Source organism: Phascolarctos cinereus, unplaced genomic scaffold (genome assembly GCF_003287225.1).
Source record: "Phascolarctos cinereus isolate Bilbo 61053 unplaced genomic scaffold, phaCin_HiC Scaffold_4;HRSCAF=312, whole genome shotgun sequence".
Classification (NCBI taxonomy): domain Eukaryota; kingdom Metazoa; phylum Chordata; class Mammalia; order Diprotodontia; family Phascolarctidae; genus Phascolarctos; species Phascolarctos cinereus.
This window is the reverse complement of record NW_027555847.1, coordinates 465,253,161-465,325,249: the sequence shown is the minus strand read 5'-3', so window position 1 is coordinate 465,325,249 and position 72,089 is coordinate 465,253,161. Positions and strand designations below refer to the sequence as shown.

Genomic DNA, 72,089 nt, shown 5'->3' with positions numbered 1-72,089 from the left:
TCTCCTAAACCTCTCAATGTCCTCACCAATACTCCCTTCCTCAAATAATAATAATAACAATAACAATAATAATAATTGCTAGCATTTATTTAGTGCTTTGAGGTTTGTAAAATTATTTACATGTATTATTTCTTTTGATCCTTACTACAACCCTGTGAGGTAGGTACAATTATTATCCCCATTTTATAGATGCAAAACCAAGGAAAAGGGTGATTTGGCCAGGATCATACAGTTAGTAAATGTTTGAGGCAAGATTTGAATTCAGCTCTTCCTAACTCCACATCCCATTTCTAGCTCCCTCTGAGCCATCTAGCTCCCTTCAGGTTTTTAGAGAAAGAGATGACCTTCTCCTTCACAAAAGCTAACCCAATCCATCTGTATGAGCAAGCTTATTCACTTCCATCTCCTTCAAGACCTTGCTCAACCAATTATAATCTCTCTGATTCCTCTCAGCATACAACTTTCATCAGGTCTCCCTTATCCTAGAACAAAGGGTAATAAATATCTTTCCTCGCCCCTTCCTCCTCTCCTGTCTCTCTCCTCCCATTCACTGTCAAATTTCTAGAAAAAGTAACTCACACTGGTTGTCTTTATTTCCCAACCACCACCTTTTGCTTCCCCATCTCCAGTCTTTGCAATATGGTATCTATTCCTGCAACTAAATAAAAACAGCTCACTTTTATGCTAATGAGATATCTAAGGAGAACTACAATATGCAAGAAAGTCAACACAAAATGTAAAGAAAGTAAATACAAAAGAATTTTGAGGAAGAGGGTCAGGGAGAGCACTCAGTGCTGAGAATATCAGCCCTACTATAAGAGATGGCACTTGAGCTCAGGGATTCCAAGATGAGGAGGTGGGAAAGGAGAACATTCCAGTAAAATGGTGTCCAGTAAAATTGGGGCAGCTAAGTGGCACAATCGATAGAGAACTGGCCTTGGAATCAGGGAGACTCATCTTCCTGAGTTCAAATCTGGCCTTAGACATTTATTAGCTCTATGACTCTGGGGAACTTTACTTAACCCTGTTTTTCTCAGTTTCCTCATCTATAAAATGAGCTGGAGAAGGAATTGGCAAACCACTCTGGCATCTTTGCCAAGAAACCCCAAACAGGATCACAGAAAATGTGGTCATGGCTGAAAATAACTGAATGACACCACCACTAGATTTTGCCATCTGCCATGATACTGACCCCTAAGGACCTCTGGGCCTTATCATCACAGCTGAACTCTTCTCCCTATATATGTTGTCTCCCTCAACTAGAAAGGGAACTCTGAAAGCAGGGACTGTTTTGACATCCTGTGTGCATCCTCAAAGCTTATTACAGTGTTGAGCACATAGTAATCACTTAATAAATGCTTTTCCACTCCATTCCTTGTGGGACAGCCTATGAAATGAGAGGTTGTGTATAAGGAATTAAGCAAGTTTGGCTGGAATGTGGAATGTGTGAGGAGAGAGAATACAAAATGTCTAGGAAAAATAGGTTGGAGATAAATTGTGAAGGGTTTTCAAGACAAAATGGAGGAATTTCTATTTTATATGGACAAAGACAACTGGGAGTCACTGTTGGTTAACAAGTATCTATTAAGCACTTACCATGGTGTCAGGAACTGCTGCAAAGTGCTGGGGATTCAAGGAATGGCAAAAACAAACAAAAAACTTGTCCTGCTCACGTTCTTTTTTTTTTTTATCTTCCTGAAGTTTATTTGGCAAACAGAGTAATGAGACATAGGACAGGGCTCAGAAAAGACAGCCATACATCTGTCTTTCCTAGTCACCTCTTTTTGCTGCTAAATCCCAAAATAGTCCCATGAAATAGAATTTTTACTGGTTTATATCAACTGTTTTATAATGGAAAGACCATAGGACTTAGAATCAGGAAAGACCTTAGTTCAATTACTGTCCCTAACATTTATTAGTTGTACAAGCTGGGTGAATCATTTAGCCACATGGTACCTCAGTTTCTTTATCTGTCAAATAGGGATAATAAAAGCTTTAGTGCCTAGGGTTGATTTGAAGATATCAGGAGGTTATATATACAAAGCACTTTTATAGATAGATAGATAGATAGATAGATAGATAGATAGATAGATAGATATAGATATATAGAGATATATATAGATATAGATATAGATATAGATATAGATATAGATATAGATATAGATATAGATATAGATATAGATATAGATATAGATATAGGTATAGATATAGATATAGATATAGATATAGATATAGATATAGATATAGATATAGATATAGATATAGATATAGATATAGATATAAAACTCTCTATAATTGTCAGCTAGTGCTGCTATTAGGTGGGTCATTTATGCATTAATATGAACAGGAATGAGGTTATCTCTGTCACCAGAGTTGAGGGAATTGAATTTAACAAAGTTCCTGCTCACATTCTAAAAGGAGACATAGTTTATAAACAAAGAGATACACAGAAGTTCTAAAATGAGCAAATAGAACACAATCTGAGGAAATTCACATGGTTCTATTGCTGAAATGCAGAGTACATGTTGTTGTTTATTGTTATTCATTTGTTTCAGTCATATCCAACTCTTCATGAACCCATTTGGGTTTTTTTTTTTGGCGGAGATATTGGAGTGGTTTGCTATTCCTTTTCTAGCTCATTTTGTAGATGAGGAAACTGAGAAAAACAGGGTTAAGTAAAGTTCCCCAGAGTCCTACAGCTAATAAATGTCTAAGGCCAGATTTGAACTCAGGAAAAAGAGTCTTCCTGATTCCAACACCAGTGCTCTATCCACTGTACCACCTAGCTACCCTGCCTGGCTTATAGTGGGCACTTAATAAAAGCTAGTTGACTGACTGACCAACAAGCTAAATGAACTGGAGCCTCATTCAAGAAGGCAAATTTGACCTCATAGGTATCCATGGGACTTGTTAGGACAAAACTCATGACTGGTATGTGGTTCAGTAATATTGTTCCCTGGATGGAGACAATAATAATACTTGATGCCCTGTATTATTATCCAAACAATAGAGTGACTTAATTCCTTTTGTTTTCCCCTTTTTTTGGTCTGGACAAGTGTTATGATTTGGTTTTGTGATGTCCTTATATGTTCCTGTGGTTCTTACAGAAGTTGTTAATTTTCTTGAGCTTATTGACTTTAGTGCCTTCTTTCAGGAGAGAGTAAATGGAAATCTCAAAAAGTGGGAAATTAAGTTACGAAATGAAAGACAGAATTCCACTGAATGAGATGATAGCTGACATCTATTTTCCCAATTGGTTCTCTTTGTTCAGTATAAATGGCAAGTCTTTTCTGTCTGTGCTTGCCAAGAAAAAAAAAAGGTGAAAAATTGCTGATCTACTTCATTTTACCCACAGATTCTACAAAGACACTGCCATTGCTTCAATGGCCCCCACTTCATGTTGCTGTAAGCTGCCATAGTCTTATCCTCTTAATTCTGTAAAATCAGTCTCCTTACCTACTCAAAAAGAACTGAGAGGTGAGTACTGTTGCGATGCTCTGCCAAGCATCTCCATGGCAGTACTGGGTTTCCCAGCATGCTTGCTTACTTTTGCACTGCATAGCAAGCAGCATTTTAAGGTACACCTTCAACATAAGGAAATGGGTGGAAAGGGCAGCTCTTTTCCATTCTAACAGTGACAAACTTCTTGAAGGATTGGTATGTAATTTACTCACACAGCTTGCTTGGTACAGGAGATAGTCTCCATTCCTCTAACCTACCCCAAACCCAGAGCCATTTTATATTATCCTGTGTTGGGATGCATATGTGTTCCTGCTAGAATCATATAGCATTACGAAATTTTAGTACTGGAAGGGATTATCTCATGTCTCATTTTCCAGAGGAGGAAATGCCTACATGCATGAGCATGTGAAAAATTACCTGAACACATAAAAACACTTGAAAGCATAAGTATAAATGGATTTTTCCTTAAAATGGTAAGATGCAACTATCTAAAACCATTGGCAAGCATTATCTATATCAGGGATAAGCCAGAAGCCTTCCCAATAAGATCAAGGATGCTTATTATCATGAATATTATTTAATATTGTACTAGAAATGCTAGCAATAGCAATAAGAGAAAAAAAGAAATTGAAGGAATCAGAATGGGCAATGAGATAATAAAACTATCTCTGCAGATGAAATGATGGTATACTCAAAAAATCCTACAGATTCAACTAAAAAGTTAATTGAAACAATTATTATTAGTAAAGTAGCAGGATATAAAATAAACCCACATAAATCATCATTATTTTTATATATCACCTATAAAGCCCTACAAGAAGAGATAGTAAGAGATATTTAACTTAAAATAGCCATAAACAATATAAAATGCCTGAGAGTATACCTGCCAAGACAAACCCAGGAACCATATGAACATAATTATAAAACACTTTTTATTCAAATAAAGTCAGATTTAAATAATTAAAGAAATATTAATTGTTCATGGATGGGCCTTGTCAATATAATAAAAATGACAATTGTACCTAAACTAACCTACTTATTCAGTGCCATCCTGATTAAAGTACAAAAAAAATTATTTTACTGAGGTAGAAAAAATAATGACAAAATTCATTTGGAAGAGCAAAACGACAAGAATATCAAAGGAATTTATGAAAAAAAAATGTAAAAGAAAGAAGTCTAGCTATACCAGATCTTGAACTGTATTACAGGGCAGTAATTATCAAAACTATCTAGTATTGGCTAAAAAATAGAGAAGAGGATCAGTGGAACAGAGTAGACATATAATACACAGTGTAAATTATTACAGTAACCTTTTGTTTGATAAATGTAAGGATTTAGGCTTTGGAGATAAGAATTCACTATTTGGTAAAAAAAAAATTGTCAGAAAAACTGGAAAGCAGTCTGGCAAAAACTAGGTATAGACCAATATCTTACACCATTTATCAAGATAAGATAAAAATGAATACACGACCTAGACATAAAGGGATATATAATTAGAAGAACCTGGAACATATTGCCTATTAGATTTATGGATAGGAGAAGAAAGAGACAGAGAACATTGTAAAGTATAAAATAGATCATTTTGATTACAGTAAATTTAAAAGGTTTTGTACAAGTAAAACCAACGTAGCCAAGATCAGAAGAAAAACAGGAAACTGGAGGACAAATTCCATAGGCAGTTTCTTGGACAAAGATCTCATATCTCAATATAAAGAGAATTTGTCAAATTTATAAGACTATGAGTCATTCCCCAATTGGTAAATGGTCAAAGGATATGAACAAGCAGTTTTTGGATGAAGAAATCAAAGCTATATGTTGTCATGAAAAAAATGTTCTAAATCATTATTGATTAGAGAAATGCAAATTAAAACAGCTTGAGAAACTATCTCACACCTATCTGGTTGGCTAAAATAATAAAAGGGGAAAATGACATGTTGGAGCTGATGTGCAAAAATTGGAACACTAATCACTATTGGTGGAATTGTGAACTGATCCAACCATTTTGGAGAACAGTTTGGAATTATGCCCAAAGAGTTATAAAACCACGTATATATCCTTTGACCCAGCAATGCCGCTATTAGGTCTGTTTCACAGGGTGATGAGGGAAAAAGAAAAGAACCTGCATTTTGTAAAATATTTATAGCAGTTCTTTTTATGGTGGCAAAGAACTAGACATTGAAGGGATGTCTCTCAGTTGGGGAATGGCTAAACAAGTTGTGGCATATGATTTGAGGGCATGACTGTGCTGTCAGAAATGATGAGCTGGTTGATTTTAGAAAAAGATGGAAAGATTTACATGAAATTATGAAGAATGAAAAGAACAGAACCAAGGGCATGTTAGTTTCAATATTGTTTGAAGAAAAACTGAATGACTAAGCTATTCCATGCATTATAAACATTCAAATCAACTATACATGACCTATGAAGGAAGATGTTATGCCATCTCCAGAGAAAGAACCAATAACTAGAAGTATGCATAGTATGGTTTTATGTGTATGTGTGTCCGTATGTCTATGTGTGTGTGCCTGTGTGTCTGTGTCTGTGTTTGTGTGAAATGGTGGCCTTCTGTAGTGTGGGGATAGGAGGGATGGAGATAGCCTAGAACTCAAAATGTTAGAAAAAATAAATAAACATTTTTAAATAGATCAAAAAAATTACCTAAACACTAAGGGCAGAGAAAGGCATACATTTTTGAATATGGTCACTCTATATATTTGTTTTGCTTGACTATGCTTACTGGTTACAAAGGTTGTTTGTTTTTCCTTTCTCTCCATTAATTGTGAGGTGGACATAAAGGGTAGAGAAATTGGCAAGAATGATTCCAAAAAAGAGAGGGTTATTGTAACATAAATACACAGAAGCAAACAAAAAAGAGCAGACAGAGACAGTTTGGAAAATAGCACATAGAATTTATGATATACTTTTTTTTAAAGATTTTTTTTGGTGTGTGTAAATGGAGATTAATGGTTTCACATAGAATCCTCATTTTGGTGTTCTACTGTACATATGGAATTGCTCTCTCTTTTTTGGGTACTTAAGTTCAGAATATAAAAATAAAAATGTAAAAATTACCGAAATCTGTAGTTTAGTGTCTACATTTATTTTGGCAGCCCACTAGGATTAGTTTAATGATTTTACTTTCTACAATGAAATCGTCATGAAAAATAACATTGTCTTTCAAGTTCCTTGAGCCTAGGGAATATCATTTTTCATATTTGTATGCCTAGTGCCAACATACAGCTTGACACATTGTGTTTAATAACTATTTGTTGATTTGAATCAAATTAGAAGGCTTTTCCCCCTATTTATTCCCCGTCCTGTACAACACATGTGAAGTGGTAAATTAGAGTTAGCCTTATCAGAATGCTAATAATCAGTATCAAATGCAGCCATCAGAATAGTCAACATTGCAGAGTGTGATGGATCATCTCATAGAAATTTGAGATTGTGTGTTCTCAATTTGGTTCGCCCACTGAAAACTTGTGAAATCCAATTCAATTCAGTAAACATTTTGTTAAGTGACTAGTATGAGTCAGGCACTGTTTTAGGTGCTGAGAATGCAAAAATCAAGAAAAAATAGATCTTGCTATTAAGGAACTTAAATTCTAGAAGGGATATAACATGAACATAGAGAAGGAAACAGTATAATTTCAGGGGGAGAAAGAAATTCTATTAAAAACAACTAGGAGAATAAGGAAGACTACTTGCAGGAGGAGACATCTGAGCTGAATTTAAATTTTTAATCCTCCAATCCCATCTTCCTGTCTCTCTTAATAGATGACATCATCTACTTTATTGAGGCCATGCATGATGGCTCCCTCATCTCTCCTATTCTACTATGGAAAACCTCCCCTCATTGTCACTTATCCTTTCCTCATTTGCTCCAGTCTCAGAGAAAGAAGTGCCCCTTTTCCTTGCCAAGGCCAACTATGATTACTTCCCTCCATTCTAGCAGCTTACTGTAATCTCTCATCACTTTCTCACAATCAATCAGCTCCTTCCTCACTGCCTATAAATATCACATAATCATTGAGGATGGGCCTTAGAGGTCATCTATCTGAGCAAGAATTTTTAAAAACATTTTCTCCCGAGTCCCAGTCCTACATCACCAATGACCTGTTGAACATTTTTACTTAGCTGTCCCCTTGGCATCTCATATTCAATATATCTGAAATGGTACTCATTTCTTTCCCACTAAACCTGCCCCTCCTCCAAAATTTTCTATTTCTCTTGAAGGCACTACCATCCTCCAGGTAATCTTTTTGACTTTGTCTTTTTTTGACTCTTTTCTCTCCTTCACCCTTGCCCCCATCTAATCCATTGCCAAGCCTTATCTTCTACCTCCAAAACATCTTTTAAATCTGTAAAAGGCATGAGAAGAGAGGTTTGGAATGGCCATTGAAGGGATCAGGATAGAGAATAATTAATTAAATTTAATTAACTAATGTGTAGGAATAATTAAAGGATTACCATATATTAGTGAAGGCCCAGTTGAGATTAGTTACTGTAACATGAATTTGTAGTGGACTTCAATCAATCATAGGTGTATGACATTATTTGAAGAGTTCAGCAGTCCAGGAGTAGGAACAAAGGATACAGGTGCTAAGGGTGATCCAGAGTTGGGAATTGGAAGGGTACTGATTTTAAAAGACAGGGAGGCAGGGGGCTGGAGTGTAATATGGTCCTGAACATCAAAACTGAAGAGAGGAAATTAAGGGCAGAGCAAGGGTAAGAGATTGAGAGACCAGAGAGTATCAGAGAGACCAGCTCTCTCAATGAAGATGAAGAATTGGTTAAATAGGGGGTAAAATTACATTGTATTCGTGTATACAAACTTTGTATGTGTATTTGTTGTACTCAATCCCACTCCAATTCCTCCGCTCCTGAAGAAACTTTAAGTTTCTTGAGGGAAAGACTTGTGTCTCCATTTTGCACATAGTGGGCACTTAATAGAACATGGGCTTCTAGACTTAAAAATGGAAGGAACCTCAAAGGTCATTTAGTTCGAGAAATGCTTATTGAATTAAACTGAATCAAGACAGAGAGCAAGATGGAAGAACTCGGAGATTATGATCAAAGAGGGAAATCTCAGAATTCAAGATTATAGTGATGGCACAATCATAGGCCAGGTTGAGCTCCAAGGTCTGACCACCCTCAATAGGTGACTGAAGTGAACCTAAGGAATGATTTGGAAGGCCAGGGTGTTTAAGGGACATCAATGTATGGATATCAGTCCATGTCAGTTTCTGCCTATACCCCTCTTGATACTATTTGCAAAAGGGTAAGATAGATTGACATTTACAGCTGGCAGAAATCTGATGGATGCTCAAGAGCTATACTGTACCTCCTGTCCCCTCCCCCACCCTCTTTCACACACTCTCACACATATTCATATGATCACACCCTCATTTTCCTTTAGTACTGACATGCTCTCCTATGCTATCAGCAACTCTCAGCACCTCTTTCCCTCCCCTCACGACCTAATTTTAAAAAAAAAACTTCCAATAGAAAAAAAATTTTTTTAATAAACAGTCTTTTCAATATGTGCAGTTTGTTGACAGGCAGCATGACATAACAGAGAATATGCTGTGGAGTCAGGAAGACTTCTACATTTGACACATAATGTGTCACCTTGGGCAAATCACTTAACCTCAGTGACCCACCCAGACAATAGGTGAGTTGCTTATCTGCCTAAGAGAGAGGTGCTCCATACTGGGAGTTCCCCATACCATTGAAATCATAGGTCTGAATGACAACAGCAACAACAACAAACCATACAGATTTAGCCCATTTTCCCAGGATCCTTATACAAAAGTATAAAAAATGTTCAGAAAGAAAATTTGTGTGTCTTACTCTGCCTAGCAACCAAGGCTATGTGTTTGCACTGCTTGTGGATGACAATCCCTTCTGTTTACCCACTGCTGTTACCTTCATTCTCTGTTCTAGTTACAAAATAGAGATCTTTTAGATCTTATATATATATATATATATATATATATATATATATATATATATATAAGCCCTTATCCAGCACTTCTGAATGCATTACCTCACAATTATTGGGGGTTTTTTTAAAGCAACACTAAGAAACTTTATTTTTTGATGTTTTGTGCCAATAGGAAAAAAAGTTTGGAACCTCTCCTTTGGTCAAAGGGAAATAAGGATTATGAAAAGATGGAGATGGTGAACAGAAGGGCTATTAATAAATTTTCAGGTTGTAGCTTTGAGCAGTCTCATATGGATTTGCTCCAAAAGCCAGCATGTCTATTCAACAAAAGCCTGTAAATGTGTTTATTTCATGCCCCACTGAATGAGCATACTGCATATGGCTGACCTCTGATGGGCCTATTATTCATCAAGAGGATTTACCCACCCCTATTGAATTGTTCTTTACAAATCACTGTGGGTAAATCCAATGTAGAACAACATACAAACCAAGTTCTCTATACCTTTGAGAAGTCACCAAGAATCTTGTCAAGAAAAGGTCATATTTATATAGCACTTTTAGGTTTATAAATATCTACTTCTCATTTGTCTAAGAGGCAAACAACATCAATATTATAATCTCATTTTAACAGATGAGGAAGCTGATGATCAGAAAAATTAAAAGTGATGTGTCTAAAGTCACACAGCTACTAAGTACCCAAGAACAAACCCAGGACCCCTGCTTAAGTCCAATACCATATCCACTGGTATTGTTAAATGTGTCAGTAGCAAAAAGAGATATAGTATAATCAATGGTAACTACTTTAAAGTGATTCATTACCATCTGCTTTATCAATGTACTCTACAGACCATAGAGCCATCTGACTTGAAGCTGAAATTTGCTTTGTATGTTTCCCCCTGGACTGTTTAGTTTCCTATTTGTAACCCTATCACTTTACAGATAGTAAGCACTAATTAAATATTTAAAAATTCATCATCATTCATTCATTCATTCATTCATTCATTCACTAAGCCACATTTCCTCCATATTGTAAATTTCATTCCCAAAGATTTCTACAGGCTATCTCCAGGCAACACTTTGGCCACAAGAGAGGTGTACGATCCTCCATGGGTAGATTTTAAAAAGCAGCTATTTATATGAAAAATATTGGATAAAGTAATTTTTTTTAGGCAATTGGGGTTAAGTGACTTGCCCAGAGTCACACAGCTAGTAAGTGTCAAGTGTTTAGTCTGAGGTTACATTTGAACTCAGGTCCTCCTGACTTCAGGGCTGGTGCTCTAACCACTGCGTCACCTAGCTGCCCCTGGATAAAGTTCTAAAAGTCAAATCTAAAATGTATTTAATTCAGTATTTTCCCCAAATTACGGCTAAAATGTCTTGACACTCATATTAGTATCAATTGGGCTCTAGATGTCTTCATTTTACACCTGCATGACTAGATATGTACATTAAAAAGTGAACATACAACCCTTGACAACGTGTTAAACCCAATAGGAAAGGGGTGAAAGGAAGAACTCATTCAGTAGGGAGGGTTTTTTCAGATGCATATGATTGATTATGAATTTAACATTAAATGTAAACAAAATCAATTAAACTTGTTTTGCCACTATTTAAATAAGTTGTTACTATTAAAATTAATTTCAATATGTTAAATGTTATAATAATTTATCATTCACTCCATGAGTTTCCATTGGGTTTCTCTGTGCATTCATTTCCATCCACTTTTCCTTTTCTGCATTCTAGTGTACACTCTCTTCTGGTACTGCACTTTCTCCTTTGCATTATTCCATAGAGGGCTTTGTTTTTTCATTTTATATTTTATTATGACCTTAATTATCAACAAACACAAACATTTAACTGCACAAAATACAAAAAAAGAGGATTACATATGAAACTAAGAACTTTGTAATTAGCAGGTAGTATTGAAGAGCAAAGCATGTTAAACAATCATCATTCAGTCATTCACTTAACCAATAGACCCATTACTGTTATTTTGGATGCTAAAACAATTATTTGAGGCAGCTAGATGGGACAGAGTGCTGGGCCTAGAGTCAGAAAGACTCATATTCCTGAGTTCAAATTCAGCCTCAGACTTATTAGTTGTGTGAGTCTTGAAGTCATAAACATAAGATGATCATCAGAACCCAAGGAGCTAACAAGTTCACCAGGTTAAGAATGTAGAGAAGACAGCTGAGGACAGAGCTTTGGGGAACACCCACGATTTGTGAATATAACATGGATGATGACCAAACAAAGAAGATTAAGGAACAGTCAGAAAGGTAGGAGGAGAAACAGGAGAAAACTATCACAAAAAACCCAAAGAGGAGAAAGTGTGGAGAGAGGGTGGTTAGTACTATTGAATGCTGCCAAGAAGTCAAGAAGGATGAAGATTGAGAAGACATCCTCCAGTCTGGCAATTAAGAAATCATTGGCAATTTTGGAGAGAGCAATTACAGATGAGTGATGAGGTCAGAAACCAGACTACAAAGGATCTAGATGAGTGGGTAGAGGAAGTAATGGTAATGAGCCTACAATCTAGCCGTAATTTGTGCAGTCACTCCCCACGTGATGGGTGTTGTGTTTCTAGTCTTTGCTGCAACAAAAGGTTTACTATCATTTTTATATATGCAGTTCTCTTACCTCTCTATCTTCAGCCTCTTTGAGTATATGTCTAATAGTGTTATTGCTAGGTCATAGGGTATATACAATTGTGACTTTGGGGATATAGTTACAAAATGTTTTCCAGAACAGTTGGTCAATTCATAGCTACACTGAGGGCTCATAAGGGCTTTCCAAATTTCTTTATATTCTTCCTGATTATCTGATGTAATTATATTTTAGGATCACACCGTATTAACTTACTACAATTTACTCCTTACCCTATTTGCTGGATATTTAAGTTGCTTCCAGTTTTTACAATTACTAATATTGCCATAAACAACTTTTTCTTTTTAAAAATACTTTCAGGATATATCTCCAACATTGGAATTAATGGATTATTGTATTGGTGTGATTTTTTTAAACTTTGGCTGCAAACTATGGGCTTACTCTACAAAAAGATTTTACTAGTTCTCAATTCTACTAGCAATGAAATGTGCCTATTTCTACACAACCTTGCCAGAATCCAATTTAATTGCTTCTAATTCACTTTTGCCAATTTGACAAGTTGGAGATGGGACCTCAAAATTACTTTAGTTTGCATCTGTGCTGATTACTGAACATTTTTTTAAATTAACAATTTGTGCTTATGTATTCCTAATATATTCTTTGACCATTTTTAGATGCTAGAAACTAGGAATTGTCTTTTAATATTTTTAATTTCTTATACATCTTAAATATCAAGCTTTTTCTTATCACCATTTTTCCCAGTTATTTTCTTTTGAATGTATTTTTTGTTGTAAGGAAAATTTTATTTTTATATAATCAAGCACATGTATTGTATCCTTAATTTCTTTTACTTAACAAAGGTCATCTTCTATTCACAATTGAAAAAATGTAATTATACTTTCTTCCATATTTTAATAGATTTGGCATATTTTTATTATAGTTGGAATTCATTGTAACATTGCATTGGATGTTTGTTGATTTCTATTTCATTTATAATTTTGTTGATTTGAAGACATCAACAATAAAATTTAAATATATAATTTTTGTCAACTTTTTTGTACTGTTTCATGTTATTGGTCTTTTTGAAAATACAGCCCTCCTGGTTATATCAATCCAATTGTTCTTTCATTTTCCATTTTTGCTAAGTTTAACTTACTTTGTTCATTTTGCAGCAACTTCTTCATTGTTGATATTTGTACTAAAGTTGTCATATTGAGTGTTTAAGTCTCCACTATCTTTTAGTTTGCATTGCCATTAATCTTTCTTATATTGAATTGTCAAGTTGGCATATAAAAATAGAATTGTTCTATTATTTTCACTTCATCATTATGTATCAACCTTCTCTATCAATATTTTTACAGTTTGAATGTTACTTTATTAGGTAGCCTTACTGACACCCTTGATTTTTTTGAACTTCTGAGTTATGACTCAATTTTCCCACACCATTATAGAAGAAATGCCTATGTTATGACAGCTTCTTTGCATGGTGCTCAATCATATTCTGGCTGTGTGTGTGTGTGTGTGTGAGAGAGAGAGAGAGAGAGAGAGACAGGCAGACAGACAAAGAGACAGAGAGAGGTGGGGGAAGGAGGAAAGTAATACTTGATGAAATAGAGAACAGAAAGCTAGAATGATAAGAACACAAAAATAGTTCAGAAATCACACCTAGAGCTTAAAACAGACTATACAAAGGGCTTAGAGAGAATTTTAAAAACGTTCAATTAGCATTGTTTTTGCAGAGTGGAAAAGTGTTATGTTTTATTATTTCTCTTATTTTCTTTCTATATGGTTTTTCCAGAATTAGAAAATGTGCCTAATTCAGCTTTTTTTGGGGAGGCTAGCAAATCTTTTGAGGAAACATCCTGGATCAAACAAGCTATAAATATGAGTTCTATGGAAGAAAGTATGTCATGACCCTCAAATTGATGATTAAACCTCTGACAGGCAGAAACAATAAGATTCTGATTCAGCAATTCCTGATTATATGCAAATTTCATGATACTTTTCCTCTAGGAATTCAGGCATCTATAACATTTAATGGCAGGGCAAAATCTTATGTTCTATCAATAAGCTCTCTGTAATTTCTACTACTTTTATTTCAAAGTTGTTGCCTACTCATTTATACCACTATTTGCATCTTTATTGGTTACATACTATAGACTATTGCTGTCCACTATGTGCCTATCCATGACCATTTGGATTACCCACAATTTTGACTCTTACGAGATTGTATAGTCCACGATTTAAGCCATATAGGATTATGATACCATCGATAGTAGTGTTTGCTGTCCCAGAGCAACATTCTCATTAAGTTTAGATGGGATCTCATTACTAGTAGGTAGCTAACTTTAAATGCTCATGTCTTTTTTGTCTCACAAGCAGAAAAAAAAAAGCTGAGATATTACACAATGGAAAGTGCCTCTAGGCATCCAAGGAAATTGCACTGAAACGAGGATATCTGATTTGTTGACAGTCCTATCATCCCTCCCAAAAGGTAGGAAAACCAAGCAGGAGTGCGATGGCAAAACTAATTTCACACAAAGAGTTGATATCCAATATATTATGACACTGATGGTTGTTCTGAACAATTATGGTTGTGTCCTAACAAATAGTCAGATAATATATTTTTTAACATGTCTTTTTAGTGCAACCAATACCATCACATACAAAAGAGTACTTCCTCTAACAAAAGAAAATTTCAAGTCAGCTTGTACACAGATGTTTTATTTTGGATGTTAACATAAATCAGCATTATATGCAAGATTCTCTTACAATGGAAAAGTATTTTTCCAGTACAACAAAAAACTCAACTTGGGGGATGTAACTGTTGTACATTAATGTCAAAACCCAAAGGCAAGATGGAATATTTTATATGCATAGTCCGTTTCCATGCAAGTTTGGCTGCTACGTGTATATCAAGGTTGTTTACAACATCCTGAAAAATTATAATGCACACATATAACAGAACAGTAAAAAGGTGACTTAAAATGTCTGATATGTTAAATATTGACATCTTCTTGCAAAAGCAACAAAAGCAGTTAGCTAAAGGGCTCAACCAATACCAACCCTAACATATGCTATGTACAGTAAACCTAGGTTTATAAAATCTGGAATACATAAAAATTTGGGATTAATGTTCAAAAAGAAGAAATCTTTTATTTAAAAAAAAAGCAGATCTTTCTATATAACAGACTTTGGTGATTTGAGACTATGTGCACCCATATTAGCTATGGGCTTCAAAAAGAAAGATCAATCCTTTGCCCATTATGTGCCACTAGCTCACTGTAAATGAAATGATACTTTATAATTTTGCATGTCAATTTGTTTTTCAGAGTGTAACTTCTGCAAGAAGTCCATTAATTAGCAAGGAATTAACACCCCCAACAGACGTTGCTAAGGAGGTTCAAACTGGTTGCCCGATTTGATATCAACAAAGCATAATTTTAATACTGTATATTTTCTGCACTTCTCATTACAGTATACAAAAACTGGGGAGGGCCAAAGTGACTCAGATTTGAATAGTTTGAGATCCTTTTAGGTCTACTGGACAGTAGCTACAAATTCAAACTTTTGATATTCCAATTCCTATCTAACATAAAAACAGACGACAGACCCTGGAGCTGTTGCTTCTTTCTTTTAAGCCACTATATTATTTTCATATTTCAGGATGATAACCTGAAAAGCTCAACTCTTAGGATATGAGAGTATCAGTTCAGCAAGAATTTGCCTGGTAATGGTTGATCCCATGAAGTTAACTTGAGAACCTGCCATCATTTGATTTTATCTTTACACACAGTGCATATGGTGGTTGCTCTTTCCGTCTCTCATAGCAGCAAGCTGATTCTGCTATTCTCTATAGCAGCACACTTCAGGAGTGGAGAGGGAGAGAGTGTGTTAATTATAAATAACTAAAACTACAGTGTACAATTCTATTTACCTGTCAGTGTAAGTTGACAGCACACCATTATACTCTACAAGGAATTAACTACATAAAATCTCTACAACAAAAGCAAACCAAGACATTCCTTCAAAAAGAAAATAAGTGCAAATACCTAAAACAGGCAACTGAAGCAACTGTTGTAACCTGTAGAGAAAACACCAAAGTTTTATAAAAGGACAAAAATTTTTCTGTATAAATAAGAGAATAATATTTGCTCTATTTTTGAAAATGCTAAGTAAATATAATAAACTTCTAAGTGCAGATAAGACTTGGTTAGGGACCATGGTGCTATATTGTGTGTTTTAACAAAATAAAATGCTCAATTTTAAAACACATGTACAAATTATGATGCTAATTTACATGACCCTCAGATACAATTGAAAAAGAAAAAGTTAAATTATAATTTAGTAAAAATGTTATAATAACTACTTTATAACCAACATGATTTAAAGGGCATAGTGCAATATTTAGGTAGATGTGACATACAGCATAGAATTTGTATTCTTTGCAGCCTATAACTTATCACTGTTTCATACTTCAAGGTCCAAACTTGTCCTTAATATAGCTGTTAAACAGGAAACAACACTGGCTTCTAGACACCCTGTATACATATAAATATCTACATTTAAGCTTTAAAATGAAAATAAATTATAAAAACAGACTCCTTTCCAATTTACAAAGTTTTCCTGCCTCTACATACTGTACAATACATTCAACAAAGCTTTCAGCTCTTCTGAGATTTATGAAGAAAATACTGACTCTGTACTAAAAATGAAAAAACCCTTTATTCAACCCATCTTATTTCTAGTACCATTTTCAAATAAATATATTTAACACTGTAGTTAATTTCACTGTTTTTGAAGAATACAAAAAACTAGTAGTGCAACTTTCTACCCTTCTTTTACATTTCTTTCCACTGTGTTTCTTTATACATAGTAGAATAGAGTGCTACATAAGCAAATAAACACATAGGCCAAAGTACTTTCATCAAGCTATGCATGTTCCCACACACCGGCCATGTGGTTTCAGAAATCATTAAGTACTTATAGCCTATTCTACAACAAAACTGCAGCATCAAGAGAGCATTAAGATAGTAGGCAACATTTTATGGAAATGAAATGTGAAAAATTTGCTATTAGTATACTTATGCATGTTCAAATGCTGCTTTTCTTACTGTTCTTTAAAAACAAATTTTAAAATCCTTTAAAACACTGCAAGATTGATCTGATACCCCCTTACTAAAACAGTTTAGCTTTTAGCCTTCTTGACATTTATTAAAAAGATGTGAAGAATTTTAAGGCCATCTTTAAAATGTTTAAAAAACAATTCATTGACAAATTTCACTGCAACCTAATTTAGTGCAGAATACATAGTAAAGGAGCGGCAGTTTTTCCTCAGCAGTCCTGACAATTATAGTATTAGTGCCCTGGAAGTGCCACTTGCTGCCGTGTAGGTGCTCAGGTATCTTCTCGCTTGTTCAGTCATTATAAGTTGATCTTCAGTCTTTCCATAAACCACTGCCTCCCACTCACAATTGGACTACAAAGGGAAAGACACATAACACTAACGTTAACAAGTTGCCACAATAAATATATCTGTGCCAATTCAGAATTTTAGGTTTAAAAGTGAATTCTTTCAATATTGGTCAAATTCATAGCTCCCTTGGGGGAAGGGAAGTTTCAGGACGCTAGGAAAACTTAAAGACGTTTTCCTATTAGTTGTGCTTGAGTGTGAAAAGGAAACTTCCACAATCCCTTTTCACGCTTTGTTTTGAAGTTTGTAAGAGAAGGATGAGCAAACAGAGAATGTAATGTTGACAAAAAATTATTTTAAAAAATATAATGGATTTCTGGTATAACAATTCATAATGAATAGCATAAAGTTCTTATTTTACTTATTAGAACAAAGGTTATCATACCACTACAAATTTATGCAACAGAGATATCCCTGAAAAAATATGGATAAATTATATTTTTGTACTAAAAAATTTAAAATGCACTGAGGGCTTGCTATCTAAAATAACCACATGTGGATCCTTTTATGAAGCAAATAATCACCTCTTAGTTTTATCTGTTTTATATATTCAGACTTTCATATACCAAGTAGCCAAATTTATGTTTCAAATGGCTATCTGCATATTACTAACAACAACAACAACAACAAAATCCTCCCAAATGCTTCCAAAAATAAGTGTAACTAATATTATGACATAGAGTAACTCCTGGACAGGGTGACAGGGTATACCAGATTGCAAATGTCATATCTAAGGAATGTTTAAGTATCCAGAAAGATGCTATTTCTGTAGCCTCTCTCGGGCATGAAGAGAAACTTCTCTCTTCAGTGCCCGCCCACATTTTCCAATGTGTGTTGTACCTAAAGAACAATGCTTTAGCCTAGATCTGCAGCTGTACTATGGTTGCATTGCAGCTGAGAAAGGGGTTTTGTTGTGTGACCTGCATGCTGGAAGCTCACACGCAATCACTGCTCAAGCAGAACAATCACGTGTAGCAACAGGGTTGCTGGGACAGCCCCCAACCACACAACCTTTCAGCGCTGCATTTGTTATAGAAGGATGAGTGCCAAAAGCACAGGCATGAATTTAGTGTACCATCCGTCAAAGAAGCTTGAAAACCACCAGTGTAGAGTCTTTGTTACATTTCAAACTGTTTAACCTACATAGACAGATTTGGAAATGACAGATTCTCTTTTTGAAATCTGGATTTAAACTGAATTGTAAAATAGCAGTCAATGCATCCTTTAGTGATCATTATATTGGTTGCAGTCTAAAAAGAAAAGAACTCATGACCAGTAGGACCAAGCTGATAACTGAATATTTTTTAAATCACTAAAAAAATTTTATAAATCCATACCTGAAGAGACTTTTCCAATTTGACACCTTTGGAAGTGCTAGGATTTGGTTTCTTTTTAGTAAGTGTGTATGTTTTGTTGGCTGAATTTATATCTTGTTTTTCTGGTGTCAGGTTGCACCTGTTGTCATGTATTTCCAATAATGGTATCATTAATAAAGATGTTGTAAAGATATTTTCTGACTAAAAGGGGGAAAAAGGAGAAATGAAAATAAAATACCTACAACTAATTAAAATTTTTAAAGGGAATAAAATATAAAATTTGAGCTTGAAGTGGATTTACTCCTTTCCCAAGAAAGCTCTGTCTATGATATTAAAGAAGAATAATTGATAAGAATTAAACAAAGGTTTCAGAGATGGAGACGAGAAAAGCATTGAAATTTATAGCTTTTGAGAACTGTCATTCTAGCAGCATTTTACTCTAACCATGAAAAATGTCACCAAAAAAATACACAAATATAAGCAGTAACGGCCACTTAAAAAAAAAAAAAGAAAAAAGTCAATCATCTATACTATACATATGACTCTAAAGCAAGGCTGAGATAAATATTTTTCCCTACGGATCTGGCCTAAAATAAAAAACAAAAAACCCCAGCACTTCACAATGCAGTAAGAATCTCCTTATTCTTGCTATAAAGTTAATCATTCCAAATTACCTAATACTATTGTTCATCAAGTTTGCGAATGATACAAAGTTAGGAAAGAGGCATAGCTAATGTGTCAGATGACAGAATCAAAATTTTAAAACATTCCTCTAAGCTAGAAAAACAAAGATTATACAATGGATAAAGGTATAGTCTTCCATTTAGGTTTTATTTTAAACCAGAAAAATATGGCTTAACAGCAGTTCAAATGAAAAAGACCTAGACAGTGTAAAAGTCAACTCTGGCTTCTCAAAAAGCTAACATAATCCTAGGTTGCATGAGTACTAGCACAATATTTAAATTAGGGATTCAAGGAATATAATAGTCACTGTGGTCGGACTACATACGGAATATTATATTGTGGGTATCATATTTTAAGAGGGACACTGACCAACCGGAATAATGTAACCCTACAGATAAGGAAAGCTAAAATTACAGCAGATGACATTTATGTCATACTTTAAGGCTTACAATTAATATGTAATCATTACCTCATTTGATACTCATAGAAACTCTAGTAAATACTACAGGCATTAATATCCCAATGTTACAAGTGGAGAAACCAAAACTCAGAGAGGTTAAGTGATTTGCCCATTATTACACAACTACTGACAGAAAAAGGATTTGAGCCCAGGTCTCCCTTTACTTCAAGTCTAGTGTTCTCTTCTCTACATTACACTGCCTCTTCATAAGAGGCCTGGAAATCATGAAACACAAGGAACAGTGGAAGAAACTAAGTCTGTTGAAGTAAAGAAGACCAGACCAATGGGTCTTTAGAACTTCTGAAGAGTTGTGGTGTAGAAAAAAATAGATTTGTTCTCTATTTGTGTCAGAGGACAGAACCAGGACCAATGAACAGAAGTTACTGAGAGTTATTTCCACATAATGAAGAGCTTTCTGAGAGAGAGAAGCAATTCTGCAACAGAACGATTTGACTTGTAAAGTAGAGCTCTCTACCAGTAGAAATGGTCAGTGACAGTCTAGGTGACCTTGTGTATTATAGAAGAGATTCTAGGTTGGAATGCAGAGTTTTGGTATAATATTAAAGAAAAAACATGAACAGATTCACTGATATCCATGCAATACAAGGGAATTAAAGGAGAGCCCCATTAGCTTTCTGAGTAGGGATCCCTATGGCAGATTCATGAGAGAACATGGACAAGAATTCCACATGATGGGCAGATATAGATGGTTACAATCTGCATTACTGGAGAGAGTAACCACATCACTGAGACCACAGATCCATTGAAGAAGATCAAAGAAGCTTCCTTACTTTTGGGCAAGGGTACAATGCAAGAAGAGGGAGGTCCAGGACTAGGTGCTTGAGGTAACAGTACAGAACATCCTCTATAGAGAACATGTGATAGTATTCCCAACCCCTCTCCATCAGGGCATGTAGAAGCATTTTGGTAGAGCAGGCAGAAAAAAAGTGATGAAAGCATTTATAATTTCCTGATGGCATTACTTTAGTCTGATAATGAGTGGCTGCATAAACTACCTCATCTTTCTGCAATCTGAAAATACAGTCATACCATAGCACTTGGAGGAATTGAATAAAGACTTGAGAAAGGGGTAAAAAACATTAAAAAAACCCTCTGATAATTTTTTTTTCATGCCTTCACTATACAATAACAAGCTCTCCCTCTATCCCAATGCCTACACAGGTATACCTTCAGGCTTGGTTTTGTGAAACTCATTTCATAAAATGTGCTTCTATTCCATGGATATTGACAATACAGGGGGAAAAAAGAGGGAAGGAAAAGAAGAAATGCAAATATCTCAGGGCTATTTGTACCTACTCAGAAGTAGGGACAGTGAATTAAAGCCGCCAAGCACAGCCTGACACTTCTTACCTCCTACAGTAAGTAGTAATGAAGATATACAAGTAATTCCTTAGGTAACAATTAGTAAGGTAAGGTTGGAAAGAGTTAATTTCTTTTGTGTGAAATGATTCCTTTTTTTGTCTTTAGATTCAAGAACTGAAGCTAAATCTTTCTTAAAGAACTGAAGCTAAATCTTTCTTAAAGTTTGGCAAATATTCTATAAGTAAATGCTATCTTCCCCACGTTTTGAAAAGTAAGCATTATTTGTACACTGACAGATCACCTAAGACCAACTAATATCCTGGAGATAAGCAATGAAAAGCTGTGGTGATATTTAGTGCTTTTTATTACAGTTAGTAATAAGCTTCAAGTATCTCAAATGTACATGAAATTATAGGCATGTTGATGATTCTTTTAAAAATTAGTTAAAAGAGTTCCATATTGAAGGGCACTCATCCACCATGAATTTCTAATGTACTTCTAGTTCTGGCTACCTAATAAACAGGAAATTAGAACCTGACATTCAACAAAAATTGACAAAATGCCATGAAAACTAAAATTCTTATAAATTTCAGTTTTATATTTTAAAAAGCTATTCACCAACCTGCATATCTGAAACGTTGTCTTCTGTTAATAGCTGAGTACCTGGTTCTTCTTTTTCCCAATTATCTAAAACTAATGACTTTCTGACTTTCTTCACAGAAGAAACATGCTGGAATGAACAATTTATAAGGGAAGAATTATTACAGAACAAAATGGATATTGATTTAACAAGTATGATACTAAAATATTCCAAATTTACCTCCTGTTTGCAGCTTTTATAGGTAGCATCATCTTCCTCTTTGAGGAATATGTCCGTTCCAGTTTCTTCTTTTAAAACCTCACGAATATCTTCCTCCAAGAAAGCAAGTGGCTGTGACTGGATTTAAAGGATAAAAAAGTGTTCCTTCTGTTAAAGCCATTCTTTTTCTCATATACAACAAGCTGACCTTTTATACCTTCCCATTACTTGTATAATTTTATTGCCAAGTCCTAGGAATTTTTTAACTTGTAGAAAATGTGTGCTAAAGTACTGCATCTTATGGCAAAAAAGATAACAGCACATTATGAGCACTGAGTTAATAAAACCTATTTTGTGAGAACATTATCCCATTATTTCCTAACTAAATCCATATATATTCTTAAAGGAAACTATGGGGATATTTTAGAAATGGGAAATTGTGGGAAATGCAATACAAATTGGGCTACAAAGTAAACTAGCAAAGAAGGAGAAAAATAGGAAAATTCAAAATTTTAATACTGCAAATATCACACCTTTATTCGTCAATCTGATTGTTAGGCTTGAGTGACCTCACTAATCTGGGAAGTAAAAGTCACTGGAAAATTTTATCTTTAAAGGCAAATTCAAAACAAATTTTTCATATAAAAGCATAATATTTTTTAATAAAAGTTGTATTTACTTTAAGGAACCATTTCTTTCAGCTCTCTAACAGACAACAAGCTGAACAGTTCCTGACAATTTAGTGAAGATCAGAGAACTTTTACTGGGATCTGTGTTAGAGCTGATTTCAAGTGGCAGAGCAAACTCCAAGACAAAGAAAGTGAAGACAACCTTTAGGTGAAGGCAACTCTTCTCTGCAACTTCTCTGTAACTCAAGAGTCTTAGCAAGTTGCCTCTAGCACTAAACCAAAATACTAAACTAAGTTAAGTAGCTTGCCCAAGATTACTCAGCTAATATATGTATTACAGTGTACTGCTTCTCTTTAGCGAAAATATTAATTATAACATCAGTTTATACATACCAACTAGTCACTAGGAATAGAAAACTTCCTCAAAGTCTTCTAATAAAATGACAAATTTAATTATTGCTCTCTATATAAGTAGTACTTTGGTTAAATAGCATTCAACTGAGATCTTAAGTAATCAATATATCCAGAAGATTAAGTCAAGAGAATAAAATTTGCAAATGAAATATAACTCCAAGGTATTGGCAAAAACTCTCTTTGGAAATTAAAATGAGATTTAAAGCTGCTCTTACTTGGAGGAGGGGACATATAGGAGACATATTAACAAATCTGTCTTTTTTTAAAGGTACAGTTGTAAAACCACAGGTATTATCTACAATCATTCCAAAGAAAATCTGTTTGAATTCAATTCTTCCCATGAAATTGCATAATAAAATTACTACTATATTCTAACCATAGGTATTTGTAGTTTTCAATATAATTCCTAACCAAATTTCTATGAAGAAGAATTTCTATGAATTCTATTAATTGAATAATTTTAGGCAATAATCAGGAAGAAGTCAATACTTCAAATCATGTTACTCCTTCCCCCATTTAATTTAATTCAGGCATAATTAACTCTCTAATATCAATCATTATCAAGCTTTTGTCCATGATCTAAAACCTTTAAAAATATTTTTACAAGTGAGTATTAATAAATATAATGACTTTAAGCACATCAAGAAAATTCAAGAAAATTGGACAAAAATGCTGCCAACTTGATGGTGAAGAAAGACTATTTTACATTCAGATAAGGTGATGAAATTAGACAGTGTGGATGTCTATGAAAAGAAATTTTCTCTTTATAAAGATAAACTTTTCCAAATAGCTTTTTACTTCCTAGATTCAGTGAGTCACTCAAGCTAACTGAAAATTCACCATACTAACATCTCACCAATATATAAAAATACCCATTTATTCAATCTAGATTGAGAGAAAATATATACCTACCACAATTTTTAGAGGTCCATATTTTTTCTCCTGAGCAGCAAGAGCATTCTTAAAAGGAGTTGGAGTTCTTGGTGTGGTACCCAGTATAGATCTTCTAATTGTAGGGGTTCTAAACCTATTAAACAGATATGAGTCCAAATCATGTTAAAATTTTTAATATGTATACTCAATATTTTATTTAACTTTTTATTTTTTAACAAAATCTTTAATGATGACAAAGATTTGGAATACAATGGGATGGGGCAGTTAGAATTATGGAACTACAAAGCTAGAAGAACAAAAGAGGTCAGCTAAGTCCAACTTCTACTTAAATGATGAATCTTGTCCATATCCCTAACAAGTAGTCAAGTCACCTAGCCTTCAGTTGTTATTTTTCAAAAATAATTCATCTAGCATATGAGACAAAAGAGAGATAGCTGCTTTTTCAAATTCCTAATTATGATGGTTTTATGAGATTATATAAATACATAACAAATAAATTACAGAGTTATTTCAGTGAATAGCTACTTTAAAAGTCAACGCCACATTCTCTGAACATTAGATAGACACTTACTGTTCACTTACCCTACATTTTCCTTTTGATCTTTGGGTGTAGTTTCCTTGTGAAGAGGAGTTGTGATAAGTACTTTTTGGCCACAGATTGGGGTTGATGTAAATGCAGGATTTTCAATATTAAGTTGTTCATTTCCAGGGCATGTATTGAAGAACTTCAAAAAGAAAAAAAGGGGGGGGGCAATTTAAAGACAATCTTATCTTTGAAAATCCTTATACTAATGTTAAAGGAGTGTTAACACTAATAAACATTAGTTTAATGTTAGATCTAGATATAGGCCTTCAGAACATTAGGTGGATTTTAGCTCAGCACAATGCCTGGCACATAGCTAAGCGTATAATAAATGTTTGTTCCTTTGCCTTTATGGAACATTTAAAGTATGATATGGACAAGTACTGAGAATGTGTAGATGGATTACAATCTGTTACACTGATGGGAATGGTCATATTAATGAGGTCACAGATCCAATGAAGTATTTAAATATAGTCAAATATAATATAATTTTAAAATTACTTTCTTCCTCTTAAAATACCTAAGAGTAGTAACATCTCTGCATTTGCCATCTAAAGTTTCTTCTAAAACAAAGCATAATACTGAATATTCTTTAGAAAGATGTCACAAAATTAACGCACTTTACTCATAGGTGTTTCAGGTCCTACTCTTATTTTTTAAAAAATTCTAACACATGGGTCTATAGTTTCTCAATCCAAAGCAGACCAGAAACTTAGTCCTCATTGTACAAAAACTCTTAAGATACATTTTAAAATCCATGTCCACAGATTACAATATCAATTTTTAGAGTAATAAACTACTATTGAGGACTTTTAAAATATTATTTAAATAAAAAACACACAAAAAGGCTATACCTGTGAAGGAGAAAATGGTAGTGTTTTCACTGGTGTATGTTTTAGTGCAACGTTGACAGCATCATTAAATGAGCCATCATTGAGTTCACCAATTGGTGACTGAACAACTCGCATTCTTCTCTTCTTTCTTAAGATAGTAGGTGGAGTGCTAAACTTAGCCACATTTGGGGATACTGAAGGAATAGTATCATTTTCTCCACTACTGAAATTGTTTTTTTTCCCTTCCAGTACAAGACTGACATTAAACTGGCATTCCATGGCTCCTTCACTGTGCTGAATTCGCATCAATTTAACTGGGGTGGGTTTAACAGGAGAAGCAGCAGCATCAGAAAGGTCAAAACTGGTAACATCACTCCAAGCTACAGGATCCTGCAACACAGCAAGTTATTATTAAAGTTAATTTGATAGGACATTCAGATATAATCTTGAACACCAGTCGACTTCATTCCAAGAGGGTCAATAAAACAACTCATTTTTATCAACAGCAATTGGCTTTAGTTGGATATTTTTTAATAATACCACTTAAGAGCAATACCACTTACATTCCCAGTTTTACTCCCTTTCTTATCTGGAATATTTTAAATAATATCTCACTTCAACACCTGGAGCTTATTATGGAAGTATATTAAAATGAATAGTTTTTAAAATATTTTATCTGAAGGAAAGCTCCCTGGCTCTAGAAGCACTCATTCTCAACTTCCCGCGCAGACGATCTAGCAAAAGCTAGGGGGGGCAAGCCACTGCTTGATGAGATGCACCTCATAATGTTTTAGGAGTGTGTTGTTCAGTCGTATCTGACTCTTCACAACCTAATGGACCATAGCATGCCAGGCCTTTCTATCCTCCATCATCTCCCAAAGTCTGTCCAAGTTCATATTCAGCGTTTCCGTGATACTATCTATCTCATCCTATGCCGTCCCCTTTTCCTTTTTCTTTCAATCTTTCCCAACATCAGGGTCTTTTCTAATGAATCCTGTTTTCTCATTATGTGACGAAAGCATTTCAGCTTCAGTATTTGGTTTTCTAATGAATATTGCGTAAATTAATTTCTTTAAATACTGACTAATTTGTGATAATTTAATGTCACATGGTGTTTTGGGTAATTTTTAATATGAAAACGTATTACAAAGTAATAAAGCTATTTCAAAGTATGTATGTGTATGTGTGTGTGTGTATGTATGTGTGTGTGTGTGTGTATATATGTATACACACTTATATATGTATTAAGATATATATGCATATATAATGTTATATAAGTATATATATATATATAAAATCTAAGAATTAATACAATATTTCACCTTCTTGTTCACTGGAGAAAAACTATAACAAATTTACAAACTACCTTTCTTCAGCCTTAGAGTGAATAAATACAATGCATCCCTGAGAGTATCTTATATCAAACAAAAACAAAACTCTTGTCTAAAATAAACCTTCATTCTGATTTTTTAAGCAGCTAATACAAAATGCAAAATTTTCTTAAATTACACACATCTTTCAAATATAAGTAAAAAAAAATTCCAGGGCTGTTCTTGAACATATAAACCATATCCTCATCAGAATAAGCTCAAGAAAATTTTGACAGCCAGAGCAAAACAAAAATATAATGGGCAAGATCTTCTAGCTCAGAGACCTCACAAATATAGATTACTGACTTATTAGTGTCCTATGGCTTTTGCAGAATTGATATCCAGCCTTGCTCAAATCTGAGAAAAATAAGATTACCATGTGGTATAGCAGAAAGGACAATGGAATGCAAATCTTGAGTACACCATTTATTATTTTTACCTTGTACAAGCCTAACTCCTTATCCATAAAAAGGAAGATAATACCTGTTTTCTTCCTAGCTCATAGGATTATTATGAGCAAAGTACTTTGTAAATCTTAAGGTGCTGTACAAATGTAAGCAACTGTTACCATATCCAGTGACTATAATAATTCTTGCTTATCATATGCCTACTAAAGAAACTGCACTTAATATAGCCAACACATCAAAGACAGCATTTTGATCAAAGATCTAGTCACACAGGTCCTGTGACCTGGTAATCAACAGACATTGAATAAACTTAAGTTCATAGCAGCTATACAAATCAGTCCTTAATCAGTATTTGATTGAGGTTAATACTTTATATTTCAAATATGGGCCCAGGAATAGGCTTTTTGTTTGACATACAAGGACTAGCCCTGTTAGCTTCAAAGAGGATCATGGCCACTTTGGCTACAGTGACGATTTTTTGGCTCCAGGAATTCATGAAAACTCTGTGTAAGCATGGAACAGTTGTGATCTGAGTTGGGAGAGGAAACACCTACACAAATGGAAACCACAGCTCTTTGAAGTAAGCTTTGCTATGGTGAAGTATCAGGAAAAGATCAACCAAGTAACCACTTTTTTACAGACTCAAGAGTTTGGAGATATAGTCCAACTCTTTTATTTTACAGATAAGGAAATGAAGACCCAGACAAGTGAGGTGACCTGCCCATGGTCCTTCAGCTTCCCAGGGACAAATACGAGCTGAGGCTACAAGGCTCAGGTTCTAGCAGGCAGGTCACTGAATGTCTCTGGGCCTGAGGTGACTGAACAGACTGGCCCTCAAGGGGGCTTTTCTAATTCTGTTTCTGTGAAGGAGCCATGGCTGCTCTGTGTGTGTGTGTGTGTATGTGTGTGTTTGAATTTCAGAATTCTACTGTTAAGGGAAAAACAGAAAAATAGAGTGATAAGAATTTAACATATATTATAAATGCAGAACTTTGCAAAGTAAACCAAAAAAACCAACCTGATTGTTTTTTAATGAACTGGATTATAAAATATCAAACTTACCGATTCAATCAGTTCCAATGTTTCCGCAAATTCTGGAATCGTCTGTAGAGATGACAACACTGCATTTGCTTCCACAGCCAGGAATTTGGTGGGTGAATTCTGCTGGGTGGATGCATTTTGGTTTTCATCCATACTATAAAACTCACTAGTTTGCTCCTCAAGGCTATTTAGAGTATTAGACATACTATCATCCATGAGGAAACTACCAGACCAGCTAGAAAAACTTCCCGTCTGCTAAAAATACAAAATAAATAAATGTTATATCATCTGTGATTTTAAATGTAGATGTATCTAACTGCATATGAATTTAAAGCAAAAAATCTTTTTAAAACAGATTTCATGTTGGCATATCATTTACATTAAAATAACATTAATCTCCAAAATCAGCACAAAAACAATTTTAACTAATTTTTCTCTAGGTATTATTGTTAATGAAACATATTTTCAAATTTGTAAAAATTATTCTATATTTTAACACATGCTTTCTATTAAATATACTATTATCAATAATTAATAGCATACAGAATGTAGAATTCCCTATTTTCCCCAATTACATATAGTCTAGAAAGTTACTTAGAAGGCAAAGTTGATGAAAAATAATTTTAATGGCTTGCTTTACTCTGTATACAAGTGGATCCATGTTTCAAAATTTTTAAAGGACTTTCAATGATATTTGCCAAAGGAAGTTGCAGGACTTTAGAAATTCAACGATAATTCTCTTAAAATCAAAAATGAAACTAATTCAATCACCAATTAATTCAAGGACTGCCTTAAAGGGTACTGCCTTATACAATCTTATGTACAAAATTAGGTTCCAAAACATATTTTTAATAATTTTCATCTAAAAGGCTAATGAAGAAGGTAGGAAAAATGTGACTAATGTTTTTCACAGATGTCACAAAAATATTCAAATAGATAGCACCTTGCTTTATATACTTGTTCTTATACCAAGTTTAACACAACCAAGTAGCTTCAAGGTAATTAATAACCGGTACTTGGATAAATTCAATATTCATTCTTTAATCTATGCAATCTCCCCTTAACACTTCCACCAGTTAAATTTTTTGTAATTGCCCATTCCATGCCAAACACAAACAGCCATCATGTCTTAAGAGTGCTACCAACCTAAACAGAATTATGTTTTCCCAACTGTCTCTTTCTGTTTTAGCTAGCTATTTCACTTTAGTAGAGATAAGACAGATAAATAAAGGCTTGGAGGGTTAAAAAAAACCCTTTCCTAGAAGTCAAATAGGTTGAATTCTTAGTAGTTGAAATTAGTGATAGTAATAATATCAATAAAGGGGTTAAATAAGTAGAAAACATAATGTCAACATAATAGAAAGTAAGATTTGCTGAACACAAGAAGCAATATACAGCTATAATCTAATTATATTTATGCCCCCAAAATATGCAGGATAATTATGTAGAATGACAAAGTATAGCCCAACACGTCTATTAATTCTACGTGTAACATAACAAAATCCAATTTCTATGGAATGGGTTGGATTCAAGGCATTTCACAAGTGAATTTTTTTAGCATTAATTTTTATTGATTTATGTTAAGCTTAAATACACAGTAAGAACAAAAAAGAACAAAAAAAATTATAAACTTAAATACAAAACAAGAAAAAAAATTGCCCTGTGCACAGCAGAATGTAAAAACTATACAGCAATAAATTTCCATTTCAAGAAAGCCTATATAATAAATACTACACATTGTATTCAGAGCAATCTATCTTTTCTTTGCTTCCATGTAAGTTTTCTTTTGTTCTCTGCTGTGCACTTTTTACTTTGTTCTTTTCTCCCCCCTTCCTCTGCCCTCCTCTACCCCCATCCCCCAAGAAGTCTACAATTAAGCACGGATACATTGTGACACACACATATACAAACACACACATATATACATACATATGAACAGACATACACATACTTAGATAATCTATAATCATACTCATACACAGACACATGCATTCATATGCATCTAGGTGAGACTGTACTACACTTGTTTGTCCTCTGTTTCTCCGGGAGTGGATGACATCTTCCCTCATAAGTCCAAGTCTTTCCACATTTTTCTAAGTCCACCAACTAATTATTTCCTACACCGCAGCAATATTCCAACCTTATACTGTCTAGTTCTTTTAATTGTCTAAAACAATATTAATATGGCTGACATACAGCGTAATTTCCCTATTCTTCTTTTGATTAAATCTATTTTGGCTTTAACTTTGTCTGAGATCATGATTACTACCCCTGTTTTTTTTCCTAATAAATTCTACTCCTGATCTTTATTTCACACAACTGAATTTTAATAAAAAATGGATATAGACAATTTGCCCTGAGATTAGAAGAAAACTACTCTATTTGAATGATGGGAGATAAGATTTATTCTACTAATTAATGCTATAAAGAAATATCTTTGAAGTATATAGAGTTCAATCTACCCTCTTCTCTGGAGTGACTTTTCTCAAGAAAATCTCATCCAAATGTTCTTAAATCAAGTAAATAACAATAGTGGATTTTAGATATCAAGTACTAAAAAGACAAATTCTGTAATATTCTTTATTGATACAAAATTGTTTTCTCTGATTATGCTGACCTTGTTACAACTACATTTTAAAGTACAAATTATTATTTAAAATGTCAGGATCATTTTAGTAAAACAAATGCCACGTCAAATATGCAGCTTTTTTTCTTCAATGAGTCAAAAATTTGTGGATATTTAAAGATAATCACATTTAAAGTCCCTCCATTCACCCACAAAGGACGCATCATGTAGTGGAGAGAAAGTCCACTTCAGAGGCAGGAAGATCCAGGTTCAAGTTCTGATCTACCTCACCAGTTCTGTGACCCTGGGAAGTCATTTAATCTATCAGCATTCACAGGCCATTCTCTAAGACCATAAATTGCAGAGAAGGTCCTGATTTGCACAAGTAGAGGAAGTTTCTTTAGTGGCAATTCCCTATACCAATAAGATCATAGGTCTGCTGCTATCTTATCCATCTACTTGCCTATAATTTGTTATTTCAAATAAAGTAACTTTCCCTACAGTCACATATTCCAATCCAATAAACATTTATAAGGACCTACTACGTGTTAGGCACATATCAATAATAAAATATCATCCTTTTCTATGAAAACTGACCGTTTTCATTCAAAAAACATTAAGTGGCTACTGTGTATAAGAGTCCAGTTATCATGTTAGCTCACAATGCCATATTAATAATTGTGTTATTTCAACTTCTACCTAGCACTAGTCCATAATCTTATTCCCTGCAATCAAAATGGATTACTGTTCATCACAATCCCAAACCAAGAATTAAGATAACCATTTCTAAATATTTTAATGAACTAAAATCTTTTCATATTCTAATATAGTCACTAAAGAATAAATTATATTTCCATGACTAATTTTGATATCAGTTTTATAACATCTAGCTATGATTTCAACTATCCAGAGTTTAGTAGTTATTAACTAACCTCTCTGCAAATATTTGGTTTCTCTCTTATTTGTACTAAATATCCATATAAAACATTTTTAAAAGTTTTTACAAAGCCTCAAAATATTAATGCTTTTGCACTCTTAATATAATGCTACATTTTCCCAGTTTACTTCCCTCGTTCAATTCAATTATATATAACATCTACTACGTGCAAGGCACCAGGGATCTGAAGCAAAAAAAAAAAAAAGAAAAAAAGAAACAAAAAACAGTACCTGCCCTCAAGGACATTACTTGGGGGTGTGGGGGATGGAGAAGGGCAAAGGAAAAGAGCTTTATAACTTATATACAGCTAAGTAAACAGAAATATGTACTAAGTCATACAAAGTAATTTCAAGAAGATAATGTTCTAATACAGGGGTTCTTGACCTTTTTTGTGTCCAGTAGAATGTTTGTTGCTAAATTTCAACTAAGCTAGAGGTTACTGAAAATAAAGAAGTAATTTTTCCCCCCATACAAGACAAAACAGCCAGTGCCAACACAGGTCAAATAACTGGTAGCCTCCCTTCATGACCAAAAATGGTTCAGTGACACAAAAGTGACCACAGGCAACACAGCAGAAAGCTCCCTGGCCAAAGCTCCAGGATGGGAATCTTGGAAGCACATGGAATTACCTGAAACCAATATATCATGGTACCAGTCAGACCAGAACAGCCCCTGAGCCCAAGGCTTCCAAGGTCAATAGCACTAGATCCTGAGTCACCTTGAAGTTCCAGCTGTCTGAACCTTAAACATCCAAGAACATCAGAGTCCCTAGGTGAGAACAAGTGTGAGAACCCAAAGGTGAAACAGGGGATGAAGCCTGGCCTGATACAAAGTGCCCAATTCAGGAACTAAGTTTACAGAGATAAATAAACCATGGACAACAACCAATGTAAAAACCTCTTTTGGATAGGCAGACACCCAAAACAGGGAAGAGACTAACTTCATAACTGCAAGCAGACTCAAAGGAAAAATCAGTTTTCCACAAGGGCTACAAGGAATACCAAGAAGAAATGAAGCAAAAGATTAAAAAATGAAATAAAGTCTCTGGAGAAAAAACTGAAAGGATAATAAATAGCTTAAAAGGGAAAATGACAAACCTCAACCGAGTTAACAGGCTCCCTGAAAACTAGAATAGACCAAATGGAAATTGGTAGATGAATCAGCAAAAAAATTATAACAAAAAAAATGGGGAAAAAATAGAAGAAAATTTAAGATATCCAATATTTTAAAAAAGTGACTTAGAAAACAGATAAGAGAATGAAAATTTGGGAATCACTGGCCTCCTTTAAAGCTGTGATTTTTTTTAAAAAAAGGCTGGACACTATATTTCAAGAGATCATTAACCCCCAAAAGAAAAGTCTAAGGAATATCACAGCCAAAATCCAGAGCTACTAAGTCAAAGAAAAAATATTTCAAGTATTCAGAAAGAAGCAGTTTAAGTACCAAGAGTCACCATTAAGATCATAAAGATAAGGCAGTTTCTATTAAAATGAGAGGCTTGGAACACAAAATTCCAAAAGGCCTATAACCAAGAATAATTTAACCAGCAAAGCTGAGTATTGACCTACAAAAGAAAATAGGACTTGCATTGCTGATGAAAAGACCAGAGCTGAATAGGAACTTCAAAATGTAAACACAAGAGTCAAGAGAAACCTAGAAAGGTAATTTGTTTGAGTAATTAGAAGGGGTTATAAGACAATATAGTGCTAACATTCTAATGGGAGAAGAAACAAGTGTCCCATCAAAACCTTAATGTCTTCACAAAGTATTAAGGGACTAAGGGACTTAAATGAGAGATCTAGTGTGGATTAGTTCTGTTCTGAGGATGATAAGAGAGAGTAAAAGGAGTATACTAGCGTAGAAAGGAGGAAGAAAGGAGTGGAACTAGCTATTTTTCCTGAGATGTGTGAGGAGGATACAAACATGGAGGAAGAGGTGAGTGAAGTAAGCATCAAATGAATCTCACTTATCTGCAACAGACAAAAGAAGGTTGAATGCACATATGCATAAACACAGTTTGGTGCAGAAATAACATCAAACTTAAAAGAGAAACAAGGAAGTAATAGAGTGTAGACAGAGGAGGAAGGAAGAAGGGAAGAAACATCAAGAGGAAGAATAGTACCAGGAAAGGAATAGTTAGAGGCAAAACAACCTGTGGATTCAAAGGGAAAAAAAGAACTAGAATCTAAGGGTTTTGCCCATCAATATAATGAATATTATTAAGCCAAAAGAAATGACAAGAGATTGTTTCAAAGAATCCTGGGTCATATGAACTAATACAGAGAGTGATGAGAGGAACTAGAAAAAAACGTATAAAAGTACAAAAACATTGTAAAGAAAAAACAACCTTGAAAGATTTAAGGACTCTGACCAAAGCAATGACCAATCACGTCTTTTGAAGTTCTGATGATGCATGACACCCACCTTCTGATAGAGAGGTGACAGACGCCAGGTGTAGAGAGATAATTCTTGCACATGGCCACTAATAAGAATTTGTTTTTCTTTACTATTCTTATTTGTTACCAGAGTTTTGGAGTTTTTTTCTCTCGTTTTAACTGGGAGAAGAGTTGAGAGCAAGAGGGAAGCTGGCAATAGTGATGCAAAAAAGAGAATTATTGAAATGTTTTTTAAAATTCAGAGAACAGAATGAGCAGACAAGCAGGACAGTTTTGAATACTAACTTGTAGAATTTATTACCTACTTTTAAAGATTATCAAGCAGTATGAAATGGAGATTCACAGTTTCACATACAATTTTTTTTATAGTCCACTGTATATCAAAATGCTTTAAGGGGAAGGCAGTGTTTAATTTTTTTTTAAATTGATAGCAATGGGCAAAAAGAAAATAAAGAAAAAAAGAGGAGACTAGAAGTAAACATACAGATTAGGAGACAAATACCATAGTCTAGGTCACTTAGTCAACAAGCATTTATTAAGGCACTTGTTATATGCCTGTCATTATGCTAAGTAATGGGAATAAAAAAAGGCAAAAAAAAAATCCATTCCAGGAAAAAGCTCACAATCTAATGGGGGAAACATATATAACACTGGATATGCACAAAGCAGGGGGAAGGTAATTTCAGAGGAAAAAATACATGCAGCTGGAGGGACCCAAAGAGGCTTACTCAGAAGTGAAGAAGTGAAGGGAAGCCTAGAAGCAGCAGGAAAGGCCAACTGCCCAGGTCAGAGCTTTGGCTGGAACTCACTGTTAGTAGGTGTGACTGGGATGAAGAACCAGCAAAGGAGACCCAGGAGAAGAAGACAGATAGGAGAACAGTGTCGCTGAACCCCAAAATAACACACTATCCAAAAGAAGGTGATCAACAGTGTCAGATGCTGTAGATGTAAAAAAAAGTGTGTCGACTAAGAAAAGTCCATTAGATTTAGCAATTAATGTCTTCACAAGGTAACTTTAGAGACAGCAGATGCAGCTGAATGAAGTGGAAAGCCAGATTACAGAGAATTTAGAAAAAAATGAAAGGTACGGATTATGGATGGTTTTCTCGAGAAGTTTATCTACAATAGGAGAAAAAAACACAAAGAATGATGATATCTAGCCAGGATGGCAAGACCAAGTAAAGTTTGTTTTTTTGATGGCCCCCCCCTGGAAGGCCTTCCCTCTTCAGCTTTGCCCCCAGCCTCCATTTCTTCCTGTAAGGCACAGTTCAAACACTACTTTTTTTTTTGAGGGGGGGGAGTTGGGCAAGTCACTTACCCCTGTTTGCCTCACTTTCCTCATCTGTAAAATTAGCTAGAGAAGGAAATGGCAAACCACTCCAGTATCTCTGCCAAGAAAACCACAAATGGGATCACAAAGGGTTGGACACAATTGAAAATGAATGAAGCACCACTTTCTGCAAAAAGCTTTTCTTGATTCACCCCAGTGGCTTTCCTTCCCAAACCCCATGTTTAATTTATTTGTATTTCTTTGTATGTGTTCATTTTACATTTATTGTGTACATATTAATATGTTTACTTGTCTTCCCCATTAGAATGTAAGCTTCTTGTGAGGGTCTGTTTCATTCTTTGTACCCTCAGTATATGGCACAATATCTGTCACAAAGTAGGTGATAAGTGAATGCTTGTTTATTGTTGTAGAAGGTGGAAGCTTTGTGGGTGGGGACAAATAACTGGATGTGAGAGATACTGCAGAAAAAGAATTGATAAGACTTAGTAACTGAATGAATAACTTGGTTGAGAGAGAGAAGAGTGTCAATCTGAACCTGAGGGATTGGAAGGATGATTGTATTATCAAGAGAAACAGCAATAAAAGCACACCTAAACTAAAAAATATTCTTACAAAACTTATAATGGCACAAAGGGATTACATATTTAATATTTACTACACCAACTTTCTGGAAATCACAGAATGTTGAGAAAGATGTTTAAACAGGTCCATATCATAGGTCATATATCTTAAGTTGGGATTGTAAGAAATCACCTAATCCAAACCCTTCATTTCCCAAATGAAGAACTGAGGCCCAGAAGGTTAGGTAACATAACCTAGGCCACACCATCAGAAGTGGGTTCAGAACTCAGGTCCTCTGACTGCAAAGCCAATGCTCTTTCTACCGTAGTGCACTGCCTTGTAAACGAAGCAATCTACCTCAAATGTTGGGAATTTAAGGCGCTATTAATTTATATTTAAATATGAATACAAATTGACTGTCACACTCTCTAATTTCTGACTCGTTACCATTAGGGAATATAAGAAATATACTAAAAAACAAAGGCTAAAGAAGGAACAGAAACCATTTCTAACCCACATAAGCTTACTCCTTACCGATGAAACTCGCTTTCTTCTAACTTCATTCTCTGCTGACATAAGAAGCAATTCAAGTTCCTTTATTTTCTTTTCCTTATCAGGATCATCATCAACAAATGGCTGCTGAAATGAGTATTTAACAAAGGCAAAAGAAGAAAGGAAAGAGCAAAATAAAAATAGCTATTGTTACACAAATGAATGTTCCAGATTTGATTATCTTCAAGATGGTTAAAAGCCAGCTTAACTAATTTTAGACCTAATTGTTCTAGGGTCTTCCTAATATATAATAGAATGCTAGTCAACATTCTCAGATTACCTTAAGGAAAAAGTAAATTTAAAAAGAGCAAATCAATGTTGCCAAGATGCACGAGTTACATTAATTTTTAGTGAGCTTTTAAGCCCTGTATGTTACTAAGAGAGTGTGTGCCATTTTAAGAAGATACATAACATTATAGAGGATAGTGAGCTGATCTCAGAGTCAAGACCCTGACACAAAGTGGCAGTGTAACCCAGGGCAAGTCATTTAATTTATCAGTTCTTCACCCAAGCTCTAATAAAACTATTCAATTTCAAAGCAGGTGCTAATCTGCATTGGTGTGGCACATTTTCTTACTGGGAGTTCCTATACCAATCAAATTACAGGTTTGGTAAAAAATAAACAAACATACTAATCCTTAGCAAAAATATTTTTATAATTCAATCACAAGTTTTAAAAAAAGGAACTCACAAAAATAACTGATTCAGTTTGTCAAATATTACACTACAACTTTTAAATTTTTATTTAGCAATTTATACTTTCCAAAACACTTTCACATTACTTCCTCTGACCAGCCCTCAAGCTAGACAGGGATAATATACGTTGGTTGTATAGATAAGGAAATGAGTTCTATCAGACTAGCAAAGTATACAGTATGTCCTTTATAAATAAAAAACTACCTGAATAAATGCTGAAGAAGTCTGAACATGTTCTACACAGTTGCCTTCTGGTGACACATACTGATAGCCTGGGATCTAAAAATAATCACATTAAACTTCTTAATACATTATAAACACACATTTTAACATAAAAAGCATTATTATTGTAAAATGTCAGGATTAAAGGTAAGGAAAAGATCTTAAAATTTCTAACCAATTACTTCCTATGTATTAACTGTGTCTTTACAATTCATCAATACAGAACATTTTACTAAATTAATTTACTGAATCAATCAATGGAAGTGAAAAATAAAATGTAAGTTAGCTCCATTTGGGGGTCTAAAACATGCAATTTTAACTTGCAATCTTAAATTTCATGACTTTTGAAAAATGTATGTCCTTAAATTGGAACATTTGGGAGAAAAGACTTGTAACCTCTCCCAGATCTAATGGACAGACCTGAGGTCAGTCTTTAGCCCAAACCCACAAATTTCACCCTTACACAAATTCATGTTATTCCTCTCCCAGAAATTTTGAACAGCCCCCATTTGGGGTAGGTGGGGATCCTGCTACAACCTAGCACTCCAAAAAGCAACAGGGCTGAATATGCTCATCACTTCGTAGAAGACATCAGGCTCAAGAGATGAGGACTGGAAGAAAGGCTTCACCTCATTCCATTCCCAACAGAGACAAAAATGAAATAAAGATTTTTTTTAATTTAAAAATGAGTATTTCTCTGAATGCTTGAAGGAGACTAACAGAAATAGTTACTATAGACACTCTGACAACACACTAAATGAGGTCTCTTTTATTTCCCCTACAGCTTCTCTAATCATTGTGGAATTCCTGGAGAATCTAGTTTACAAGCAGAGAAAAGGTACAGGGATTTTTTTTTAGTCATCTTATCTAGATCCCATAGGAATTTAAATATGAATTCCTCCTTACTTTTCCATGATGGCTAACCCAAATGACAATTTGCTATAGTACTCCATAAGAAGTTTCAAATGCCCCTATTTTTTTCCCAAATAGATTGTTAAAAAAAAAAATTAAAATCTACAAACTCTTGTCCCCAAATTATTGTTATAAAAATTATCCATGATTTTCTCTTAAATTCAACTGATTTCTCTAATAGCTTAGCACAGTACCTGGCATATACAAAGTGCTTGATAAGTATTTTATTATCTAATAAATGCCTATCATTCTAATTGAGGAATAAGATATATCAGCCTAAATCTAATTAATGGACAGGATATATTAGTTTAAATCTAGTTAAGGGAGAGGTATATCAGTTTATGTCTGACAGGGATTATATCAATTTATACTGATAAAAAAAGGACTTGAATAGAAAATAAATTCAAGGGGCAGATAGGTGGTGCAGTGGATAGAGCATCGGCCCTGGATTCAGGAGAACCTGAGTTCAAATCCGGCCTCAGACACATAACACTCACTAGCTGTGTGACCCTGGGCAAGTCATTTAACCCCATTGCCTAATCAAAAAAAAAAAATTCAAGTGTCCATGAGCAAGGTACTGTACATAAAATATAAATAGGTAATGTTAAACTTAAATGTTTGAACTACTAATAAATTTTTACTTATGTACTTTATTCAAAATATTTGTGACTTTGTCAGTATAGATATCACTTTCACTGGCTTAGATTGCAACTTCTTTATACCTTTAGAGTAAGTAGTTTTTATAAATTTCTCTAGTAGTACTAGTCTAGGCTAGACAACTCCCCCTCCCAAAAAAAGTAATTACTTAATAAATAACCTGTTGGTAGCATGACCCTCTACACTTAAGCTAGTGCATATATGAAGGACATCACTGAAACTGTACTTGAAGCCTTTCCTGCCTGGTAGTACCTATCTGAGCTTTTGCTCAACTGGCTTTGTCCAGGAACCCAGAGTTACTTTTAAGAAGGATTTCAACAGAGATCTGTCTTTATTTTTACAAACTATTTTTATAACTATCTTTATCTTTATAAACTAAAATATCCTTCCCTCCCCCAACTTCTCTTTCATAAATTATGGCTAAAAACTTCATTTCTACTTAAAGGGATAAAAATATAAATCCAGTGAAATACAGTAACTCAAACTACCACTGATATTTTATTTTTCAGAAGGTGATATTCCACTTCTACACTTCATCTATTTTATGTCATATGGATTAACAGATAGCAAGGAAAAAATTATATTCTAAAATTTTAAAGGTAGGACATTAGATATGATTTAGTTCACACCTCCCCTCTTTACAAATGCTGAAACTGAAGCCTAGAGATTTATTTACTAAATGCTACACAGCTAATTAGCGACAAAGTACTCTACTATGTAAGTAGTAGTATATCATTACAGTTATGGTTTAAGAGGCTTAAGGAATATTTTCCCCAATTTCTTGAACTGTCTCAGTATATATGTGAACCAGTTTTAAAAAAAAAAGACTGGTTAAATTCAGTCAAACAACCAGTTATGTGGTGGGGAAACAAGGTTTAATTTAGTCAAGAAATCAGTTCTTGACTAATTTAAACTCATTGGCATTCCCAGCTCTTGCCAGATAATGGTATTGGTAAAACCTGACATTCAGAGATAAGTTAAAATTGCAGTTAGGACTAAATACAAATACAGTATATGTAGACTACACATAAAAACTGCCTACCACTCACCCACCAAACACAGACCAAGTGAATTACAATATTAGAATATGTATATGCCAAATTCTTTAACCACATAAGATCAAAACTATAAGTAATGGGGCAAACTGAAGGTAATATTTGTCCATGAGAAAAACATACTACAAAATAAAAATATCCACTAGTATCTAGCTAAGGTTATCACCCAGAGTAGTTGTCTCTTTTATAACTTTCTTAAGTTTTTCCCCAGTTTGGAAATTTAAATATCTATTTTCTTTTAGCCATTATTAAATAATATTGGAATTGCAATATTGGCCAGCAATATTAAGAAAACAAATGTTTTACTATATAGCAACTAAAGCATTTAAAAATAAAGATATTAAAAATATGTGCCTGAACAGGTATGTAAAACTGATTCTGGGTTTGCAAATGGTCCATAGTCGCACAAGGTTTGTGTTGAAGTTTTGATGAAGCAGATCGCTCTGATTTGATTCCATCTTGTAAGTAGCCTTCCTGTTCCACTTTTCTTCGCATAGTAGAATTCCAATGATTTTTAATAGAATTATCAGTCCTAAGAAGTGATAGTGCACAGTTAAAAATAGAAAAAATAAGAGTGGAACAGGATTTTAAGAATTTAAACTTTAGACATTATGCAAATTACTCAAAAACTTAACTTTTTACAATTGTTGAAATTAAATGTTTTATTAAAAAGGTCAAACCAGAACTCTAGAGGAAAATACATACATATTTCAAGTTTAAGATTATGCTAACAAAGTGACCACAGTGGTTAGAGCACTGGCTCTGGAATCAGAAGGACCTGAGTTTAAATTGGGTCTCAGACACTTCTTAGCTGTGTGACCCTGGGTAAGTTATTTAACCTCAAATGCCTCAAAAAAAAATTATGCTGACAAGTTAAAAGGACACAAAAATAGATTGTACAGTGAAAAAAACCTCCTAACACTGTAATAATTAATCTATTATTTGGAAATAAAAACTAAGAAGAGAATTCCGCATCATTTATTTAAAAGTGAATTATAAAACTAAAATATGCTGCATAAACAAGAGGTAAATTTATGTGGTCAAAATAAAAAAATATGCATATTAATATTTGTAATATACTGAGCAATATTTTGCCAATTACAAACACCTGAGATATATTACTTTTGTTGTTAAAAGTGAAATAATAATTATTATTATAGCTAACATTCATATAGTGCTTACTATGTGCCAGGCACTGTGCTTACAAGCACTTTACAATTATTATCTCATGAGATCCTCAGCAGGTAGGAGGAAATCTATGGCAAACAGAGGTTAAGTGACTTACCCAGGGTCCCACAGTTATGTTGTGTCTGAGGCTAAACCAACTCCAGGCTCAGCCCTGTATTCACTGTATCACCTAGCTGCCCTGATGATGAGATCACTGTCACCTAACACAGAAATGAAGCCCTCTAAAAATTTTAAATGTATTTATGGTTTCATAAAACAGTGAAAATAGTAGTAAGAAGAACATGTGCCTGCAAAAAAGGCTTGGTCCAGCTGAACCAGATTAAACGGAGAGCACTGCTAAAGAAACTAGAAGGGGGGGCAGCTAGTTGGCGCAGTGGATAGAGCATTGGAATCAGGAGGACCTAAGTTCAAATCTGGCCTCAGACACAAAGCAGTTACTACCTGTGTGACCCTGGGCAATTTACTTAACCCCACTGTCTAGCCAAAAAAAAGAAAGAAACTAGTAGGAAAGAAACACAGACTGGAACAGACAGGCATTTTCAAGAGCATTTATTCTCATCAACAATAGGAAAAATACCAAAGTTATACTCTTTAAGGATTTTCAAAAACCTACATACTGGACTGTATTATGTGAGGTGGTAATGTCACTTAAGAGGATAAAGTCATGAAGAGACTTTGACAAGGCTAGGCCTTATCAAGTCCATAGAGAAAAAGCCATGCTGTATGCAACACAATTTTTAAAAGTACTTAAAGATAACTTCCAAGATATATTTTTTAAGATGTTTCAACAAAATAAAATCAACCCAAGTCTTACACAGGGAATATACATGTGTATATCTGAGGTGTTTGCCCCAGTCATGAGGCATTATGCATAAAATTCTAAATACAGCGAGTTTTTTGAAATGCCCTGATTCCCTAATGAGATAATACTAATTGCATCAAATTTTGAAACATCATAAAAACATCCTTATAGAATATATTATAACCCAAAACACATTGACATTGGTCTAATCACCAACTCTGGAAAAAACCAAAGTGGATGAAAAACCACATACTATTCAGAAAATGATAGGTAGCTGGGATGCCAGCCCATCAAATTAGTCTATCAAAAGAAATTGTGGATATATTACAGATGGATAATAAGCTAGGTCTAAAATCAAGCTGGAAGAGGAGATGAGGGTAGACTGCATTTGGCAAACTGCATTACTTTCAATGATTTCAAACTGCCCCTGCAAAAGTCCACCTAGCTCTTTAACACAAATATTTTTACTGGAATATTACATAGCTACAAATCCTAGGACCCCATAATCTCATAAGAATTTAGGTAATTCAAAGGAAAACAGATGCAGAGTAGGTATAAACCAGCATGTTATCAAAATCATTTTATATGCAAAAATGGGGTACAGGATACTGCTGAAGCTAAGTATGACCAGAAAAAGATATGAGATAGTCAAACAATGAGAATTAGAGACAACAGATGGATAGGTCAACCAAGACCAAGGTAGCCTCAAGACACAAAAAGATCAAGAAGTTGCCCAAAATGGAGGGCAAGACCTTTTTGGAGGATTCATAGGTAAAGATAAGAATTACATAGGAAAAGAAGGAAGATAGAAACAGTGAACTACATCTGTAGTGGAATAATACAATGATACCTTGAACGATTTGTGATTTTATCAGACTATTTAAAGTTTTCATTGCCACAAGAATTTTCCAACTTTTGAAGAAAAAGTTTTACTACTACTTTTGTTTTATTACACTGGAGAGAAACTGAAAGGTTCCAATTTTATATCTCCTCACTATTCAAGAGGAATTATTTATTGGAAGAAAACGAAATGGCAGGAAATACAATAGACTAGATAAAGACTTTACAATTCATATCCCAATTTTTAAAAATAATTTAAGTTAGAGATAGCAAGGCAAAATTGCAAATGTCAAGAAATGATAAATATTAATTTTCTCATCTGAAATTTCTCATCTATTATCTATGATAATGGACCACAGATCAATTTACAATCAACTAACAAGTATCTGTTACAGTTTGTAACCTAGTACAATTTGCGCCAGGTGCTGGGGATACAATTAGAAACAATTCTTACTTTCAACAATGAGAAAAATATCAAAGAAACAAAGATCATAGTAAGAAAAGATATTGTTTTTGTACACTAAGGCTCCAGAAGAAAAATGTAGAAAAATTCCATTTTTTTAATATATAGCTTTTATTACACATTCATTAAATAAATATTTATTGATCACTAATACATACAAGGCATTACAGAATATTCAAGTCTAAGGTTTGAAGTGTTATTTGTATTTCTTCCAAAAGAAAGCAACATTTATGTACATATGAAGTACAAATAGCCTCCACATTAGAGAAGCTACAAGACTTCCAACTTGTCTGGGAAGAGAAATATTCTTTGATCCAGAAGAAAAAGAAAGGAAAAAAAATCTGCCCCTACATCTTATCTGGACTTCTTGAGGAAGAAGTAGGCTCCTAATTCTCTCAAGAAACTATCAAATGAGAATATGTATGTAAAGTACTTTTCCAAACTTAAAAGTTCTATAAAAGTGTTAGTCATTATTATTACAGCATAAGGAGGATCCACAGTTGCCACCAAGAAACAGGATTTCAGTTACCGGCATTAGGAAATCATGTCTCATAATGCTGACAGGCAACTCCCTGCAATAATGGCCATATGTAAAACTGATGTAAGCAACTGGAAGGTATGCTGTTCTAGGATCTAGGGCAGGTCTGCACAACCTGCGGCCCATGGGCCGCTTACCGTCTGCCTGCCACTTGCGACACGCCAAAGGATTTCCTCTAAGTACAAAGAATATTTTCCTCTACATTTTTCACAGACCGCCTGAAGTCCTTTGGTATACTGCAAGCGGCCCAGGGGCCACAGGTTGTGCAGGCCTGTCTTGGGGTATATTTGAGATAGAGACCCTCCTGAAACTTACCAAACTGGAAGACTATATCTTCTGGTGATTCACATGTAAATGAATAAGAAGAGTTTAAAAAAACAAACATGGAAGACTCTAGGGATTTTGAAGACCAGGCAGCAAACTTAAGGATATAGGAACAGAATTGGCATTTTCATAATTGCTGCCAGCTGCCAGTAGAGAAAGGAAGCTATGAAAAACAAATGGCTAAGAAAACAGTGCTAGAAAACTGCATTCAACTTTCTGGACTATGGTACAAGATCCATGAATGATGGGCTACTGGTCAAACAGAGTATATCTAATGGCAACTGGAAAAATAGGAGACTGGATGATCTCATCAAGATCGCTTTAAAATGAAAAGGACATAGCTGTTTAGCCAAATACCATAGAACTCAGTAGATCTGCCACAAGAGGGCATAGGAAAAAGACTATCTGGAGGTCTCCAGAAATTCACAGGACATAATATATCCAGGGAGAGAAAAATACACAAATGTGCAGGAAAAGTACATACAACAAAGCAAACTACAGAACTTAACCCAAGGAGATAAACAAGACATCACTGTGCAATGAATAACCAGAATATGCATCTTATACTTTATGCATATTATATGCATGTTATATTTACCCTAACAACCTAAACAAAAATTTTACCCTAACAAAGAATAACTCAATACTTCTAGGATCCATGATTTCATTGTATTGAGTATTACCCTCTACTGACACAAACTACAGCCCAGTCCTGCTATGACTTGAAAGACTTTGTTTAAAGAATTGTTATAGATAAAAACTTCATCACCCACAGTCAACCTAGTAATGACCTTCTGATGACTTAGCTAGTTTGGTCCTCAGAGAGCAGACACACAATTCACTGGGTCATTAGCCAGTCTTCCTAGCTTGGCAAGGCTTATCCAAGTTTATAGATATAGTATTTAAGAACCCAGAGTCACCCTCAAACCAGTGAGGCATCAAAGTAGGACTTATTGAAGGCTCAAAAAGAATAGAAAAGAGACAATATAGAATCATTACACATCAATATGTTCCTGTTTGGAAATGCATAAACATGGGGAAAGAAATACAGTGGAGGACACTTGAGTACAGATAAAATAAGAGAGAAATAGAAATGATCTATGGGAGTATTACCACCCAAAAAACTACTAAAAATGAATGAGAATTATGCTCCTGATATAGATAACAAAACTGGCAGATAGGACATGGTTGTGTTGGGGAATTACAGTTATTCATACAACTGCTGGATGTATCTATTAAAAGTTTAGAACACTTGAAAGATATGTGATTTAGATTTGCCACTAATTTTACCTGTCAATAAAGAAAGTTAAAAGGCTACCTGCTGAGTGAGGCTTGATTTTGAACAATAAAGAGGAACTTGTCAGGATAGTGGAAATGAGGAGAATCTGGGGAACTTAATATTTATCATAGATAATAAAAAAGGCATTTGTCTAGCATAATCAGAAATGTGCTTGAAGAGAAAAAAATTTGACTTGAAAAAAGATTTCAAAATATTTAGATACAAATCTTGTAGGATCTGATGGTTTATGATTCCAAAAGAGATCTCAGTTCAAGTGAGATGAGAAGTTCTATAAAATGAAACTCTAATAATAATTACAAATTACTTCAATGAGAAAGTAAAGGTTAAGGAGTATAAAAACATTGAAGGATTTGTAGAGGGGAACTGATTGATTAGTTTGTATTTTTAAATTAACACAGAGAGAAAGGAAATGGAACCAATAATGCATAAATGAGAATGAGTATTGAAGACTGGAATGGAATGGAATTGAAGACTGGTCTCATAAAGTTAAATGTCATGAACAATAGAAAATGTTTGTTCAGCTAAGTAGAGGTTAAAAGTAAGATTAAAGAAGGGGCAGAGTCCTTGCTTAAGTGGACAGGATGATGACAAAGAGAAATAAAACTAATTAAATTTTATTTTGCTTCTGTTTCCTCTACCAAGGAGAATAATATACAGCCTGGAAAGGACAGTACAAAAATGGTTAACGTGGAATTGAAACACAATATAATTAAGAAATAGAAGCAAGCTAGCTCCCTAAATGAGTTCCAGTCACCTGACTTGAGAAACTCCACTGTTTTTCAGTCATGTCCAACTCTTCATGACCCTGTGGATCTCTGTCTATAGGGTTTTCTTGGCAAAAATACTGAAGTGGTTTGCCATTTCCTTCTTCAGTGGCAAACAGAGGCTAAGTGGCTTGCCCAAGTTCACACAGCCAGGAAGTTTCTGAGGCTGAATTTGAACTCAGGTCTTCCTAACTTCAAGCCCAGCATTCTATTCACTGTACCACATAGCTGCCCTATACAAACTACATATCAGGGTACTAAAAGTACTTGAGAACAGGGACTGCAGAACCACTTTTGTTAATCTCCAAGCTACTGTGGAAGACAAAAGAAATGCTGCAGGACTGGAGATTAACAAGCATTATGTCTATTTTCATAAAACAATTGAGAAGGTGATAAACTATAGCCTGGTGAACATGATACTGATTCTTGGGAAAATACTAGAAGATTGTTACAGAGATGGTTCAGAAACATTGAGAGCAACTATTTCTATCCCTTTACTAGAACAGAATGCTATACTGAGGGCCATGAGGTTGTTCAGTTGTTTTTCAATCATGTTCAACTCTTTGTGACCCCATTTGGGATTTTCTTGGCAACTGGAGTGGTCTGTCATTTCCTTCTCCAGTTCATTTTACCAATGAGGAAACTGAAACAAACAGGGGTAAGTGACTTGCCCAGGATCACACAGTTAGTAAGTATCTGAGGTCAGATTTGAAGTCATCTTCCTGACTCCAGGCCTGGCACTGTAGCCTTTGCACCACCTAGCTACCCTGAGGTCCATGAGAACCTAGGGTCAAATCCTGAATCAGAAACTTACTAGGTATATAAACCTGGGCCAATGACCACCTCTCCTTAGAGCCTTAGTTTCTTTATCTGTAAAATGGAGATAACAAAATTCCTCTTGTACTTATCTCACAGAGTTTTGAAAGACTTAAATAAAATAACGTGAGTTAGGTAATGGGCAAACCTTAAAATGCTATACAAATGTTAGTAATATTGTTATTCAGAACTAGTTGAATGACTAGACCCAAAGAATGGTGATTTGTCAGTCAATGTCAGCCTGGAGAAAAGTCCACTGGAATGCCACAATCTTTGGTCCTGTTCAATGTTTTTACCAATGGTTTAAACAAAGGTGTAAATAGCTTGTTCAACCGAACACACAGACAGTACAATGCTAGGAAGGATGGCTAATAAAATGGATGACAGATTCAAGGGCCAGAATGATCTTGACAGGCTGGAAGGATAGGCAGAAACTAATAAGATGAAACCTATTAGGGATATAAATAGATAAAGACCTACATAGAACTAGATTTAGATCTTTATCAATCTATATCTATACTGATATGTAATACTGAATTCAACTGTACAACCACAGGATGAAGAAGGATATAATTAGAAAGTAGTTCATATGAAAAAGTCTTTAATAGACACCCCATTTTTTTCTTAGGCAATTGGGGTTAAGTGACTTGTCCAGGGTCACACAGCTAGTAAGTGTCAAATATTTGGTCTGAGGCCAGATTGGTCCTCCTGACTTCAGGGCCGGTGCTCTATCCATTGCGCCATCTAGCTGCCCCAACACTCCATTTTTTGAAAGGAATTGACAAGCTAGAACATGTCTAGACATAGTTAAGTGGTGAAGGGGCTCAAAAACATGCAATAGAAAGACCAGTTGAAGATACTGGGGAAAGCAGAGAATATGAAATTTAGAGGGGCACGTTTATAGTAATCTTTAAATATCATAAGGGTTATCATATAGAAGGATTACTCTTGGATCAGGAAAAAAGAACTAGAATCTTCAAGTGGAAATTACTGTGAGGCAGATTTCAACTTAAGATATGAAAAAACTTCCTAATAATTAGCAGTGTTAAAAACTGAATGGGCCAAGGTGGGTTGGGTAACCAATCGTCATTGCTGTAGGCAAGAATCATGTCTCATAAGACTAGATGACCTCCGAGTTCTTTTCCAGTTCAATGGCTCTACAAAATGTGTGTAAGGCTGAGTTCATAGTGGAATAAAGTACTGCATTAGAAGATGTGAATTCTCATTCTGGCTTTGATAATCACTTAACTCTTGAAGCCATGGCTTCCTCATCTGTCAAAAAGGAATGATATATACCTGCCTATTCCCTTCCTAAGATTACAGTGAGGATCAAATAAGATAATGTATGAGAAAGTACTTTTAAAACTATAAAATGCTATACAAATCTAGTATATCTAAATGTTTAGACCAAAGCAACTACTTCTGATATGAATTCCTCCCCCCCATAAGTTTATATTTCTATAATAAGTCTCAAATGCAATTATTATTAGTAAAATCTGAAATGTTTCAACCTACTGAGCTATCTATTAGAATCAAGGGCAAATCAGTGCAATGACAATTTCTTTTAAACCACACACACACACACATACACATGCACAAATGCACACATCCATGTGGTGCCTTTATTGCTTTTTGTTTTAGCCAGTCTATTGCTAGTCACAGAACCAATACTGTCATAATAAAAGCTGGAATCTTTTGTAGAAGAACTATATCTAATATTTGACTTCTTTCCAGTTCCCATTGAGCCTATGCTTGTCTAACAAGTATCTGCTTAATACTGATTTGTAACCAGATAAGAAGAAAAATAACACCTACTTTAAAAAAAATCGGTCTTATATGCCTATACTCTGAAGAAAAGTACTTTTATTACAAAAAAAACCCCATAATTGCTATTTCATTGATTCTAAAGTTACTTGTTTGAAAATTATAAAGCAAAAAATCTATTAAAATTAAAAACCCTAAAAGTTTGCTCACTTTAAAAAAAAGTTTAATTTTAGATTAAGATGCATAGAAAGATTTGAAGATGTTTACTATTTAATTTTTCCTCTAAGTTTGCTTTGCTTTATAAATACGACAGGGGCAGCTACGTGGCACAGTAGATAGAGCTCTAGCCTTGGAATCAGGAGGACCTGAGTTCAAATCTGGTCTCAGACACTTGAAACTTACTAGCTGTGTGACCCTGGGCAAGTCACTTAACCCCGACTGCCTCACCAAAAAGCCAAAAAAAAAAACCATATCTAATTAAAAATCATGTTTCACTACAGGAAAAAATATATATACATTTACATAAGCACCTTCCAGGAAGTAGTTTGGCAATTTCAGCCCAACGATTTCCCAACCGTTTATGTGCTTCATAGATTATTCTGTCCTCTTCTTCTGTCCAGGAAGACTTCTTTACCTCAGGATTCAGATGGTTATGCCACCTCTCTCTGCACTGTTTCCCTATTCTTCCTTTTAAATGTTTTGCGATCAAAGACCAGCGCTTTGGACCATATTTCTGAACTAATTCAATAACCTGAAAAAAAGGAATATGTTTTAAAGTAGAAACAAAAAAAATTTATTCAAATATCGAATAATAAAAATTTAATTCACAATTTAAAAGCACAACTGTAACTGGCCCCGCAACTGTGGTGAAGCATACTTCTTCAGATTTCCTAAGTTCATATCTTTGGGCTCAAACTTATCTAAGACTATATACACTAATGAAAATATGATTAACACAAGTACTTATAGATGCTCATTGACTAGAGAATGCTTAATCAAACTGTGATACATGAATGTAATTGAATATTTCCATAACATATTTTTTTAAATATGAAGAATTCACAAGACCATAGGAAAACATATGAACTTAAGTAGAATGAAGTAATAAGCACAGGAAAACAATAAGAAAAAGAAACTGAATATTGTGTAATTATAAAAACAAAAGATATCAAAATATTAAAATAACATTAGCTCTTTAGAAGCTAAATCGATTTTTCTAAATTAACTCACTATAATAATGGTAGTGATATCAGAATACGCATTTATTTTTCAATCCCTTTCTTTAAAAAAACTCATTTTCACTAAGATGATTAACAAATCACTTTCAGAGTTCTAAAGTAAATCCTTAGTTTTCTCCTCCTCAACCAGTAAAAAAATACGCTAATCAATAATCAGATTAGCACTGAAAATAAAAAATTAACATGATTTTGTCTATATCCATAACCAACTAAACCATTATAAGGGTGAAGTTATTGGAGTCAGCTTCTCCTCCTTCCCCCACCCTGCCACCCCCAACTTCTCACTGGGAATGTAGTAGTGAAGGGAAAACACTTCTCTCAATAGTTTGTATTATCATTAAATGCTTGCCCACAAAGTGTTTCTCTGAAGCCATTTAACTGCATTGTTCACAACGATATATTAATACATATCTATCCTTAACCTACAAAATACAAAATGTTATTGGCAATTAGAAGATATAATGTGCACTTAAGAATCTATACTAGTGCTTCTCAAACAGTGGATTGTGAAGTTCTATATAATTATCTAGTGGTATTAGAAAACATCACTAATCAGCAAAGGCTACACCAATGCTCTCCGTCAAAATGTGCCCATCCCTCTCTCATGACTTTACTAGAATTATGTTATCACATTATTTCCCATATGGCTCTCTCCATAATATCCCTAATCTCCTCACCCAAATGAAGGAAAGATGAGACTATAATTTTCTACTTCACAATTTAAATATCTGACACACATTCTGAAATAAAAGCACAAAAAATGAAAGTGTTTTATAGGACAGCTTCAATCTAGCCTAAATCAAAGTGGTATCGGGAGATTAAGCTGACTCTGTGGGCTACCTTGGGGATTTGGTGTGAGGCACTCCTCTATCCTCTCTCTCTCAGGGGAGGTAGAGACTGAGGCCTTAGAATCAGGAAAACATGAGTTCAGATCCTGCCTCTGACACATACTAGCTGTGTAACCATGGACAAGTCACTTAACCTCTCTGAACCAGCTTCCTTATCTGTAAAATAAGAAGATAACACCCACAGCACCTACACCTGACACAAATGAGATAATATATACAAAGTATCTTGTAAATATTAAAACACTACATTGAAGCATTAGGCATATGTGTGCATGAATGTATATACATACATACACACACACACATATATCAGTTACATAGAAAAAAGTGAACAGGATTTAAAGTCAGGCAAAGGTAGGTTTGAATTCTGCTTTGCCACTTACTAGCTATGCAACCATAAAAAAGTCACTTCCCTGGGCCTGTTTCCTCATCTGTAAAATGGAGATAACACTACCTATCTCAAAAGTTTGTTGTGAAAAGACACAACCTTGTAAACCTTGAAATATTAATATGAGTTATTTTTATTTTCCCTCTAGCTAGAGAGGACCCTCTTCCTTTGAATTAACATAGCACTTTGGACCTTTTTTTTTTTTAAAGCAATTGGGGTTAAGTGACTTGCCCAGGGTCACACAGCTAGTAAGTGCCAATTGTTTGGTCTGAAGCCGCATTTGAACTCAAGTCCTCCTGACTTCAGGACTGTTGATCTATCCACCATGCCACCTAGCTGCCCCTTGTACCTCTTATTGCACTTAAGTATTTTACCCAGTTTTATAGTGTTTTGTGTAAAATTCTTATTTACCCTAACAATTAACAATAAACTTCATGAAGGCAGAGCCTGTTTCTTATTCTCCTTTGTATCCTCCATAACACCTAACCATGGTGCTTTGTACATAGTGGGCACTCAAATATTTGTCGAAATGAGAAAAGGAAGAAAGAGATCCAGAAATAGATTTAAAATAGACAAAAAGACAGAACACTAGAACAGAAAGAAAATGAAATACTAAAAATTACACTATCATCATTATTACAATTTTGGGGACCTTTGTTCATTGTGATTCACATTGTCCATTATTTAATTCTAGAGAATTGTTTTTTTGCTAATATAGTTTAATCTAAAGTGCCCTTCCTTCATCAGATAAAAGGGTGCTATTATTGCAATAATCCATTAATTTTCAAATATTTTCATCTTAAGGATAAAAGGAACAAAATTTTGTTGTGAACAATGCCTACTATAATTAAAAAGCACTTACACATAGATTTAAAAGCAGAAGTAGGTGTTGTTTTACACATTAAATTAATTCCTAAACAGTTTGTAAAGTGAATATTTACATATCAAATCATACTTTCCCCAATGATTTCCATTATAGTTTGAGATGCATTTCAAGATAAGCGTATACACTATAAAACAATTTAAAAAAATCACATTCAAGGATCCTGAGGATAACTTCAAAGAGAATACATTTGTCAATATACATTTAACTTTCCTATACAACTTTTAGAAGGAATCAATGAAATGAAAACTCAATTCACATGATGACTACATACTTGCTAATTCAAAGAATTTAACAGAACTCTCCAAGTTAGAAAAACCAAACAAAAAAAAATTTAATATAACTCAAGTAAACCAGACAGAATCTGTTTCACTCTGAAAAGAAATTTTAAAATACCTATTGATACAGAGAGGAAACATGGTAAAGCAAAAAGAACATTAGACTTGGAACCAGACATTCTGATCACTCTGGGCAAAGTCATAACCTTTTTGAGCATCACTTTCATTGTCTGCAAAATGGGGATAAATAATACTTCTATTCCCTGCTTGATAGTTAATCAAATCTTTTGAGACTCTTCCACATAGCATCCTAACTGTGGTTGAAGATTAAGGAGGAAAACGTCTGTGTTGCTGGAAACCTTCTCTCAATTGAATAATAAAGGTGGCAAGTCCCAAACTACAATGGAGGAGATAGAAGAGCCGAACCCATTCTCAGGTTAGCTAGACCCAACATTGCCCACAGATCTCTCTTCCGTGCTCCAAGCTATTTTACTCCCACCATGGAACACTGTATACAGGCCACTGAACAATCACTGTGTATTCATTTTTACTCCTGTTTATGTAGCTTTAAGTGGAGTAAATTCTAATATTTTAGAGAGTTCATATGACATAATAAGGCCCGCAAAAATATATTTAATATTCTGACAGGAGTAGACATGGTGTTCTCATTTTGTTCAGGTCAAAAACTGCACATCAAATATTTACTGACCATCTACTACGTGCAAGGCGCTCACTTTGGGAAATATGCCTATGTCTCTAGGAAGGTAATCACCAACCTAGGTCCCTTATCTACCTTGTGTGTTTGCAATCAAATTGTTGGTGGTAGTCCTCCCTTAGTTTCTTTTGTACCAGATCAAACTTCCAATCCAACGCTGTCAATGCCCCTAGTAATCTCCTTTTAGGTTCTCTTCCACTCTAATTCTCTAATCTGACCAAAGTCTCTCAAGATTCCTGCCTAGTTTATCATTTTCTTGTATGGAGTTTCTTTTCCTTTCTTTTTTTAAATGACTGACACAATCAAACAACTGCAAATAAGACTGAAAAAGAGTGAATGAGTATTAAAAATTGATTCATCACCACCACATATTACGAAAAAAGTCATATAATTAAATATATATATTTAGTTACCCTCTATTCAGTGAGATACAATATGAAATCTAGATTTCAAAAGACCTAACAGTGCCTGATACATAGTATATACTAACATCTTACTTTGATGCTTAAAGGGAGACTAAGACATGAAATCAAAATAAACTGATATTTTGCATAACAAGACTACAAATAGCAAGAAGAAAAACAAGATCTTATACCTACTATTTCTTCGCCAGAGAAAATATTAAAAACATTAATTTATTACCCTCTGATCTTCTTCTTTAGTCCAAGGACCTTTGATTAATTCTGGATTTAAAACTTTCTGCCATCGATGTTGACACTGAAAATCAGACCGGTTCTGAAACACAGTTTTAAAATTATTCAGCTATGAAATACTTTCCTTCCCACAATGATACTCCCCTAAACCTGAAGGGAAACCTAATCACAGAAGTCCTACAACTTGAAAAAACTAAGTTTTCATATTTTTTACCATTCTTATATTGATATTTTATTTTTATGCACACACACACACAATGTACATATATATGTGTGCAATCCCCCACATATATGTATTTACATGTGTGTGCCTGTATATAAGTGTGTATGTACATGAGAACATAGTTTATATGCCTAAATATTTATTCTCTCCATCCCAGACTTCATCTGTGAAATAAAAACAAATTTTGAATGAAGTTGAAGTATATATGGACATCTCCCTATTGATTCTGCCCTGAAAGCAATAGGACAAAACTAAAGGTGACTGTCACAGAGGCCTGGATACCAGATAAGGCAAAATTACAATGCACAAGCATATATATTTCAACCCAATGTGGGCAAAAGATGAGGTGAACCAAAGGACAGCAAGAGAGAAAGGAGACAGGAATTGAATGTGGTTATGGTAGTCTGGCATATGTGAACATGTATTCAGCCGCAGTCTAGGATAATATTTCATTTCCAGGTGTATTTCTTTGTAAAATGCAAATAAATGTTTTTTAATCACAGCTTTAAGTATATCTTGAAACAATGTAGGTAAATTCTCAATTCTAAAATTCAGACCAACATAAGGAATCTTATCAAAATGAAATATGCTCCTATAATACAGAAAATACAATTTCCCAAAAAAATCAATTTAGTAAGAAAATAAAGTACCAAACTACATACATCAATAAGAAAATGAATAACTTGCTTAGTTAGAAAATGGCAACATTGTAACACATATCCTTCAGCTTTTACTACAGTTTTTAACTGCATTAAACTTTTGTCTACCATCTTTCAAATACTTGTGCTTAATATTTATGAAGACAAAGTGATTTTTTAAAAGATTCCAAGATAACTTTTCATAATTAAAGGATTTAAGATTCAATCAAATGAATAAAAACATGAGTTCCAATCTACTATAGTTCTGGATCTCAAACAAGAACAACCAAAAAAAAAAAAGGAATGAGCTTAAATCACAGCACGTGAAATTTAGATTAGATACAAAAAGAATTTTCCAACAGAAAGGAATTTTAGACTAAATTATACCAAAAAAGGTAGGAAAAGGAGGAAATATTTAGGTATGTAGTTCTCTGTCTCTCCAGTTTAAGAGTACTTTTCATAAAAACAAAGAAATGTATGCAGCTTGGAATTCAATAAATACTAGTTGAATATTTAAAAATGTACTACTGTAAGATATAGTTATACTTTTTGATTAATTTCCAAGAGATCTGACTTTCACTAACCTCAAAATACTCAAGAGCTTGCTTCCTTCATAGCAAAATAAGACATTGTCATAGTTTTAGTAACTATTAGTACCTAAGTGCAGGGAACCTAGATGGCTCAGTGGAAAGAGTACAAGGCTTGGAGTCAGGAAGACTCATCTTCCTGAGTTCAAATCTGTGTGACCCTGGGCAAATCACTTAACCCTATTTGCCTCAATTTCCTCATCTGTAAAACAAGCTGGAGAAGGAAATGGCAAACCACTCTGATATCACTCTAATATCAAGAAAACCCCAGATAGGATCACAAAGAGTTGGACACAAAAAATGACTGAACAACAACACAGTACCTAAATGCACTGTGATCTTAAAAAAAAAATTAGAGTAGGAATGAGAAAAAATTAGGTTCTAGTCCTATCACAGTGACATGAGATAAATTTATCTCTGTGCTTCTGCCATACGTAAGCTGGAAAAAAATATACACTTTTCCCTGCTGTACAGGGATATTCTGAGGATCTATATATTGTCAAGATAAAATATTTTAAAACAAATAAGATACATGAGATATGTGGAATTGCTTTAAAATTTTTATAAGACTTACATTTTCATTTAATGTTTGTTGAAAAAAAGATAAATGTCTGTTGAACCGAAAATAATACTTTTAATGTACCTTCCTTAATCATCAAGTACTCAGAATATAACAGAGTCAGGAAGTGAATAAAGACACCTCTGGACAAACAAATTAGAAAGTACAAAATGTATACCTCATGCTTTTTCATTCTTACTTTACATATAATCCTAATAAATTTAGGGGTCAAAATTTTCCCAACTCACAGTAGTTTGGAAGTGCAAATGTGCCACTGGGCCTCATGAGCACATAATATTTTGATTCAAATTGAACTACCTCCAACTTCTGTATACCAAAGTTGATTCATTTCATTCCATCAATTACTACAAAACAACTCAGTTTTATTATTTCTAAAATGTGTCCTTGTAGTAATTGTGATTATCCTATGGTCACTTAAAGCACAAGTATAATATTTTACAATATTTGTAAAAATCAAGACCTATAAGCTACATTATGTATTCTATGCCACATTGACTTGAATTTGCCAGAAATTTTTTCAGTGCTTTTCATGATTCACTTCCAAATTAGCTAAGCTAATCTAATTTTTGCAAATATTGACCACAACTTAAAATAATCAAAAACCTACTACTTAAAAATCTTAAGACTTAGTTGAAATAAAATTCTTACTAGTTCTCCTGGTTTATTACTAGCTTTCAAAATTTCTCATCAATTGAAACTTACTTATCAAGCTAAAATTTCCTCCTATTGCCTACAGTGTCATAATGATGAAAGGATGATAATAACATTCTCAATATATACAGTATAGCTGCAGTGAAAAATGTAATTAAATTCTAAATTGCATCATTTTTTAAAAAATCAATTTAATTGAACTAGCATTTATTAAGCACTCAATACATGCACCATACTGCGGTAGGTGCTGAGATTAGAAAGACAAATCTTAAAAACAGTCCTTATCCTCAAGAGCTTTACATTCTACTTTGGTGGGAGGGAGGGAAGGCAATGAGCAAAACAACATTTACATAGATGAGTAAAAAAAAGATAATTCAAGCAGGGAGAGAACACTAACAATTAAAGGATCAGGGGAGCTTTCCCATAGAAGAGAGCACCTAATTCAAGCTTTGGAGAAAGCTAAGCAATTTGATGAGAAGGCAGTGATAAAAGAGTACATTCCAAGTATGGGAGAAAGCCGATACAAAGAGAGAGAATGCCAAGTTCTGATAAGCAATAATAGATCTAGTCTGGCTAGAAAAGAATGTATGAAAGAGAATAGCTTAAGTCTAGAAAGAAAGGCTAGAGTCAGACTTGTGAAGGGCTTTAGGTACCAAAATGAGGACTTTGTACTTTACTCTCGGAGTCACTGAAGATTGCCAAGTAGGAAAATGACATAGATCCCTGATTCAGGAAGATGATTTTGGCAGCAGTGTGGAGGAAGGAAGAGGGGAGAGGCTAGAAGCAGAAAAACCAATTAGGAGGCAAATGTAACAATCCAAGTGAAAGGTACTTTGGGCCTGATAGAACAGCCCCGTTGAGTGGGCAAAAGAGGAGAGACTTAAAAGATATTTAAAATAAGCAAGACTTAGAAGCTGACTGGACATAAAGGGTAAGGGAGAGAGAAGAGTCTGAAGTGGTGAACCTGAGTGATTGGAAGGAAGGTTGCAACCCTCAAAAAGTGAAGTTTTACAGAGTAAGAGGTTTAAGGAGGAGGGATGTTGAGTTCAATTTTGGACATGTTGAGTTTAAGATATCTAGGAGGCAGCTGATGATGCAGGGCTACAGTTCAGGAGAGAAGTTAACTTTAAATATATACACTTGGGAGTCATCTTCATAGAGAATAATAATTTTCAGTTCTTGTGGTAACCTGCACTTAGGTAAATAAGTAATGTCATTTTTAAGACATTAGTAACCTCTGAAAGTGGAAATTCTTCAAGAAAAGTGATCAATCTCAACTATGTATTTGCTTTAATGCTTTTTTAAACCTATAAACTTAACATATGTCTAAACTGGTATGACATCAAACAATTTAACATAAATATTTCACTTACTTGAAGGTGACTAGCAATTAGAGTCCAATCATCTGTTCCATGTTGTTCTACTAATTTCTTTAGCTTGTCATCCTAAGAAATGGATACAAATTAGAATTCAACAAATTCAAGATTGAGAACAGACACCTCATTTCAGTCACATTACTGCTGGTGGTTATATTTGGAAAAACAGGATCCAGACCAACACAATTGTACTCTCTGATGATTTGATCCTGATATCAGTCTGCTGCTATTCCTGTAGCTACTTAAGGCAAGAGAAGTATGCATGCTAGGTACCCATGCCATTGTTTTCAGGGTGTGTTTTTTTTTCTTTTTCTTGCAAGGCAATCAAGATTAAGTGACTTGCCCAGGATCACACAGCTAGTGAGTATCATGTGTCTGAGGCCGCATTTGTACTCAGGTTCTCTTGACTTCAGGGCCGGTGCTCTATCCATTGCACCACCTAGCTGCTCCTTAGGGTGTGTTTTTTAAAAGCACCTTACTCATACATAAAGCACTGAGCAATAAACACAAGTGCAAAATACAGTCATTCCCCATTCTAGATAGAATTCCTGTCAAACATTACCTCATCCCTTGTCCATTTTACTCTGTTCCAGAGCTTCTTCAATCCTTTTTGCTGTGGTACTTCATAATCATGATCAGCATATTGAAGGTCATCATCTTCATCCTCACTATTAAGTAATACAATTCAAGAGATCAAGTTTTAGTTTTAAATTTATAAAGTCAAAGGACCTAGTTAGATATCTATGTATTGTTGCCCTTCTTATTCAAAAGAAGGGGACACAGTAAGGTATCCTTCTTATTCAAAAGAAGATATTAATTGTTATTGCTACCTATGTGTGCACAAGCAAACCCTCAGATTAACATTTCTTTTCACAATCTTCATCCTTTCTTTGCTGTGGAATGCAGCTATTTGCAGCTCTCATTCATGCTTAATTTGTTCTCTCTCTTTTTTAAACATTTACTCAGTAAGAGAAAATTACAAAAATTAAATTAGTCTTTATGTAATACGAGAAGACAGGAACAGGTACAAACAATCTTGTAAAAGTGGCATTACCATTGTTTGAAAAAAGAAATCAGTGACCCACCTATGACTATTGAAAGACTTCTTTACTTCTAGGGGTATGGGAGAGGGAAGGAATAGATATCTGAAAAATGTGATTTTTTTTTCAAGCAATTGGGGTTAAGTGACTTGCCCAGTCACACAGCTAGTAAGTGTCAAGTGTTTGGTCTGAGGCCGCATTTGAACTCAGGTTCTCTTGACTTCAGGGCCAGTGCTCTATCCACTGCGCCACCTAGCTGCCCCATGAAAAATGTGATTTAAAAGAGACAGGAACTTACCCTACATAAATATGCTTCTTTAATTCTACCCAAATATCTTTCTCCATTAGGATGCAAAGTCCTTGAGTGCAGGAACTGTCTTTTTGCTTATATTTGTATTCCCAGTGCTTAGCCCAGTGTTTGGCACATAGTAAACACTTAATAAATGACTGTTGACTAACTGGCCAGGGATATCTTCTGGTGATTTGTTTTTTCCAAAATTAACAAGAATTTTTTTTCTCCCTCTCAACTCCCCTCATAATTAGAGAGAAAAAAGAAAAACAAAACCCTTGTAACAAATACATATAGTCAAGCAAAATAAACTCCCACACTGGCCAAGTCCAAAAATATATGTTCCATGCTGTATCTTCAGTCCATCACCTATTAGGAGGTCATTGTGCTTTCCTCTTTGTCCCCTGGAACTGTGGCTTGTCATAGTTGATCAAAATGCTTAAATCTTTTAAAATTACATGTCCTTATGTTATTGTTGTACAAATTGTTCCTCTGCTTTTGCTCATTTCATTCCACATCAGCTAATATAAATCTTCCTAGGTTTCTATGAAACCATCTGTTATTTCTTATGTTGCAATAATAACATTCCACTACATTCATATACTATAATGTATTCAACCATTCCCCAGTTGAGAACACCTACTTTCTAATTCATTGTCACTACAAACAAGTTGCCCTAAATATTTCTATACATGTATGTCTTTTTTCTTCTTTCTTTGTTTTTTTGGGGGGCATAGAGCTAGCAGTGGTATTGCTGGGGCAAGACATATTAAGTTCAGTAATTTGGGAAGGCATTCTTCCAAATTGCTTTCCAGAATGGCTAAAACAATTTTCAGTGCACTAATGTGCCTGTTTTTCCTGCAGGTGTTTCAACAATTGTCATCTTTGCTAACCTGATGGGGTGAAGCAGAACTTCAAAGAGTTGCTTTATTTAGCATTTCCCTAATTATTAGTAATTTGGAACATTTTTCCATAGGGTTGTTGATTTCATATAGTTTGGATCTCATCCTTTGAAAATTGTTGTTCATATCCTTAAACCATTTATCAATTGGCAATTTGAGCTTAATTGGGGTTAGCAAATATCTCCTTTAAATACCATGAGAGGATTATCAGTCACTCAAACTTTACTATAAATTAATCTGATGTTTTTCCTCCAGAGATCTTAATGAAATCTACTGAATAAATAGGATTTTTGATTTAGGGGATAAATGGAGGTATGTAGGAAGGCAATTTTGTAGTAGAAAAGGGAAGAACAAACCTAGGTAGGAAACATAAATGGAGGAACAGAGGGAAAGGATGTAGTGCTAGGGATGATGGGAAGGGCTGCCCCAAGGGTAGAATGAGGGCCCTAAGTATCTAGGGAACAGAAGAAGATATAAGTGTACCAAAGACAACCTATTTTGTAATTTTCCCTAAGTTAACTCTTGGAAAGAAGAGAGATTTTTCCTTGCTTACTTTTACAAGCAGCAAAGAAAGTGTTATGGAGTCAGTTTCCTGCCACGTTGATGCAGAAGAAAATAAGTTTGGAGCCATCTTTGATAAACATACTGATTTCTGGGCTAAGAATTCTAGCTCTGAGGAATCTTCCTAAAACTAAAGGATAATTGTAACATTATTATCTCTACCAAATAGCCTATTCACCTCTCACTAGTTCTTAAAACTCAAGGAGTCATTAATGCTTTTTATGCATTTTTTCCTTAGCTAAAGTGATACCAATGCTTTCAATGATTCCACACTGCTTGACAAAGAAGCCCAAATCTTTAATACCAATATTATCCCACTGCTGCAAATACTGTAAAACCAATAATCTTGGAAAAAATAAAAACTTTAATAACTAAAAGAGAAATGAAAAAAGTTGTGGTTGTTATAAATAAATTTCAGCATAATCCTAGCAATGGCTTTTGTGTGCGATGTATCATAAAAGACATCAAGGCCACAGTATAACTAGAAAATGAGGAGAGTTGGTCATTTACTGAAAATGAAACAGGCAACCCAAGTGTTCTGTTACCATTACAGAGATATTAAAAGAGGCACAGGAAAGCCTATAGCACATTGAACAGATTCTAAGAAAGATATGAAAAAGAATTATTAAGAAGGCATGAATTTGGCTGGAATCTGTATTTGTTAGTACAGATGCTTATGAGACCACAGACCTAGGTGGGATATATGTGCTTTCATAATATTTTATTTAACTCAATTCATCAAATATTTTAAATACCTTCTTTGTTCTAGTCTCTATATTTCTTAATTCTAGATAAATTTACCCCAGTAGTTAAAGGGTTAAGACAATGACACTTTAAACACATTAAATGAATGAAAAAATATTTAAGAGCTTACTATATGTCAGGCACTATCCTAAGTTTAGGGGACAAATACACAAAAACTCAATCCCTAGCCTCAAGCCTTCAATTAGGGCTTATTTTTCAATAATGTTCATATCAGGCAGTGGTGGCCAGGAAGGGATGCTTTGTTCTGGAAAGTCACAGGGATGGGGAATGGAGGTACCACTTCACACTTATCAGATTGGCTAACATGACAGAAAAGAAAAATGACAAATGCCGGAGAGGATGTAGAAAACTAGGGATACTATGCCCAAAGGGCTATCAGACTGTCTGTTTGACCCAACAATACCACAAGTAGGTCTGTATCCCAGAGATCAAAGGAAAAGGGAAAAGGATAGACCACTATGTAGAAAAATATTTATAGTAGCTTTTTTAGTGGTGACAAAGAATTGGAAATTGAGGGGATGCTCATCAATTGGAGAATGGCTGAACAAATTGAGGCATATGACTGTGATGGAATGCTATTGTGCTATAAGAAATGATAAATGGGATAATTTCAGAAAAACCTGGGAAGACTTATATGAACTGATGCAAAGTGAAGTGAGCACAATTAGTAGAACATTGTACGTAGTCACAGCAATATTGTGACAATGATCAGATGTGAAAGACTTAGTGACTCTGATCAATATAATGATCTAAGACAATTCCAAAGGACCCATGACGAAAACTGCCATCTACCTCCAGAGAAAACTGATAACTCAATGCAGACTGAAGCATGCTTTTTTCACTTTCTTTATGTTAACGTGAGATAACATTACAACATTTGGTCTGAAATGCAAAACTGTGAAATCAAAATCATAGGATCATAAATTTAAAGTTGGCAGGGACCTCAGAGCACTCCTTCATTCTTCTCCAGATTTCTTTCTCCACTATTCTCAGATAGGAGCATGCTTTAGAAGATACCTTCTTCACCCCTTCCCTTTTTAGCTTCCTTTTCCGAGTTTTCTTTCCCCTTTAGAATGTAAGTTCCTTGAGGGCAAGGGCTATATGTTATTTGTATTCCCTGTGTTTAGCCTTGTACTTAGTGCCTAGAACTACTAAATGCTTAATAAATTCTTAATGACTTTATACGACAAGACTGCTACAGCTCCTCTCCCACATGAGACACCACAGCGAGTCCAGAGAAGTTAATGACCTGCCCAAGGTCCACATACATTGTAGGAATCAAACTCAGGTCCTTGGCTACAAATTCAATTCCTTTTCCATTTCACTGTATGGTATTACTACTACTGAAATATAATTTTACAAAACTGATAAAACAGGGAACAGATACATTGCTGCAAGAGCCCTCTGAGACAAACAACATTTCTTGCCTTAACATTTACATAATTTTGCATTTCAGACCAACCAAATGTTCAAAGATTCTCCCATCAGCCTACCCACAATGCCTACTTGTTCTCTACAAAAGATATAAAGCACTACTGCATTCTGGTTCCCTCCTTCCCGGGAGGCAATACCTAGCAATAACAACTGAGCCACCTTGACATATGATTTCTTTTATAATGCTTACTACTGAATAAAACATATACAATACACAATTTATTGCTTTGGTAAACCAAACAATTTAGATACATTTTGGGGTAATGGCTATTGTCAACTAGGGAAAAAAATTCAAGTTATCTACCATGAAATGCAAGGATAACCCAAGGCTTTGTTCTTTCACTGCCTTTTCTCTACTCTGTTTACATATTCTTTCTCTACTAATTTATCCACATTTAGTAATTCCTTATCCCACTAACACTCCAAGTTTTATTCCTATAGCTATGTGCCAATATCTTGTTTATTAGCAACAAAATTTTTCTAACCCAAATGTAAAGCTTTATACTAATGTGTCATTATTAAATTTCATATTAGACTTGGTCCATCATTATACAGCCTGTCAGAACTTCTTCGAAAGAGGGTCTGGCAATATCAGACTTCAAAACAGTTTATTTATCGAAAATAACATGTTAAAACTTTCCTAACTGTCCAGTAGAAGAAGGATTAAACAAGACTTGAAAGGAAATTTGTATAGCCATCTAGTCTTTGATAAATCCAAGAACTCAAAGTTCGAAGGAAAGAAAAAGAATTCTGCGTGGACAGCTCCAGCTGGTAGAACATAAGAGGAACACGGCAGAAAATAGGTTTAGATCATCATCTTATACCACATGCCATAACAAATTTCAAATGGATAAAAGAACTAAATATGAAAAGCAGCACTATTAAAAAGTTACAAGAAGGAAAGGATTTTTCTCTTGTAATTTTGAAAAGAGGATGAATGTGTCAACAATAACATAATGTTATAAAAATAGATATAAAAAGTTCTCATATAAAAAGTATAATTAAAAAAAGAAAATATAAAGATAGGGGAAAATCAGGGCATAAAGCATCTTCAATAAAAGTGTGACATCCAAAATCTATGATTACAAGCCATTGTCCAAAAGACAAGTAGTCAAATATGAAGTTATCAAAAGAAAAATTGGAAATTATGATGATATAAAAACTATCAACTAACAACTGCATTAAAAAGTCCAAACAATTACTAATAATGAAAAATACAAAGTAAAATAACACCTTTATCCTGTTAAATTCAGTTCCATAAGTTTTATTAAGCACTTACTAGATGCAAGGCACCAGGTGCTAAGGGCACAATGACCAATCAAAAACAGTTCCTGTCCTCAAGGAATTTACATTCTACTATGGCAAGGAGATTCTTAATCTGGGGTCTGTAGATAGATTTTCGGTGGTCTATTTTGGATGGGAAAAAAATACCCCATCACATCTTTATTTCAATTTAACAGGCTTCCTTTGCAATCCTTTTTATTTTACATATCTAAAAACATTATTTTGAGAAGGGGGTACATATGATAATGGGGCAGCTAGATGGCTCAGTGGATAAAGTGGTGGGCCTGGAGTCAGGAAGCCTGAGTTCAAATTCAGCCCCAGACACTAGCTGTGTGACCCTGGGCAAGTCACTTAACCTGTGTGCCTCAATCCACTGCAGAAGGAAATGGCATACCACTCCAGTATCTTTGCCAAGAAAACCCCATGGACAATACAGTCCATGGGGTCACAAAGACTTGGATAGAAGTGAACAACAACCACCACCACCACAATTCTATTATACAAAAAAATCAAGAACCCTAGTTCTTATTGAATATAAACATATACAAAAACAAATTCAGTACAAGCAAAATTGTGGAGAGAGATAACACTGTTGAGAGAATCAAGTAAAAGTTTCATGGAACTGGCACCAAAGTTCAGTTTGGGTTTCAAAGTCAAGTATTTGGGGGAAGGCTGTATAATAAGGGAATCAAATAGGAGTACAACAGGGGTATGTTGTTGTGAAACAAAATGTGTCAATAAAATTTTTCTTTTAAAAAAAACCATCTGGGATCCCATTTATCTTATGGCATTAGCTTTCTCACGTTATGTGGAAATTTGATAAGCATACCATGTATGGCTCGCCTAAATCATTAATAAAAATGACCTATCGGTGAGAACTAAGGAAACTTTATCACTATCCCTGACATTTCTGGAGGTCCAGACCAGAAGACATATCTACAAACTGAAACCACTATTTCCTCCCAAAGCATCTACCTCTTCTGATTTATCTATCTCTATCAATCACTATCATTCTTCTGGTCCCCACAATAGCGATCTCAGTCATCTTTACTCTCTTGTCATGACTTAGAAGGAAAAAAAAAAGGGAAGGTTTTGAGTCTGAAAACAATAGACCTTGGCCTAGAATCCTGACAAAATTCTAGAATGTTATTAAAGGCATGGTGTGAAAGCATTTTAAATGGTATTCACCAAGAGCTATCATGGCTTCACCAAGAACAGGTCATTCCAGGCTATTATTACCTTTTTTTTTCCTTTAAGGTTACTACAGAGAGATCAAGAGAATGTCATCGATATAACTTCCCCTTTTTACTTCCTTCTCGGATTTCAGTAAAGCCTTGACAAAATATGGACAACATAGGAGGCATCATGGTACAGTGAGGGCCTGGCTTTGAATCTTAACTCTGTCTGTGTGACTTGGGAAGTTACTTATCCTCTCTGGAATCTCAATTTCCACATCTGTACAATGAATGGATCTAAATCTATGATCCCGTGACACCATGAGATTAAGAGATATAGCCATAGTATGAAAGACCAGAATCCAAAGAGATGCTGAAGGACAGCTCAGATAATAATAGAAGTAAAGAGCATAAAAAAAAATTTTTTTGACCTTTAAGACTACCATATTAAAGCAAGGGCCATGGCAAATCAAATCTACGCTATTTTTCTGCCTGTTAAAATACCATACAGGTTCTCTTCTCATATACACATTACATTTAGTAGTTAGCACTCTACCAAGGCAATATTTTATTCCTAAAAAAAATTCAATTACCATATGGGGTAGATATTAAGCTATTACTAAACTAGAACAAATGATTAACTAAAAATAAGGGGAGGGAGCAGGAAGAGTACAACAGAAAAGCAAATTCATTTCTCTAGAGTTATAAAAGCAGAAACAGAACTTGAACTCAGTCTGTTAATTTCCAATTCAGAATTTAGTTCTCAAAGCTACTATTATTTGGCAGAATTGTGGGGGCAGGGAGGGGGGTGGATGGGGAAGATTGTTATTAAAAAAATACCAGTTTTGTAGTTAACTAGTATGAGAAGGGAATCACAAGTAAAAAAATAATAGGGTTATCATCAAAAAAGAATGAATATAGTATGTGCTTAATACTTTTTTTCCTTTGTTTTTTGATGAGGCAATTGGGGATTAAGTGACTTGCCCAGGGTCACATAGCTAGTAAATGTCAAATGTCTGAGGCTGGATTTGAACTCAAGTCCTCCTAACTCCAAAGCTGGAGCTCTATCCACTGTGCCACCTAGCTGCCCATAAATACTTATTGATTAATGAACATAGTTAAGTATAATTTTAACTTGAGATTTATGCTACAATAACTATGCCTCTGCATGTAAAAACAATGAATAAGCAAATTCTATCTTTAAGTGATAACAGTTATCCTTCTTAAAGAAATGCAGCTAGGTAGCCAAATACCTAATGTAAAGTTAAGGGGAATTCTGGTTGTTTCCTTTCCTGATGAAAATAAACAACTTGTGATTTGAAAGTTTGGGTGTAACTAATTTTCTAGAGATTTTGAGGTAAGATTACTTTAACTTAACCAAATCTTGAACAAAATGCCTCATGTTTAAATCCTTTTTAGTTAATAATATATTGCTTCAAGTGTGCAAGTTGTGATTTTACAACTCTTTCCAGTTATGAAGTTGACTAGGTTCACTTACTAAAGTGAAATTAGGCCACCCTGTGGCCAATACAATGTATTGCATACATGAATAGCTTACTCTCAAATTAGAGCTATCATCCAAGTATTAATGTGCAGCAAAGGACTTGTCTTCACATATTTTAAAGTGATTCTTCTGACTAAATAGAAGCAAAGTAGATAATGAAAAACGTTCTAACTAACCACATAAAAACTAAATCTTATTGTTTGAACAAATAATTAAAGTCCTGGCAATATAGCCTAAAAGTGCAAGGAAAAGGAAACCAATAACAGATGACTTCAGAGATCTTCGTAGCAGCATTTTGTGCAGTTGCAAAGAAACTGTTAAAAGCCTAAACGTAGAACAGGTGAATGGTGAAATAAAATGTGGTACATTCATACATATATATTCTGGAAGGCCAAAATATAATTAAAGCCAACAAATGGGATGAATACCAAAAAATCTAAAAAGATCTTTATGAGATAAGGGTGAGAGTGGGGAGCAGAATCAGAAGAATCAAATATATACTAACTACAATATAAAAGTGAGTAAGAACAAATAGAAGAATGGACAAAATCCTTATGAGAATTTAGGAACAAATGAAAACTGATACTTTATATATTAAATTAGTTAAAATTTAACTAGTAAGTGAGCTAAATTGATCTTCAAAGTTAAATTTCTAAAAAAAATTTAAATAACCCTTACCAATGAGAGATGTGTATGTGTATATTAATGAGGAAAGATAATTCAGAAATCTTCAAGAATAGATATAAGGGCCCTTAAACATCACTCAACTCAACCCTCTCATTTTACTGATGGGAAAACAAAAAACTTTAGCATAAATCAGATAATTTCTCCAAGGCTGGAAAGCCAGATAGAGGCAAAATCAAGACCAGAACCCATTCACCCTTTCTTCTCATGCAGAGTTGTTTTTACCTTCTACCACAGGCAGTATTGTATATGGTGTATTGAAAGCCAGCCTAGAAGTCACAAAGAACTGGGTTCATGTCCTACCTCTGACACACACTAGCTATGAGACTGTGGACAAGTCTCTCCGTGCTCTAATCAACTCTTTTAACACTAAGTTGCAGAACATTTGCAGACCTACATTAGTAGTGTTAACTTACAGAAGTTCAATGAATGAAATTGCAGGTCAGACCAAAACCAAACGAAACTACTAATCTGACTGGAAATGCTATACTAAGAACTGCTCTCTTTCTCCTCCCATACTACTCCTCCCCACTGAAGGATCTGATGATACTGCCTTATGACCAACAGCGATTTCATTTATGAGAAATTTCAAGTATGTGACAACCTATGTTACTAGTAGAAAAGTTTTCTATCTTTTAAATTATTGGGGTTTTTTAATAGTTATATGCAGACCCAATTCTAAAAATTTTATACATTTACACAAGTTTAAGAATTGAATGACCTCTTATGGTATGTTAGATGTTTTAGCATTACTTGCAATTCTACCTAATTTATCAATTCACTTTGAAAGAATAAAACCATTAAAAAGATAACTGAAAGAAAAAGATAACACAAAAATACATATTTCCTGATGCTTAGTAAATTTAATTTGTGTTCCCATGTTCATCAGATATTCAGATCAAAAGCACCTTCTGTATGCCACACCTGAGGTAACACAAAGTCTTCATTAATTTCTCCCCCCCACACAAGTTGCATAGAAACAATGTCATACAGGATTCACGGATATGATCTTATGCAAAATTATTATGCAGTAAATATATTTCAGCTGTTAGTTACAGAATGCCTTTGGGAGATGTGCTACATGAAATGATTATCTTTTTTAAAAAATTCCAATTATAGCAGAAAGGAAGGAAATAATCTGCTGTGACATCTATCATTACAGACACTAAACACTTCCTATGGGTGATGAACAAGAGTATGCTTCCCCTTTTTACTTTATACCATATTAACTTCTAAGCTAAGTTATATTTACATACACACAAAAAATAATTTTACTCTAAATTTTTATGGTCCAAAGCACAATATAGAGGCCTGAGAAAAACATCATTTTATGCAGTCATCCTTGCATTTTATTCTCCTTCCCTCTCCCTAGGAGGAACAGGTTCTTTTTTTAAAACCTAAATTTAATTGTTATAAAAGATTTATGACCCCTCCTGTTATTTTCCAGCAATTTGATCTCAGCAGCCTCCAACTATAATTTTATTTTAACTTATTTAATAGCTAGTAAGAAACTGAAGTGAACAACATAACTGATTTTATAGACAATGTAATCAACACGAGAAAAGAAACAAGTGGAGACAAGATAGTTACCTTTACATTTATACTTTGTATACTAGAATGATAAAACATTCCAAACTATGAGACAGTTACAGAAAACTAATGCTGGTATTTTTTGCTAGATGCTTGCAAACCAGAGAATCAAGTCCTTCGATAACTTTCATTCACAAATGGTTGATGGAGTTTGAGTAAAAAGAAAAAAATTAAATAAGATTAATGTCAAAAATGATAGATGGGAAAGCCAGATAACAGAAATTTGAGCTTATCTGTTACGTAATTTGTAAAAAGGCAAGGATAAGCCTACTCACTTTATTAGATTACCATTTTTAAAAAGAAACATATTTTCTACAGATTCAGTCTGCTAGATTCAAGGCTTACTTCAGGGTCCCCAACCCTAAAGACTCTATTATTGTTAATTCTATCTATGTGCAATGTTTTGGAGGTTTTAAAAAGTAGTTTCTGGTTTTTAAATTTGTCCCTATCAGTATTCTGTGTGTAAGGTTATCAATGATTTTTCCTGTATTGTAGTCACACACCACTATAAATAAATGTATGATGTAGAGGGGGATTCTTGTGGAGCCTCTGGCTGGACTAGATGGTATCTGTGGTCCTTTCCAACTTTGAGTCTATGAAATACGCGCTTAATAAATTATATTTTATTATTTTCTTGCATAAGTAATGTAATGTGTGATTTTTCCCAAACTGTATTTTAATTGGACCAAAAGTAAATATAAATATTAAATGAGAGAACATCATTCTCAGGGCATGTTTTATGTTGCAATATGGCTGAAAAAATAAAAAGATTCAGATCTTCAAAAAGCAATATAAAGCATCTTTTCCAGGTTTATTAAATGATACCAATTAGAAAGATTTAATTTTTTTTCTTATTTACTACATACAGTTTAGGAGCAGCTTCATAACTTTAAAGAATAAGGGCTCTAGTAATATTACAGTCTTGTCTTTTGCTACAATGATTCATCCTATTATGAGCCTTTCCATAACAAAAATATGTGCTTCATATATGTTTAACACCTAGGTAGTCAGAGACATACTGCATTCATGTATTAACTGTATCAGAAACATTGTTTTACTTTGATACTGCCAGCAGTTTGGGTATAGTGAGAAGTTTGGTGACACTACTTTACAGAGGGAAACTAAGGAGAATGACAAAAGAACAGGATACACTAGCAATCACAGAAATTATAGCATCTAGAGATATAAGACTTTTAAGATTATCTAGTCCAACTCTTTTATAGATGAGGAAACTGAGGCACAGAGAGGTTAAGTGACTTGGTCAAGGTCACAAAGGTTCTGTTGCAACAGTGTTGATTGACCAAATGACTTACTCCAAGTCCATCACACCTTGCAGCCTCTCAAATTCCTCTGGGGCTCTTCTGGAATTGGCGGCCAATAACCTCTCAGACCCCTAGACAAGAATCATAACCTAAAAACAATGAGCCTGCTTCAAATAAGACTTTCTATACCCTTCAAGTGAGAAAGTTCAGGGGAAAGTGCCACCGTAAGCTCATTAGAACATCTATCTCATAGTGGCAGTGGGTTTAGTAAAAATGCAATTAAATTCATTAAGTAAGTCCACACTTTCCTCTTTGGAGACAGTAAAATATGCTGATGTGGCATTTTTTCTGAAGTAAAGATTCATCACACAACCACTTGAGGCTGTAACACAAAAACACTTTTTTTCTTACGGCACCTTGATTCATATTCCGGTTGTCCTAGCAAAATTACAGAAACTCCGCCCTCTTTTCGCCTCCTGGAGCATTTTCTGAGCCCGAGCAGAGCATTTCACCCCGCAAGCCGCCCCTTGCAGGGGGAGCTGTTCTGACAGCTGTCCGAGCCCCCGAGGATGGGGCTGGAGAAGTTTAACCCGGGGTGGGTGGTCTTCGGGCTGGGGTGGGTTAACAAGCCCGCGAGGGCAGCCGGGGACGGGGGCCAAGGTCATTTTCACTTTTCAGTACTTTAATGACAGGGTCTCCCCGCCCCCGTCCCCCACAGATCCGCGCTGGGGCCAGGGCGGGCGGAGGAAGAAAACGGGACGCGGGGCTGGGGCCGGCACGGCCGCCGGGGGGAGGGAGTGCGGCGGCGGACCCCCCACAAGCGGGAGGTGAGGCGCTGCCTACGGACGCAGGTAAAGGGGAAGGAAGTGACCCACCTGCGCGACCTCTTCGCCATCCTTCATGTACCGCATAGGCACGGGCTGGGCAGGGGACGCGGTTGTGCCTCCTCCAACCTCAGACGAGAACGGGCTTCTCCTCGCCCACCCTCTCCTGCCTCGTTCCCTCCTCACCGCCCTCCCCCCCCCGGATGGAGGGCGATGGGGCGAGTCCCGCCAGGGACTGGCGGGCGGGCGGGCAGGGTAGGAGGGGGATGGACTGTGACCTCCCCACTTCGCACCCTGGGGCTCCCGGGTCCCGCGTCTAACTCCGGCCCGTCCCGGTGAGGGATGCCAGAGACATGTCAGGGCAGAGCGTTGCCTCTTTCCGCCTCCCCTGCCCCGCTACGCCCGCTCTGGGTCCGCTCCGGCGCCCGCACGACCGTCAGCCCGCCCTGCCCGCGGCGAGCAGCTCTGCGGGGCGAGCAGCCTCCTGCAGCGGGTTTTGTCCCCACCGCCGAATCTCGCGCCCAGCCTTCCTCTGGAGCCGCCGTTTGAATCTGCGCACGCGGCCCCGAACCTCATTGGCTGGGGCGGCCGCACGCGAGCGGGGTGGGGGAAGAGGTGGGGCGGGGAGAGCGCGCGCAAGGGGGAGGCGGGGGAGAGACCTCGGAGCGGAACCTGGAGAAGGCGAGGAGGAAAAAAATCTGAAGAGAAAAGGCTGCGGGGTGAAGAGACCCAGGGGGCACGAAAGAGGGCGCCCGGGGCCTGAGGAGAAATGACTTAGGCTGGGCTGGCTGGGCTGGCTGGGTAAGGTCCGCGAGACCGAGAGCGAGTGGG

At 35.0% G+C, this 72,089-nt stretch overlaps 1 protein-coding gene across 5 annotated transcripts; it reads right to left on the bottom strand.

Annotated features, from left to right (window-relative positions):
- Window positions 1–14,719: 14,719 nt before the first annotated feature.
- On the bottom strand, window positions 14,720–71,811 carry MYBL1 (MYB proto-oncogene like 1). 5 transcript variants are annotated; one of them, XM_021002154.2, is made up of 16 exons: window positions 71,310–71,811; window positions 58,507–58,612; window positions 57,942–58,013; window positions 53,879–53,971; window positions 49,417–49,637; window positions 40,442–40,619; window positions 37,446–37,520; window positions 36,528–36,632; window positions 28,264–28,497; window positions 25,446–25,814; window positions 24,591–24,733; window positions 24,027–24,141; window positions 22,093–22,209; window positions 21,895–22,002; window positions 18,827–19,006; window positions 14,720–17,495 (listed from the first exon to the last, which is right to left on the bottom strand). In XM_021002154.2, the coding sequence occupies exons 1-16, from the start codon at window positions 71,327–71,329 to the stop codon at window positions 17,367–17,369; spliced, it is 2,265 nt and encodes a 754-aa protein (XP_020857813.1). In that variant the 5' UTR covers window positions 71,330–71,811; the 3' UTR covers window positions 14,720–17,366. The 5 variants fall into 5 exon arrangements, with proteins under 5 accessions (XP_020857813.1, XP_020857816.1, XP_020857815.1 ...); XM_021002157.2 differs by having other exon boundaries at window positions 28,264–28,494; XM_021002156.2 differs by having other exon boundaries at window positions 36,528–36,629.
- Window positions 71,812–72,089: the final 278 nt, after the last annotated feature.

What these genes read in the sequence shown, in the direction of transcription:
- MYBL1 (XM_021002154.2), bottom strand. Translation starts at nt 71,329, where the DNA reads ATGGCGAAGAGGTCGCGCAG. An exon ending in GAAGAAAGCGAGTTTCATCG is followed by an intron (nt 28,498 to 36,527) that starts GTAAGGAGTAAG and finishes TTGTATTTTTAG; the next exon opens with CAGACGGGAAGTTTTTCTAG. An exon ending in TACCATTTTCTCCTTCACAG is followed by an intron (nt 24,734 to 25,445) that starts GTATAGCCTTTT and finishes TTCTTTTTGAAG; the next exon opens with TTCTTCAATACATGCCCTGG.